The sequence below is a fragment of the Chiloscyllium plagiosum genome, chromosome 30 (genome assembly GCF_004010195.1).
Source record: "Chiloscyllium plagiosum isolate BGI_BamShark_2017 chromosome 30, ASM401019v2, whole genome shotgun sequence".
NCBI classification, from domain to species: domain Eukaryota; kingdom Metazoa; phylum Chordata; class Chondrichthyes; order Orectolobiformes; family Hemiscylliidae; genus Chiloscyllium; species Chiloscyllium plagiosum.
The window spans coordinates 5244343-5308039 of NC_057739.1; the positions used below are offsets into that span (position 1 = coordinate 5244343).

At 42.4% G+C, this 63697-nt stretch overlaps 2 protein-coding genes across 4 annotated transcripts; both read right to left on the minus strand.

Annotated features, from left to right (window-relative positions):
- Window positions 1-1252: 1252 nt before the first annotated feature.
- hdhd3 (haloacid dehalogenase-like hydrolase domain containing 3) lies at window positions 1253-4293 on the minus strand. Of its 3 annotated transcripts, XM_043719854.1 has the most exons (3): window positions 4211-4260; window positions 2592-2800; window positions 1253-2438 (listed from the first exon to the last, which is right to left on the minus strand). In XM_043719854.1, the coding sequence occupies exon 3, from the start codon at window positions 2391-2393 to the stop codon at window positions 1677-1679; it is 717 nt and encodes a 238-aa protein (XP_043575789.1). In that variant the 5' UTR covers window positions 2394-2438; window positions 2592-2800; window positions 4211-4260; the 3' UTR covers window positions 1253-1676. The 3 variants fall into 3 exon arrangements, with proteins under 3 accessions (XP_043575789.1, XP_043575791.1, XP_043575788.1); XM_043719856.1 differs by lacking the exon at window positions 2592-2800 and having other exon boundaries at window positions 1253-2431; window positions 4211-4293; XM_043719853.1 differs by lacking the exon at window positions 2592-2800 and having other exon boundaries at window positions 4211-4292.
- Window positions 4294-20326: 16033 nt separating this feature from the next.
- Window positions 20327-58305, minus strand: bspry (B-box and SPRY domain containing). The gene is made up of 6 exons (XM_043719857.1): window positions 57800-58305; window positions 33456-33554; window positions 29749-29979; window positions 29637-29662; window positions 26822-26946; window positions 20327-21451 (listed from the first exon to the last, which is right to left on the minus strand). The coding sequence occupies exons 1-6, from the start codon at window positions 58274-58276 to the stop codon at window positions 20925-20927; spliced, it is 1485 nt and encodes a 494-aa protein (XP_043575792.1). The 5' UTR covers window positions 58277-58305; the 3' UTR covers window positions 20327-20924.
- Between the last annotated feature and the right edge of the window lie 5392 nt (window positions 58306-63697).

A 63697-nucleotide genomic window follows, 5' to 3' on the forward strand; every position in this document is an offset into this window, starting at 1 on the left:
CACTGCAGGGATTCTATGATCTTGAATTGAGTGGCATGCCCGTCCATTTTAGAGTGCAGTTCAGTCATGTAGTTCGTCATGTTTCTGTGGGTCACGATTCACACGTAGTCCAGACCAGGCAAAGAAGAATTTTCTTCCCTAAAGGACATCACTGAACCAGATAGGTTTTACAATAATCAATAATAATTTCATCGTTGTTGATCCAGCTTTCAAGATTTTCCAGATTTTATTCATCCAAGGCATTATCTGCTTGACTAATCCAATTATATTACCAGTATGACGCCTTCAATTCTTGAAATAACAATGATTAATTTAATCAATCTCATCCTCCATGTAGGAAATAATCAGTTAAATGAAGGCGAATGTTTCAAACTACAACCCTGACCATTGTCTCAATGTGCTAACATAAAGCATATTAAAAGGTTCATTTCTAATTCCTCATTGTGATCAGTGCCATCTTTGCTGCATGCATCTCATAGTCCTAGATGGCCTGGCTGGGTCACTTGGCAGATTCCTTCATAGAAATAGTGTGGGATTGCTGTCCAGAATGAGAAGTAATAGCAGGTTTCCTGACACAAAGGGTTTTTACAACAAACTAAACTTCATGGTCATGGTGATACCAACATTTTTTGATTCCAAATGTATATTCTTAATGTGCAATGGTGGGGTTTGAAATCTCATTCTCTGGATCAGCCCATTCAGATAACTGCTATGCAGGTGTATTCTTAAAGAGCAGGGCACTTTGCCAGTATCCTGGCCAACAGACCTTCCTCAGCAAATACTACCAAATGCAGTTAAACTACGATTAATCTTGTAAGATTTTTAATGTGTAAAGAAGTCTCCATACTCCTGGCTACTCCATCATGTACACGTAACTCAGAATTTCCAATAGATGTCAGAAGAAGCTTTATCAATAAATTCTATCTTCCTCATTCTCCAATTTCTTTCCACATAAGCACATGTCATTTCATTGGAGACAGTTATCTTCCACTTTGTGTCACTTCATCCTACTGAGGTGTACAGTACAATCTGAGCAAAACACTAAACAAAAAAAAAACACAAAAGAACTGCTGAAAATCTGAAACACAAACAAAAGTTGCTGGAAAAACTCAGTTCTGGAGTAGAGTCGCTGAACCCAAAACATTAACTCTGCTTTCTCTGCACAGATGCTGCCAGACATGCTGAGTTTTTACAGCAATTTCAGATTCTGAACAAAACACCATTCTACAAGATGAAACACAGGACAAACTCAAAATGTGAAGAAAAGCTTTATTTTAGAATCCTGAAAAAATATTCCCACAAGTCACCACAGTGAAACGTTAATCATTCAGCTCCTCTTTGCAAGTAACTTGATCTATATTATAAGATGCGTCCAGAAAATGCCAGACTTTACAATGGAGTGTATAATTGTCATTACACTTCAGAATTTCTTTGTGCGGCTCTTCACAGAGATGACACCTAGTGGGGATGCTGACAGAGTCCCCCTACATATCACAGTAATTTGTACAAATTCATCAACCCACAACTGCTAGCTCCCCAAGAGACAGTGCAAAACCTCACCAAACAACATGATAGCATATTGGAATTCTTACTGTCTCGCAGTGAAAACACATTCCCTTTCCTGTGGTACATTTAACAATGACCTAACGAGTTTGGAGACACATATAGCAAGGCAGTTATTTCAGGAGGCCGATTAGCTGCTGCAGAGAGTGGAGAATATGAGCTTTGGGGACTAGCCCCTTTGCCCCAGCAGGTTGCTCCTTCTCTCTGCAAAGCAAGTAACTCTCCATTCCCACAGCCCTGGCTGCTAGATAATCCTTCTGTAAATCATCACCTATGTGTGTGGCCTGTTTGGGCTGTATCTGAGCAAGGCTCAGGGCCTTAATAAAGATACGAGGGTCTGGCTTGCCTATTCCAACGTCCTCTGATGTTAGCACAAACTGGAAATGCTGCCGCAGGTTGCAGTTGGTTAAAATCTGCTCCAGGCGGCGGTCAAAGTTGGAAATGACTGCCATGTGAATGCCCAGCCTGTCACAGTGAATCAAGGTGTCCTTCACATCATTAAACACCTCCCAGTTCTTAGCACTGCTGAACCCACGATACAGGTTCTCTGCCAGTGGAGTCAGCACCCGTTCATCTCTCACCCCACAGAGCCGAAAGGTCTGTTTGACTGTTTCCACCCACCACTTCTGGGAGCTTACGCCTTGGCTTACACCATAGCTTGGGAGCAGCTTGTTCTGTGTTCGGAGGGCTGCCAGGAACGATCTGTCGAGTGCCTCAGCCTCCACCCGGATCCCATGCAGCTTGGCCTCTGAGGAATATTGCTCGCCGACTGTGTGACGTACTCGGAGCAGAGTGTCCTTTACATCCCAGGTCAGCAATCGAGGTCTCATCCTCAGTCACTGCTTATTTTAATCAATATAGATCATGGCTGCATACTGAGCAAAGAAAGAAGAACTCACAATATACACTATCTCACAGTGCTTTACAATCAGTAAAGTTCTTTTGAAATGTAATCATTGTTGTAATGTAGAAAATAAGAGCCAATTTGTACACCACAAATTCCTGCAACTAACAAACATGAGAATTACCAGAGGCTCAGGTTTTGAAATCAGTGTGTAAAAAATGATTTGGACAAATGCCCACAATTTTCTTGAGTTATGAGTAGCAATTTGTCATCAGGTATTCAAAACAGCACAGCATTCTCCACAGTGGATCTGCTGTATGAGTAGACCAAAAATAAAAACTTGACTTTTCAATCCAATCATCAGATTGAAGAATCCGCTGAGACATGCAGAGTCTAAACCAGGAAGTATAAAAGAAAATATAATTAATTGTAAAATTCTGTAAAGAAAGCAAAATAAAGAAGCCTAGAGAAGGGATTAAGAGGGTGAAAGTTAAGAGACAGAAGAAAAATGTTCCAATAAAAGTTTAAAATATGCTTATAAAATTAAGTTGTGATTCCAGAGAAACTGTTTGGTAGTAACTTTTTTTACACTTTTTATGAAAAAACATTTGAATGCACCAACTGTAACATTTTTGCATATTCAGTGGATTTCACACACTTAAGTATCAATGGTGAGTCTCTGGGTGTGGTTTGGGTATGATAACATTATGAGGGAACATGGCAACTCAAGACAGAAACTTTCTGATTCCCTGCACACAGTGTCTCTGGAAGTTACTAACTGGTTTATTCTTTAACAATTAAATGTGATCACTGACAGTCTCGCTGTTATTAACTATTGCAAAAATCTGGACCATTTTTCAGTGTTGTTTGAAGAGTAATAAACATTGGCTACCTCACCAGAGAGCTCTCTTGTTATTCCTTGAAATAAAAACAAAAACAGAAATTGCTGATAAACACAGCAGACCTGATAGCATCATTGGAGAGAAAGTAGAGTTACTGTTTGGGTCCAGTGACCCTTCTTCAGAACCCTTGAAATAGAACCTTAGGATCATTTATGTCTGCTTGAGAAATCTTTCTTTTAATGAATCGGCTGAAACATGGCAGTGTTGCAATCCCGCAGTACTGCACTGAAAGTGTCAGCCTAGATAGTACGATCAATCATCTAGCTTGGAGTTGAAATTCATAATCATCTGATTTAGAAGGTATAAGTGTCAAGTGTTAATGGTGAAACAGGGAATGAGGTTGACTGACACATTTAGTACGGCTTTAGAACACAGAAATGGGTAACTAATTAGAAATTCTAATAGACTGCACACAACCTCTCAACCGGTGACAATTACCCTACAAGGGGTGAGAGGCTGCACACTGCTGCACTGCAGTCAGCAGACTTTCCAAGGGTTGAGCAGAGGCAGATATTTTCTAAACGACCTGTTCAGAGACGAAATGACACACCCCTGGAGCAAGTGGGACTTGAACCTGGGGCCTCCTGGCTCAAAAGGTAGGGACACTACCACTCCATCACAGGAGCAGTGTGAGGCGGTAACATCTTAGCCCCTCACCACAAAATCCACACACAGTTACCCATTTACCCTGACAGCAGGCAGGAGATGTTAACTCCCACATTGTGCTTCACGACAGTGAGAGCTATCCTGTCAGTGCGTTTCCCTGGAGACCGGTGTCCAGGGGATGAGGCTTCAATTCCAACCCCAGCAGCTGAGCAACTTCACCCAGGGAGGGAGGGAGGATCAAAAATATCACTATTATTAATCAGCAGCCTGTTTACCGTTCACACACAGCAATTACCTGCTCCCCTTCCGCTCCAGCACCGACAGCCTTCACCACCGGAAATGGGCTCACCCGGAATCCTGAGGCAGCACAACTTCCGCTTTGTTCCCCGCCCCCCCATGGTCCGACCCGGAGACAGACCCCCGGAAACCTATTGTCGCTGCCCACTGTTCCGCCGAGCGTCCCCTTCAGTGTACAGGTGAAGGCCTCTGCTGGGGAGTCACATTCTGAGAAAGTAGAGTTTATAAAAGTGGGGAGTCGAATTTCGATGATGTTTCTGCTTGATAAAAGTTTGAGGAATTCCAATCCGTGATAACTTGTAAACCAGCTTTACTTCATTATTTGTCTCAATGAAAAATGTTGGAAGTACAAATGAGAGACTGAAAGAAAAAAACAATAAGTTTTTAAAGTCCCTGTGACTTTTTTTCTCCAAAGGTGCACAAAGCAGTGTCCTCGAGATTGACATTTGATTTCCTGGAGACTCCGGGCTTTGCAATTATACCTGGAGCTTTTTGTTTCAGATTCCCAGCATCCAGAGTATTTTGTTTTACAGTACTTACCTAGATCCTGGCCTGCAAATCACCCAAGGAGCACATTCCAGCCAAATAGAGCTGCCAACACTACAGGATAGCCCTGGCGACTTTAGAAATTCATCTCCTAGATTTTACTGTGTATACACAAATTTATCAGGATAGAATTTTGCCCCCCCCCCGCAACACCAATGGTGATTTAGTTCCAAATCTGGACTTTGTATAATTTGGAGGAAACTATTCAGATGGTGATGTTCTCGCATGACTGTTGCCCTTTTGTTTTATGCAGGAGAGGCAATGGGTTAGGGAAGATGCTGTTGAAGTAGTCCTGTCGTGTTGTTGCCATCTGTCCTTAAGCTGGTACATAATGCTGCTCCTCTGTCCCAATGGTGATGGTAGTGAATGTTACCTGCCAATTCCCCAGCTTTCAGATGTTGCTATATGAGGGCAGGAACTGCTTCTGCATCTGAGGAGTTGCAAATTATACTGAATGTCCTCACAACTGAACTTATGATGGCTGGAAGTTAATTGTTATGAAGGTAAAGGCATGTGCTGTACTTTTAAGAGAGTTTGAATGCTGTTCTGAACTGAAAGCTTACAAGCACCTGTGTATATGACGAGATAGCAGTCTCATGCACTAATGTATATTCATCTACCCTGATAAATGTATGTACATACGCACATAGACTGAAACTGTAAAGAAGATGGTTTACCACCATAGTCTAAATGGCAATGCCAATACAAGAGAAAACCAACATTTATTTTGCCATAGCCTATTAAGTTCACATCCCCCAAGGAAATTAAAACAAAATGTTTTCCAATTCCCAATACTTTAGTTACTAATTCAGGAAAGTGTTCAAATACAATTTTCTTCCAGGATTACTTATTTTATTAATTCGTGGAATGTTAGTGGTGCTGGCTGGACCAGCATTTATTGCCCATCCCTCAATGCTCAAGGGCAGGTGGTGTAAAGCTGCCTTCTTGAACTGCTGCAGCCCATTTGGTTTACACACAATAAAATCTAGGAGATGAATTTCTAAGTACTGGAAAATTGAAAATATGTAACATTTTGCTGTGAAATAGATACCTGAGTTGGTTGCTGTTTTGACAACAATTTGAATCAATTTAAATTATGGCCGATAATACTAAAACCCAATCAAGTTTGAACTTATTGTTTTGCTGACACCGAACCAATGAGGCGATCGATGTTGGGGTTATAAAAAAGGGAAGCGTTTTGAAAACAGGAGACAGAACAACTGCCATCAATACAGATCCAAGAAATGAGAAAACACTCTCTATCAAAGGTACCTTTTTCCTATGAAACATATTCGCAGTTAAAAAGAAAGATGATGACCCAGGGGGATCTTCAGCCAGAAGAAGAAAGACACAGAAGATGACAACAAATTAAGTTGATGTAAATTTAATAAGTGTCTTACTGGAACAGCATATTGTTATAGAGTTGGAGGCAGGTAATAAGCAGTTAAGAGAAAGCAGACATATTGTTTTGAATTGTTGTTGTTTAATGTTCACTTGTGGAGTTAAAGAATAAATTGATGTTATTTTCTTTAAGTAGTGGAATTTAGGGAGTTCTCTGTCACTCATTTTTTAACAGATTACAAGGTGAGGTGAGCTTTTCTGGCTGTTTGGTTTAATTATTAGAAGGGTTCACCACTGTGTTGTAGCAGTTTGGGGGCATGGGTCCATGATTTGAACAGATTTAATCAGATCCAGTCTGAGATTTGGACAGATTGAACAGATTTGGGGTACAAAAGATGGTACAGATTTAAACACTTGCCTATTGGTGTTCTAGATCTTTAAATAAAACGTAGGTGGGACCATTTGTTTAACTTTGGTTACTTATGGTTGGTTAGATTAAAATGAGAGAAATGGGCTCTTAAGATTGCTCAAGAGGTTCTGGGGTTTGAAGATGCTCCCTAAATTTGTCAAGAAAGTTTAGAAAGACAGACGAAGGAAGTCTTTTAGAATTAGCAAGTAGGTTAGAATTGGGTTTAACCAGAGACAAAAGGAAAGCTGAAATTGTAATGGAGTTGATCAATCACATAAGTGTATCAGAGAATCAGACAAGTGCAATAGAGTTAGAAAAACTTAAATTGCAATTGAGGCAAATGGAGTTAGAAGATAAAGAAAGGGAAAGAAGCACCACAAGAGAAGAAAGAGAGAGAGGAAAAAGAGAGAGAAAATTCTTAGCTGAGCAAAGAGACAAAGAGAAAGGGAGAGAGAATTTGAACTTCAGAAGTTGTGAATTAGTCAGGAAAATCAACAGAATGGAAATGAAGAGAGAAGGTAGTGATATATACAAATATGTTAAAATGTTTCCATACTTTGATGAGAAAGATGTCGAAACCTTCTTTATTTCATTTGAAAAATTGGCTAGGAAGATGAAGTCATCAGAGAACTTGTAGATAATGCTAGTTCAGGCTAAGCTGGTAAGATGAGCTAGTGAGGTATTTGCAGCGCTATCAGATGAAGGGTCAAGAGATTATGCAGATGTCAAACAGGCTGTTTTGAGTGCTTATGAATTGGTACCAGAAGTGTATAGACGTGGTTCAGAAACATAAAGAAGGAACTAGTCAGACTTATATGTTGAATTCGAAAGAATTAAACATAGTAATTTTGACAGATGAGTGCAGGCCTTAAAAATGGATTGGACCTATTAGTTGCTAAGAGAGATTATTCTGCTGAAGGAGTTTAAAAACTCACTTCCAGAGATGATCAGAATACATGTGGATGAACAGAAAGTTCAAGAAGTGAGAAGAGCAGCAGGGATGGCAGACGAATATACTTTGGTGCATCAGGCAAAGTTTAGCTTCCGACAAGAATTCCGTCCTGTGAAGGATAGATTTTGGGAGAAGGGGAGATCCTACACTACAATATAAAGAGTAGGGAACACTAGTAATAGTTGACCATAGGTGAAAAAGGAAGCTCTAGAGGGTGGACAGGAGGTGAAAGGCCTCAGATGTTTCCACTGTAATGGAGACACAGAAAATTACAGTGCCAATGGTTTTTTAAGGGCACTGGGAAAATGTGTTTTCACTGCCAGAAGGTGGAACACGTAAAGTCACAGTGCTGGTTGTTGAAGAAAAGATGTTGTAAAAGAGGCTAAGCCAGTGGCACTAGTGAAAGTAGTAAAGAAAAGTTGAGGAGCTGCAGGAGAATGCACAGCCTAGGGGCTGAGTATGGAGTTAATGAGTGATCTTTATAAAGACTTTGCCTCTGTGGGTAAACTTTACTCAGGAATTACAGGGGGAGAAGGGAAAGAAGTTATAATTTTGACAGCTATGGGATCTAATACGTCTCTAATAATAAGAGATGAATGTATTTGCACTCTTTCTGACATGTTAACCAAGAGAGTGGTAATTGTGGAATAGATGGACAGAAATTTAGCGTTCCCCTATATAAGATCATGTTGCAGTACCAATTCAAGACTGGGGAAGTAACAGTGGGAGTAATTGACAGAATGTGAGTTCCAAGAATACAATTTGTTCTTGGGAACGATTTAGCAGGACCCAAGGTGGGGTTGACACCCCATGTTGTGGACAAGCCCAAGGATGACCAAGGAACTGAGGAGTTAAAAGAAAAATACCCTGGAATTTTTCCAGATTGTGCAGTAACAGGATACCACTATCATAAGTCACAGCACAAAGCAAAAATTGAGGAGAAAGACGAAGGGGTTGACGTTAGTGGACACCCTGTTTGATGTAATGGTGCAGGAAAAACCTGAACAAGCTGAAGTGTTTAGTCCTGAAAGGTCCTAATGGACTTACAACAGAAAGATTAGACTATATATATATCGATGCATACTCAGAAAAGGAATTAGAATGTATTCCTGAGGGTTATTATCTTAAAGATAGAATGCTAAGTCAAAAATGGAGACCACAACAGGTTAGTGCAGGAGAGAAATGGGCAGAAGTGCACCAGATTGTGTTGCTGGTAGCATATAGACTGTAATGTTATGGGTAGCACATGAATTACCAATAGGAGGTCACCTCGGTGTGAGAAAGACTCAGGCTAAGGTACAAAAATATTTCTATTGGCCTGGAATGCACAAGAATTTGGTTAAATTTTTCTGTACATGTCATACGTGCCAAATGGTAGGTAAGCCACAGGCAGTAATAAAACCAGCACCTTTGTTGCCGATTCCCGCATTCAAAGAACCTTTCACGTGGGTTATGATTGATCATGTCAGTCCTCTCCATGAAACTAAAAGTGGGAACCAGTACTTGCTAACCATACTGGATGTGTCTACCAGATTTCTGGAGGCAATTCCATTACGAAGTATTAATGCAAACAGGGTGGTAGAGGAGTTAGTAGCTTTCTTCACGCGGTATGGGCTACCCAGAAAGATTCAATCAGACCAAGAGTCTAATTTTACGGCTAGCTGTTTAAGCAAGTCATGGATAGCTTAGGCATACAGTGCTTTAAACAAAGTGCGTACTATCCTGAATCCCGGGGAGCTTTAAAAAGGTGGCATCAGACGGTGAAGACCATGTTGAGAGCATACTGTCAGGATTACCCGAATGATTGGAATGAAGGTAACCTATTCGTATTGTTTGCCATTAGAGATGTGAATCTACTCAGTTTACTCCCTTTTAGTTAATATTTGGACAGGAAATGAGATGGCCTTTGAAATTAATTAAAGAAAAATTGACAGGACTGAAGTCAAAGATTAGGTATTTGAGGTGAGGGAGAGATTAAATCGGGGAGGTGAGTTAGCTAAACAGCACCTGAAGACAGCACAGCATAGAATGAAGCATATGGCAGATAAAAACTCTGAAGTTCGGCCGTTTTCCCGTGGGGATGACGTATTATTACTGTTACCAATGGTAGGAAATCCCTTCCATGCCAGGTTTAGTAGTCCCTATCAAAGTGAGAAAAAAATTAAGTCAGGTAAACTATCCGATAAAGATGCCCGATAGAAAAAAACTGTATTGGGTATGTCATGTGAACATATTCAAACCGTATTATAATAGAGGCAGGGAACTGGAGAAACTGAGTGAGGAATCAAAACCAGATGTCATGGAATTTGATGTGCCTCAAAATACGTTAAATAATGAGGCAGTCCTTGGGATAGGTTAGTGAATTATCTGTCTCAGGAGCAAAGAACCCCGTTGAAAAGTTTGTTGCAGCAGTATGAGGACATATGCAGGAATAAGATGGGGAGGACTGATATTATTGTACATGAGGTAGACGTAGGGAATGCTGTTCTGTTAAAACAACACTCCTACAGGCTTAATCCTCTCAAAACCACACAGGTCCAGAAGGAAGTGGATGTGGTGCTCAACAAAGATATCATCAAACTGAGTCAGTGAGTGGTGTTTGTCGATCATGTGTTAGTTCCCAAACCTGACAGGACTCAACGATTTTGTGTGGACTATCGGAAGGTCAACAACATAACAAAATCAGACTCATACCCAATACCAAGATTGTAGGACTGTATAGAGAAAGGAGGACGAGCCAGGTACATCACAAAGTTGGACTTACTGCATGGTTCTTGGCAGGTACCTTTATCAGAGAAAGTGAAAGAAGTTTCTGCATTTGTAACTCCAAATGGGCTATATCAATTCAAAGCGATGCCCTTTGGAGTGTAGAATGCACCGGCCACATTCCAAAGACTCATGAACAGAGTTGTGGCTGGGTTAACAAACCGTGCAATCTATCTAGATGATGTAGTGATCTTTAGCAAGTCATGGAATGATCAATAGGTGCAGTTGGCAGAACTCTTTGAATGATTATGAGAAGCAAAGCTGGTAATAAACTTGAAGAAAACAGAATTTGCAAAGGCAGAGGTGCCATTTTTGGGACATAACCTTGGTCATGGAAGGTTGACCCCAAGGAACGCAAAGATGAAGGCCATTGAGGAATTTCCACGACCAGTATCAAAGAAAGAGGTGCTTCCATTTTTGGGATTAAGCGGATTTTACCGGAAGTATGTTCCAAATGTCAGCAGCATAGTGACATCGCTAACAGATTTACTGAAGAAGAACACAAAGTTTTGGTGGACAGAACAATGCCAGGAGGCATTTGAGAATTTAAAATCAGTATTAAATATGGTGCCAGTTTTAGCTACACCAAATTGTTTGAAACCCTTCAAAGTTGTAATCAATGCTAGTTGGAACTGCTACAGGAAGATGATGATGGAATTGAACAGCCAATTGGCTACTTTTCAAACAAACTCAACAACCACCAGAGAAAATACTCTTTCTTTGAAAAAGAATTACTGTGTTTGGTACTGGCCTTACAACATTTTAACATTTATGTGATGAACAATGTGTCAGAGACAGTTGTGTACACGGATCACAATCCTCTTACATTCTTGGATGATTTAAAGACAGAAATATGAGACTATTTCGTTGCAGTCTTATGTTACAGACTTTTAATTTACAAATGACATGTTGCGGGTCGTAAAAATGTGATAGCTGATGCATTATCGCAGATTTAAAGGATAAAATATAGATTAGATTGGACAGATTCTAATGTTTTATATATATGTGTGCAGAAATGAATATGAACTTAGATTAATGATCTACATATTTCATTGTAATGGGATTAAGAATTAGGAAAAAAAAGCCGTCCTTTCATTATGATGGTTCATTTTTTTCTTAAGAGGGAGGTGTTATGATGTTGAAGGCGTGTACTGTACCTTTAAGAGAGAGTGAATGCTGTTCTGAACTGAGGGCTTACAAGCACCTGTGTATATGACTAGATGGCAAGCCCAAAGTGTACTGGAAAATTGAAAATATGTAACATTTGACTGTGAAATAGATACCGGAGTTGGTTGTTGTTTTGACAACAATTTGAATTTAACCGATCAGTTTAAATTATGCCCCATGATACTAAAACCCAATTGAGTTTGAATTTATTGTCTTGCCAACACCTAACCAATGAGACAATCCGATGTTAGGGATATAAAAAAGGCAAGCATTTTCAAAATTGGAGACAGAGTAACTGCCATCAACACATATCTAAGAAATTAGAAAATATTCTCTATCAAAGGTATCTTTTTCCTACAAAACATATTCTCAGTAAAAAGAAAGACACGACTCAGGGAGATCTTCAGCCTGAAAAAGAAAGACACCAAAGACAGCAGTCGCTGTGTGGTTTTGAAATTAAGTTGATGTAATTTTAATAAGTGGAGCAGCATATTATAGGATTGGAGGCAGGTAATCAGCAGTTAAGAGAAAGGGGGACATAGAGTTGTGAATAGTTGTTGTTTAATGTTCACTGTAGATTTAAAGAATAATTTGATATTTTCTTTAAATAGTGGTATTTGGGGAGCTCTCTGTCACTCATTTTTTTAACAGATTACGAGGTGAGGTGAGCTTTTCTGGGTGTTTGGTTTAATTAACAGAAGGGTTCACCGCCATATCGTAACACAATAATAAAACAGATATGGAAAGGAAGTGACTGATGTAATGAAGAAATTCAAATCTTAATTGAAATGAAAGGACTTAATGAAAATAAACCACACTTTGAGGACATCTGAATAAGTGTCAAGAAAGTGGTGAGAAAACACTATAAAGACCACAGGAACAGAAGGAGGCCATTCAGCCCATTGAGTTTGCTCCTCCATTCAATGAGATCATGGCTGAATCTGCTTAAGTCTACTTTTTTGCATTTTTCCATAATTCTTCATTCCCTCACTGATTAAAAATCTTCCTATCTCCACCTTGAGTATACTTAGTACCCAGCCTCGACAGCTCACTGCAGTAAAGAATTTCACATATTCACCACCCTCCTTGAGAAGAAATTCCTCCTCAACTCTTTTAGATGGGTGAGCTGTTACACTAAGATTACACCCTGAGTCCTAGACTCTCCCATAAGGGGGTACACTCTCAGCATCTACCCTGTCAAGTGCCTTAAAAATCCTAACTGTTTCAATAACATTGTCTTCATTTTCAATGAGTACCGACACAAGCTGCTCAGCCCCTCCTAATAAGAAAATCCCTGGTATCAACCTAGTGAACCTTTTCTGGACTACCTCCAATGTCAGTTTATCTTTCCTTAGATAAAAGGCCCAAAGCTGCCCCAGTATTTCCAGGTGTGGCTTTGTATAGTTTTACCAAGACCACCCTATTTTTATATTCCATTCCCTTTGAAATAAAGAACAACATCCATTTGACTTCCCGATTACCGGCTGATCTTATATGCTAGAGTTTTGTGATTTAGACTTGAGGATCCCCAAATCCCACCATGCCACTGCGTTCTGCAGTCTTTCCCCAATTAAATAATATTCAGCTCCTGTCTTCTTCCTGCCAAAGTGAATTGTGTATAAAAGCATTGAGAACATTGGAGGCCTGACGACTACAAAATAGCCAGACCTTAGTAAGATGAAAAAAAATGTAAACCTCAAACATACATAGAGTTTTAAACAGAGTGAAAATATTTAGAAAATTGTTTTCGTTAACACAGTGAACAATGAAAACATTTTTCTCTCTCTCTGCCACAGAGACCAATTGTAAGTATTAATAAAACAAAACATATAAAGACATTGGCCAGCTATCTGGGGACACAAAAGGATTGCATTTATTACCAATTCCCTTTGAAGACGGAGACAGTCAATAAAATATTATACTGGCATGAGTATATTTTTCATTAAATCTTATTTGTTTGAATATCCAAAGGGGTTTTCAAGATGGATTTAAACATTATATAACAACTTGAAGTAGAATATGCAAAACCATGCAAATTTGTAAGGAGATCTCAGCTATCTGTAAGAAAATAGGGTGGTAATGGTAGGGGATTTTAAGTTTCCAAACACAGACTGGAACTGCCATCGTGTTAAGGGCTTGGATGGAAAGGAATTTGTTAAGACATGAGATAGCTTTGGCAAATAGGGTTGAGGAGAATCCAAAGGGTTTTTACAAATACATTAAGGACAAAAGGGTAACTAGAGAGACAATAGGGCCCTTTAAAGATCCACAAGGTCACCGGTGCATGGAATCGCAGGAGATGGGGGAGATATTAAACAAGTATTTTACATCAGTGTTTACTGTGGAGAATGATATAGAAGCTAGAGAACTTGGGAAGATAAATAGCAACATCTTGAAAAATGTCCATAATACAGAGGAGGAGCTGCTGGACAACTTAAAATGTATAAAGGTGGAGAAATCCCCAGGATATGATCACATGTATCTAAGACTTTTGTGGGAAGCTAGAGAGATGATTGCTGGGCCCCTTTGTAAGATATTTGAATCATCGATAGCCAAAGGTAAGGCACCAGAAGACTGGAGGTTGGCTACCATTGTGCCACTATTTACGAAAGGTGGTAAGGAAAAGCTAGGAACTATAGACCAGTGACCATGATATCAGTGGTGGACAAGTTATTGGAGAGAATCCTGAGGGACAGGATTTACATGTACTTGGAAAAGCAAGGACTGGATAGTCAACATGACTGGATAGTCAACATGTGGGAAATCATGTCTCACTAACTTGAGTGTTTTGAAGAAGTAACGAAGATGATTAATGAAGGCAGGATGTGATGTATATGAAGTTACTTCAGTAAGGTATTTGACATGGTTCCTCATGGTAGACTGGTTAACAAGGTTAGATCTCATGGAATATATGAAGAACTAGCTACTCGGATACAGAACTGGCTCGAAGGTAGAAGACAGAGGGTGGTGCTGGAAGGTTGCTTTTCAGACTGGAGGCCTGTGACCAATGCAGTGCCACAAGGATCGGTACTTGGTCCACTACTTTTTGTTTTTTATATAAATGATTTGATGTGAACATAGGAGGTATGGTTAGTAAGTTTGCAGGTGAACCAAAATTGGTATTGTAGTGGACAATGAAGAAGGTTACGTCAGAGTACAATGGAATCTCGATCAGATGGGCCAATGGGCTAAGGAGTGGCATATGGAGTTTAATTTAGATGAATGTGAGGTGCTCACTTTGGACAGACAAATCAGGGCCGGACTTATAATACTTAATGGTAAGTTTCTGGGAAGTGTTGCTGAACAAAGAGACCTTGGAGTGCAGGTTCATAGCTCCTTGAAAGTGGAGTTGAAGAGTGAAGAAGGCGTTTGGCACGCTTGCCTTTATTGGTCAGTGTACTGAGTACAGGAATTGGGATATCATGTTGCGGCTTTACAGGACATTGGTTAGGCCACTTTTGGAATACTGTGTGAAATTCTGGTCTCCTTTTTAGGAAGAATGTTATGAAACTTGAAAAAATTTCAGAAAAGGTTTAAGGATGTAGCCAAGATTGGAAGGTTTGAGCTATAGGGAGAGGCAGCTGGGACTGTTTTTTCTGTAGTGTTGGAGGCTGAGGGGCAACCTTACATAAGTTTACAAAATCATGAGGGGCATGGATGATATGAATAACCAAGGTCTTTTCCCCAGAGTAGCGGAGTCCAAATCGAGAGGTTTAAGGTGTGAGGAGAAAGATTTGAAAGGGACCTAAAGGACAATTTTTTCACGCAGAGGGTGGTGCGTGTATGGAATGAACTGCCAAAGGAAGTGCTGGAGGCAGGTACAATTGCAATATTTAAAAGGCTTCTGATGGCTTTGTGAATAGAGGGGTATGTGCCAAATGCTGGCAAATGGGACTAGATTATGGGGCGGCATGGTGGTTAGTACTGCTGCCTCACAGTGCCAGGAACCCAGGTTCGACTCCAGCCTCGGGCGACTGTCTGTGTGGAGTTTGCACATTCTCCCAGTGTCTGCGTGGATTTCCTCCAGGTGCTCCGGTTTCCTCCCACAATCCAAAGATGTGCAGGTCAGGTGAATTGGCCATGCTGAATTGCCCATAGTGGTCGGTGCATTAGTTAGAGGGAAATGGGTCCAGATGGATTACTCTTCAGAGGATCAGTATGGACTTGTTGGGCCCAAGGGCCTGTTTCAACACTGTAGGGAATCTAATCTAATCATTAACTTAAGACACCTGGTCGGCATGGATGGGTTGGACCGATGGGTCGTTTCCATGCTGTACATCTCTAGGACTATCGTTGATTGACTATATAGGTACCATTCAGATGATGAAAATACAACTATAGTGTCAGTATGATCCAGTGTAGCTTAGAGCAGTCAATATCTGTATAAGTGATGTGATTTGTCTTTGAGTGTCATATTTTCTCAAATACATAATATAATCCAGTTCCAGTCCCACACTGACAATAACACAACATAGAACATAGAATAATACAGCACAGAACAGGCCCTTCGGCCCACGATGTTGTGCACAAGCCTAAATTCAGACAACAATTCATAAATTAGGATTCAAAGTTCTGATATTAGAAAAATTAAGCTGTTTCTGCCTTGATGTATGTGTAGATATATTAATGCCAGAGATAACTTTGCTGAGTTGGAAATGTGGGGAAGAGGAAATTTTCTTCAAAGAAGCAGCAAAGTGTGCCTTGTCTGAACAGTATAAATAGCAAAGGTAGTAAAGAGTAAAGTATTAGGACAGGAGTAGACCATTAGAACTAGTGGGCGGCACGGTGGCATAGTGGTTAGCACTGCTGCCTCACAGCGCCTGAGACCCGGGTTCAATTCCCACCTCAGGCGACTGACTGTGTGGAGTTTGCATGTTCTCCCCGTGTCTGCGTGGGTTTCCTCCGGGTGCTCCGGTTTCCTCCCACAGTCCAAAGATGTGCAGGGTCAGGTGAATTGGCCATGCTAAATTGCCCGTAGTGTTAGGTAAGGGGTAAATGTAGGGGTATGGGTGGGTTACGCTTCGGCGGGGCGGTGTGGACTTGTTGGGCCGAAGGGCCTGTTTCCACACTGTAATCTAATCTAATCTAATCTAATCTAATCTAAAACTTTTGAGCCTCCTCCACCAATCAATATGATCATGACTGAGTTGGTAATGATGTCAGCTCTACTTTCCTGGCTGCCTCCCTATAACCTTTTGTCTCTCTTGTCTATCAAAAATCTAAGTAAGCCTTAAATAAATTCACACCTTCAAAAATAAATCTATTCTTTATCCTTATGCAAAGTAACAGACAGCCAGGAGCTCTCCTTCTAATGTGTCCAAGGTAATTGGTTAGAATCATGAATGAATTTAAATATTGCAGAAAGTTGCAACACCTCAGTGTACTGTATTTCAATATGTTACTCAGAGTCTGGACTTTCCCCACTTCCAATTCTCTAAACAGTGACTTATAGGACAATACAGAACTGATTGGCAACCAGTGTGGAAGCAGAGTTGCCGGGGGAAAGTCACGGGGACATCTGGGGATTCTGTTTGGCAGATTCATTTCAGGAAGGTGGGGCTATGCTCAGCGTGAATGTCAAATTTACTGAAGGAACAGGACATAAGCTGCTGACTAACTTCAAACCTGTCTCCTCCTCACCCATTCTCTTTTACATTTGCCTCAGTCACAGAGAAAGATCAATGAGAGTGTATGGGAAAGACATAAATTATTCAATAAATTAACATATGATTCAGAAGTACAAACATAAATACAATTTTAAAAATACTTTTGTTTAATTATATCACTACTGATTAAGAAATACATTTATAATTAAATAACTGAGATCAAGCAATTGTACTGTACCAGAAATTCAGAGTTTTAAAAGTTTTTATGAATTAATGACATTGCCCTTTTAATTGCTGGCACTGTCCTATAGTGTCAGTATGATCCAGTGTAGAATTTGAGATTGTGGGAATCAGCTCTGTCATTGGGGCATGTTTAAAGTGAGTGACTGATGCCAATGCTTGCTAAATGGTGGCACGCAATATTAGAACATAGAACATTACAGCGCAGTACAGGCTCTTCATCCCTCGATGTTGCACTGAGCTGTGGAACCAATCTGAAGCCTATCTAACATACACCATTCCATTTTCATCCATTTGTTTATCCAATGACCATTTAAATGCCCTTAAAGTTGGTGAGTCTATTACTGTTGCAGGCAGGGCATTCCACACCTCTACTACTCTCTGAGTAAAGAAACTACCTCTGACATCTGTCCTATATCTATCACCCCTCAATTTAAAGCTATGTCTCTGTGTGCTAGCCATCACCATCTGAGGAAAAAGGCTCACACTATCCACCCTGATTATCTTATATGTCTCAATTAAGTCACCTCTCAACCTCCTTCTCTCTAATGAAAACAGTCTCAAGTCCTTCAGCCTTTTCTCATAAGACCTTCCCTCCATACCAGGCAACATCCTAGTAAATCTCCTCTGGACCCCTTCCAAAGCTTCCAGATCCTTCCTATAATGCAGTGACCAGAACTGTATGCAATACTCCAACTGCGGTCGCACCAGAGTTTTGTACAGCTGCAACATGACCTTGTGGCTCCAAAATTCAATCCCTTGCCCAACAAAAGATAACACACCTTATACCTTAACAACCCTATCAGCCCAGGTGTCAACTTTCAGGGATCTGTATATATGGACACCGAAATCTCTCTGCTCATCTACACTATCAAGAATCTTACCATTAGCCCAGCATTCTTCCAAAGTGAATCATCTCACACTTTTCCATTGTTGTCTGTGTATGCTTCAGATGGAAGAGTGCAACACGGTGACACACCTTTCTCTTCTTGTCAGTGGAATTTAGAGTTCAGTGACTCTCCTGCCACCCTCATCTTCCTCTCTACAACCTATCGGTCCCCTAACAGTTTGATATTGTCCACCCAACATACCTTCCACCTGAATCTCATTTAATGCACCATCCAATTAGTCAGTGCTATCGAACGGTTTAACAATTCTGTTTGCAAGAATTCTTGGATGTTTTTATCACATGATTCCAACCACCCTATTCAGCCTTTCACCTTTGCCCTTACCTTCAATAAATTAATAAGCAAAAGTTTTCAAATGAGAAAATGAACAGAAAACATAGTTTCGCTGCCCCGGATAATTTTCTTTTAGGTTACTCGGAAGAGTGTCCAGAAGATTAACCTTAAATTTAGAGAGACTCTAGGTCAATGCTGGAAGGTGGATGGCTCAAACCTTTCTCTATCCCTGACAAATCCTCTAAAAGGTAGCGTTAGAGTGGCATTCCAAGAACCATGTGAGAAAAAGAGAGAGAAACAGAGGGGAGGCTTATTTAGTATTCTCAGGTCTCACATTCTAACCCCCACTAATCAGGCAACATGGTTCCAGTCGCAAGTATTAAAAGCAGGAGGACCTGGAACTAGTCATTCAATTCTCCAGTCCTTATTGCCCAGTATCATTCAGACTAATCTGGACCTGGATCTAGTAGACTCTGGGAATCTTGACATTCTCTAGGGAACACTGAGTTGGCAGACACGAAAAACAAAGTTTGAATTTCACACAGTTTCCACAATTTTACAAACTGTCAGCATTAAACCCCTTTGTGATTGCTCCATAAACTAGCTTATATCCTGATGAAACTAAGTTACCAGGGTGACAGTAACAACAACGAAAACTTGTACCAACTTGATTGTGATAAAACATTCCCGAGAGTAATAAATCACAGTATGGCACAGAACTACACAACCAGGCATGAGGTCAGATCAGCAAAGGTTTAGCCAGAGGTTGCTGGAGCTTCTTAAAGGCAGAAGGATGTTGGGATGGAATTCCAGACTTTGAAACCCCAGTGACTGAAGGCACAGCCACCAATGGGGGAGCGATTACAATCAAAGATACTGAAGAGACCAGAATTACAAACAGGGTATGATCGGGGTCAGTACTCTTGGGTTAAGGAGAAATCAGAGCTGAAAAATGTGTTGCTGGAAAAGTGCAGCAGGTCAGGCAGCATCCAAGGATCAGGAGAATCGACGTTTCGGGCATAAGCCCTTCTTCTTATGCCCGAAACGTCGATTCCCCTGTTCCTTGGATTCTGCCTGACCTGCTGCGCTTTTCCAGTAACACATTTTTCAGCTCTGATCTCCAGCATCTGCAGTCCTCACTTTCTCCATAAGGAGAAATCACCCTGGTTCCTGACCATTGTCTCTATCCAGTAAGTCCCTCCTCTGACAGTGAAATAACCACTATACTATAATATAGTGGAATGCACTGGGTATGTTACTGGACCAAGAAGCCAGAGAATGAGAGTTCAGATTCCACATAGTAGTTTGAGAATTTGATTTAATTTTATTTAAATCTGGGAATGAAAAACTGATATGAGTAATGATGACTATGAGTTTTTGAATTTTAATTAAAACACAACTATTTCACAAATGTGCTTTCAGGAAGGAAAACTGCCATCCTTACCTAGTCTGGTCTACATGTAACTCCAGCCAATGAACTATTATAATCTACAGCAGCAAAAATAAAACAATCCTGGGCAGAAAACTAGAAAGGAAAAACCTGATGATAAAATGTTTTCCATGTTTAAATCCAAGTTCGGCCAGACGTTGCTGGGACTGGAGGGTTTGAGCTATAGGGAGAGGCTGAACTTGGAGTGGAGATTGAGGGGTGACCTTATGGAGATTTATAAAATAATGAAGGGGATAGATACAGTGAATAGCCAAGGTCTTTTTCCAAGGGTGGGGGAGTCCAAAACTAGAGGGCATAGGTTTAAGGTGAGAGGGGAAAGATTATAAAGGACCTAAGGGCTATGTTTTTCATGCAGAGGGTGGTACATGTATGGAATGAGCTACCGGAGGAAGTGGTGGAGGCTGGTACAATTACAGCATTTAAAAGGCATCTGGATGGGTGTATGAATAGGAAGGGTTGGAGGGATGTGGGCTAATTGCTGGCAAATGGGACTAGATTAATTTAGGATATCTAGCTGGCATGGACGAGTTGAAGCAAAGGGTCTGGTATGACTCTATGCCTGTAATCTGCTTTTCATTTAGATTGGGGTCTCTTCCTAGAATTATTTTCCTCTTTATTCTTTAATATTGGTGTCAGTGTCAAGGCCAACAGTTGTTGCCCATCCCTAACTGTCCTTGAACTGAGTGGCTTGTTAAGTTATTTCAGAGGGCTGTGAAGAGCTAACCATGTTGCCGTGAGTATGGAATATCGAGGTGAGAATGGCAGCTCTTCCTTCCCTAAGTGATATTAATGGATCACATAGGTTTTTACAACTATTGACAGTGGTTCTCCAATTCCCTTCAGACCTTTTTTACAATTCCATAGTTATTAAATTAATTCCAATTTCACCACATGCCACAGTTGGCTTTGAACCCATGACCTAAAGCATTACTTTCTAGATTACAAGTTGAGTGACATCGCCATTGCATCACCATCTCCCCAATAAAGAATGAAAAAATTGAAGGAAAATGTTAGGGTGCAGACCTGGAGACTTTCAGTGTTCCCATTAAATCTTCTATTGGACTATTGTAATACAGTTGTCTGCTACTGCAAACGCTGCGTGGACGGGAGAGGAGAGTTTTGTTCGGTAGCTGTGAATTATAGCACAGGCATCAGCATCGTAGAAGAGAATTTCACCTCCATCATAGTCCACCAGTACACCGATCAACTTTGGGCGCCGCAGTAGATCCAGGGTCTTCAGCTGGCCGTCATGAGCGACCGTGTACTCTTCGTCGTAGCGGGAGAACACCCAGGAGGACGAGTTATATCCGAGACGGGACTCATGACCGGTTCCCTTGCGGGGAAGGCAGCTGTAAGCCAGGCCCACTTTGTAGGCGCAGCTATTCTCCACGTCTACTCTCCAGGTGCAAATGCCCCTCTGGAAAGACTCCAGGCCCAGGGCATTTGGCCAATGCTCAAAGCGCTCAGGACAGTCCGGGTACAAATGGACCTTTTTCCTGACGAAACTCAGTCTCTTTTTGCTCTCGGACAGTGTCAGCGATGAATGCAGTGTTTTCTCATCAATGTGCAAGTTTTCAGCAACTGAAACACAAGATTCTTGTGTTACTGAGGATCCTTACCCATTAAAATCTTTACATATCCAGCTCACCAGAGTTGGACCTGGAATGATCTTTACCCTTTCCTTTTGAAAACAAAATAATGTTTAAAGTCCTGGGTTCCAGAGGCTGGAACACCAAGTCTTGGTTAGCTCTCCCATGTGCAGTACTACGGAAATGCTGCACTGGCACAGATTTTGTTTTTTGTCACACAGCCGAAGTATATAGTTCGGAGAATTTGGAGGAAGTGTGGAAATTTACTGCAGAGGGGAAGAAGTACTTTTTGCTTGCTTTTTTGGTTCATAGTTTGTAAGGTTCTTTTAAAACAGGATAAATTGAGGGCCGGGGTTAGGAGCCCAGCAAAATACAGTGATATCACAGGGAAATGGTAAGTTCATTGGTTAGTAATAACTACTAATTTGACTATTACAGGTTACTTTCAGATTGAAGGTAAGTAGGGGAAATAGTTACAGGTTACAAAGATCAGTAGAAGATTTTTAGAAATCAAAGTAAGAACCATGTAATTAAAATAGAGATGCTGGGTCAGGTGATGTGTTGTAACTGCACGATGTGGGAACTGGTGGACCCCATTGTGGTTCATGCTGACCACATCTGTAGTAAGTGTTGGTTACTTGAGGAACTCCAGCTAGAGTTGATGAGCTGGAGAATGAGCTACAAACACTGACACATCAGGGAGGGGCAAGGAAGCTGTGTTTCAGGAGGCAGTCACACCCCTTAGATTATCTCCCTCAAATGTGGTCAGTGGTCAGTGACAGGAGGCTGTGACCATGAGTGAGGTGGATAGAGGGATCCGGGAGGTAGTGCTGAAGGAGCCTGAACCCTTGAGCTTGTCCAACAGGTTTGAGATTCTTGCCCCTGCGGATGATAGTGGGGGGCTGTAGAGAGAACGAGCAAACTGACCAGAGCACCAAGGGTAAGGGAGTCGTTCAAGAGCAGGGAGAAAAGAGAAATGTAGTTGTAATCAGGGATAGTATAGTCAGGGGAGTAGGCACTGTTCTCTGTGGCCAGGATCGAGAGTCCTGAAAGCTGTGTTGCCTACCTAGTGCCCAGGTTCAGGATATCTCAACTGGGCTGCAGAGGAACCTGGAGTGGGAGAGGAAAGATCCAGTTGTTGTGGTCCACGTAGGTACCAATGATACAGGCAGAAAGAAGGAAGAGGTTCTGCTGAGGGAATATGAGCAGCTAAATTAAAACACAGAACCAGAAAGGTAATAATCTGCAGATTACTAACTGAGCCACAGGGTCAACAAGATTAAATAGGTAAATGCGTGGCTCAAAGATTTGTGTGAAAAAACAGGTTTGGATTCAAGGGACAGTGGCACCAGCACTGGGGAAGGAGGGAGCTTTCCAATGGGACACACCTCGCCTGAATCAGCTGGGACCAGAGTCTTGGCAAATCACATAACTACGGCTGTGGATTGGGCTTTAAACTAAATTTGGGGGGATTGGGTTCAGTTGTATGGAAAATTATAGAAAAAGATAAAGAGGGGAAGGACTCAGCAGATGTTAAAGTTTCAAGATGAAGTATTACTGCAGAAAATACTCCAGGGTATTACTGGACAGAAAATATGAAAAGGGTCAGGAATCTAAATTCAGGCACAGCAGATAGGGGGACAGTTATTAGAAGGGAGGGCAGTCAACATAGGACTGAGAGTGTTGTACTTAAACGCACACAGAATACAAAACAAGGTGAATGAGTTTGTACTGCAGATTGAAATTGGCAGGTACGATGTTGTGGGTATCACAGAGATGTGGCTGCAAGGGGATCAGAACATCCAAGGATAGACATCCTATCGAAAGGACAGGCAAATGGACAGATGGGCTGTGGTTGCATTGATAGTAAGAAATGAAATTAAATCGATAGCAAGAACCATACAATTTCTACAGTGCGGAAGGAGGCCTTTCGGCCCATCAAGGCTGCACTGATCCTCCAAACAGCATGCCACGCAGACCCACCCCCCTACCCTATCCTTGTAAATCTGCATTTCTCATGGCTAATCGAGCTAGCGGGCATATCTCTGGACACTTGGACAATTTAGCACGGCCGATCCATTTAATTTGGACTGTGAAAGGAAACTGGAGCACCTGGAGGAAACCCATGCCACTACGGGGAGAATGTGCAAACCTCACACAACAGTTGTGGAATCGAACCTGGGTCCCCGGCGCTGTGAGGCAGCAGTGCTAACCACTGAGCCACCGCGCTGCCCTAGAAGAATTGATATAGCATCTGTATATTGATATACAGGATCCTAAAAGTTCTCGGGATGTGAGGAAGAAAATAAATCTGCAAATAGAAAAGGCTTGTAAGAAAGGCGCAATTACAATAATCTTGGAGGACTTCAATATGCAGGTAGACTGGGAAAATCAGGTTGGTAGAGGATCTCAAGAAAAGGAATTCATGGAATGTCTGTGAGATGTAACGGTATTGAGTAAAGGTAACTACAAAGACATGAGGGAGGAGCTGGCTAGAGTTGATTGGAAGGGGAGCTGAGCAGGGAAGATGGTGGTGCTACAATTGCAGGCATTTCCAGGGTAATTTGGGAAGGACAGCAGAAATTCATCCCTAGGAAGAAGAAACATACTAAGGGAAGTACGAGGGAACCACGGCTGATCAGGGAAGTCAGGGACAGCATAAAAACAAAAGAAATAGCATACAATGTGGTGAAGATTAATGGGAAGCCAAAGAATTGGGAAGTATTTAAAAATAAGCAGAGAACAACAAAACAAGGAATAAAGGGGAGAAGGTGAAATATGAAACTCAGGTAGCTGGTAATGGAAAAGAAGGAGGCAGAAGGTTTTTTTTTAAAGTATCTAAAGAAAGTCAGAGAGATGCAAAAATGCACACTGGGCCCCTGAAAAATGAGGCTGGAGGAGTAGCAATGGGGAAAAAAGACTGGAAAAAAGAAATGACAAAGAAACTAAATGGGTACTTTGGATCAGTTTTCACAGTGGAAGACACCAGTAGCTTGCCAGAACTTCATGAGCGTCAGGGGTAGAGGTGTGTGTAGTGGCCACCACTAAGGAGAAAGGTGCTTGGGAAATTGAAAGGTCGGAAGGTGGATAAGACACCCAGATTAGATGGACTATACCCAGAATTCTGAAGGAGAAAACTGTGGTGATCTTTCAGGAATCATTGGATTCAGGGAGGGTTGCAGAGGACTGGAAAATGGCCAGTGTAACACCCCTGTTTAAGAAGGGAGGGAGGCAGAAGACAGCCTGACTTGGGTCATTGGTATCACATCCATTTATAAGGATGAGATTGCAGAGTACTTGGAAGTGCGTGGTAAAATAGGACTGTGACAGCACAGCTGCATCAAGGGGAGGTCATGCCTGACAAATCTGTTCGAATTCTTTGAGGTGTATCAAGCAAGTTAGTCAAAGGAGAGCTAGTAGACATGATCTGTTTGGATTTCCAGAAGGCCTTTAACAAGTTGCCATAAAAGAGGCTGCTAAATAAGCCTGATGTGTTTGTGGCATGGATGGAGGATTGACTGACTGGCAGAAGGCAGAGAGTGAGAATAATATAGTCTTTTTCAGGATTGGCAGCTGGTGACTAGTAGAGTTCCTCAGGGGTCAGTGTTGGGACCGCAACATTGTACACATTAATGATCTGGACAAAGGAACTGAAGGCAGTGTTGCTAAGTTTGCAGATGACACAAAGAAAGGTGGAGGGACAGGTAGTGCTGAGGAAGTGGTGAGGATGTAGAAGGACATGGACAGGCTGGGAGAATGGACAAAGAAGTGGCAGATGGGATACAATGTGGGAATGTATGAGGTTATCCACTTTGGTAAGAAAAATGGAGGTGTAGACTATTTTCTAAATGGAAGGGCTTTGGAAATTTGAAACACAAAGGAACATAGGAGTCCTAATTCAGAATTCTGTTAAGGTTCATTTGGCAGTTAGGAAAGAAAATGTAATGTTAGCATTCATTTCAAGAGGCTAGAATACAAGAGCAGAGATGTACTACTGAGGCTACGTAAGTCTCAGTGTTTGGAATACTGTGAGCAGTTTTGGCCCCATACCCAAGTGCTGGCATTGGAGCAGATCCAGAGGAGGTTTACAAGAATGATCACAGGAATGAATATCTTGTCATATGAGGAGCAGTTGAAGAATCCGAGTCTGTACTTGATGAAGTTAAGAAGGATGAGCTGAGATCTGATTGAAACTTATAGAATACTGACAGGCCTGGATAGACAGTTACACTAATAGGAGAGAATAGGACCCGAGGGCACAGCCTCAGGTTGAAGAGATGACCCTTTAGAACTGAGATGAAGAGGAATTTCTTTAGCCAGAGGGTGGTTAATCTGGGAAATTCTTTGCTACAAAGGGCTGTGCAGGCCAAATTATTGAGTCTATTGAAGACAGAGGTAGGTTCTTGATTAGTAAGGGGATCAAGGGTTACAGGGAGAAGGCAGGACAATGGTGTTGAGAAACATATTAGCCATGACGAATGATGCAGCGACTCGGGCCAGATGGTCTAAATCTTATCCTGTATCTTGGGTCTTAGAGGAGTGTATTAAAGAAGGAAAAAGAGATAGAGAGGTGAGGATAGTTAAGAAGAGAATTTCAAAGGCCACTGAAGGCATGGTCACCAATGGAGGAGAAATGAAAATAATTAATTCTCAAGCAGGTTGAATTAGATGAAGCCAGTATCTCAGTGAGTTGTGGGGCTGGTGAATGTAACAGAGGTAGGGATGGGCAAATCTGTGGGGGGTACCTGAAAGGCTGTATTTGTTGACACTAGTGCATGCACACTGTACCCTCCCAAATTTCTGCATGTGCATTGAAGGGGCAGGCGGTGGAGGGGGGGGGGGCATGATCTAGACTCTGGAAGAGAGAAGGAAGCGTGTGTATTGGAGAGGGGTAGAAGAGCAGATGGAGAAAAGTGGAGGATGGGGCAGAGTGAGTGCAGAGGGAGAGAGGGGAAGAAGGGAGGTGGGCAGAAAGAAGATGGAGGGTAGGGGGAGGAAGTGGGGTAGGGGAAGGAAGTGGGGTAGAGGGAGAAAGGGGACCTCATGAATCTCACATTCTCACTGCCAAACCTCCCCCATCTTCACTTGCTGCCGCTGAGCTCTTCTTCGCAATCCCTTCTCTGTGGATGTCTAATGTAGCCTTTTACATGATGACAATATGAGTATAGAAGTGTGTGCATGAGCAGTTGCCCACAGTCGCAGGTGGGTCAGCAGACACTGCTATTTGAAAACACAGTTTGAATGGAGCCGATGCAGATCAGCCAGCCCAGAATGGTTGGGGACCAGGACTTGGTACAAATAAAACAATGGTTGCAAAGTCTTGGCTTGATTCAGAAAGGACTGCCGGTTAGTTATTACTGACCTGGAATGCAGATCATGGCTGCAGATGCCCACAGGTTACTGAGGAGATGACTGTGAACGCAGGCAAGGTTGAAGTTCAGCTTATTAGAGTCCTCGGGCTCAAGAATTCCCTCTGCTTCCTCCGCCCTAGAACAGAAATTACATTCAGTATAGAGTAGCTGGAACATTGCTTACAGTTCTACACAATGTACTTTTGGAAGGTTTTCAAGATTTTGGAGTGACTACAGAGGAAATGACAGGGATGAAGGACTTCAGTGACGTTGACATAACCGAGAAGTTGGGATTGTCCTAAATAGAGAGTTTAGAGGAGACTAGAGATATTTAAAAAGACTAAATAAAATATGGAGAAAAAGTATCCATTGGCAGGAGGGTTGGTAAGCAGAGGACACAGATTTAAGATAACTTAACTGCAAAAACCAACAATCACATGGGTCTGCTTTCCCTCGTAGTAAGAATGGGTGTTTGGGGTCTGTTTATCAAATGTGAAAATGTGACGGAGTAACCAGGCTTCATCAGTAACGTGAAGCCATTGCCTGTGATCTTGGACCTGCGATAATCTATGCCTACAACACACCCTTTTACTGTCAGACTGCAAGCTGCTGAAATACAGACAGATTTTCTTTTAGCAAATGCAGATGTAGATTTAGAAATTCAGCTCCAGGACACTCCTGAGAACAACATACAACAAGGTGGTACATTTTAACAGGCTGTTTGATCATCTGTGATAAAACCCAGAATATGTTGTATTCGAAACAACAACCAACAGAGTTTAACCTGGGACTTTCATGTGTAATGGTATGTCGGGAATAGAAGAATGACGAGGGTAATGATGAGAGCCAGTCAAGGGCAGTAGTGGGGAAGTTGTGTGTGGAGTCTGAAGAGATCGGAGGGGCGCTAAATGAATATTCTTCGTCAGTATTCACAGGAAAAAAACAATGTTTTGAAGGAGAATACTGAGATACAGGCTATTAGACTAGACTGGATTAAGGTTCATACGGAGGAGGTGTTAGCAATTCTGGAAAGTGTGAAAATAGATAAGTCTCCTGGGCCGGATGGGATTTATCCTAGGATTCTCTGGGAATCCAGGGAGGAGATTGCAGAGACTATGGCTTTGATCTTTATGTCGTCATTGTCTACAGGAATAGTGCCAGAAGACTGGAGGATAGCAAATGTCCCCTTGTTAAAGAAACAACCCGAATAATTATAGACCAGTGAGCCTTACTTCTGTTGTGGACAAAGTTTTGGAAAGGATTATAAGAGATAGAATTTATAATCATCTAGAAAGGAATAATTTTATCAGGGATAGTCAACACAGTTTTGTGAAGCGTAGGTCATGCCTCACAAACCTTATTGAGTTCTTTGAGAAGGTGACTAAACAGGTGGATAAGAGTAAAGCAGTTATGTGATGCATTTGGGTTTCAGTAAGGCATTTGATAAGGTTCCCAATGGTAGGCTATTGCAGAAAATACGAGGCATGAGACAGAAGGTGAATTAGCGGTTTGGATCAGAAATTGGCTAGCTGAAATAAGACAGAGGGTAGTGGTTGATGGGAAACATTCATCCTGGAGTTCAGTTACTAGTGGTATACCGCAAAGATCTGTTTTGGGACCACTGCTGTTTGTCATTTTCATAAATGATCCAGATGAGGGCTTAGAAGGATGGTTAGTAAATTTGTGGATGACACTAAGGTCAGTGGAGTTGTGGACAGTACGGAAAGATGTTGCAGGTTACAGAGGGACATAGATAAGCTGCAGAGCTGGGCTGAGAGGAGGCAAATGGAGATTAATGTGGAAAAGTGTGAGGTGATTCACTTTGGAAGGAGTAACAGGAATACAGAGTACTGGGCTAATGGTAAGATTCTCGGTAGTGTAGATGAGCAGAGAAATCTCGGTGTCCATGTGTATAGATCACTGAAAGTTGCCACCAAGGTTGATAGGGTTGTTAAGAAGGCATATGGTATGTTAGCTTTTATTGGTAGAGTGATTCAGTTTTGCACCCAGGAGGTTAGGTTGCAGTTGTACAAAACTCTGGTGCAGCCACACTTGGAGAATAGCATACAGTTCTGGTCAGTGCATTATAGGAAGGATGTGGAAGCTTTGGAAAGGGTCCAGAGGAGATTTACTGGCATGTTGCCTGGTGTGGAGGGAAAGTCTTATGAGGAAAAGCTGATGGACTTGAGGCTTTTCTCGTTAATGAGAAGAAGGTTAAGAGGTGGCTTAATTGAGGCATACAAGATGATCAGAGGATTAGAGAAGGTGGAAAGTGAGAGCCTTTTTCCTCAGATGGTGATGGCTAGCACGAGGGGACATAGCTTTAAATTGAAGGGTGATAGATATCGGACAGATGTCAGAGGTAGGTCCTTTACTTAGGGGCGTAAAACGCACTGTCTGCAACAGCAGTGGACTCGCCAACATTAAGGGCATTTAAATGGTCATTGGATAAATATATGGATGATAATGGAATAGCGTAGGTTAGATGGGCTTTAGATTGGTTTCACAGGTCAGCGCAACATTGAGGACCAAATGGCTTGTTCTGTGCTGTAATGTTCCAAACTGAGAATGGCCTCCTGTTAAAAATAAATATAGTCATCAGAACATAAGAAACAGATGCAGTCAACTGTATGCGGTCTGTCAAACTGGGTAAGATTTAAACCTAGGTCCACAAGCTTATTAAAATCACTTGCAAATTTAAACAAGGCCCTGTACTAACACTCAGTTGTTGCTGACATTCCAAGCTGCAAAAATAAAACTTTAATGGATTGTTCCAAGTTTCGTGTCAATAGTCAATATCTACGCTGTATGATTGACTGCACGTACCTTTCAAATATTTCCTTCTGGTGTTTCTGCAGGAAAAGAGAACGAATTTAGTTACTCAGTAAACCACAATGACTCATAAATGAGACAGGATTGTAGTGGAGGTGCTGCTCACCACCAGGACGGTATCGTCCATTTTTGTCACTATGTCTACCAGGTAGTTTTTAATGTCAGCTAGCTTTTGCTGGGATTCCATCCAATAGGTATTCTGGGTCAAAATGCTTTGCTGGACTCGCTCTTCCTCATCATGGATCACCTCTAACAGTCTCTGCTCCTCATTGTCGCACATCTCACGGATAAAGTTGAGACGTTGAATGACCTGTTCCCTGGCACTGCTGGCATCAGCCTGTGGGCATGAACATGGAGAGAAACCGTCTGAGAATGAGCTGTACTAAGTGGGATTCGTCAGCATTACAATACCTTCCATTGCTGAGATCACCCCAATCAACAAAAGTTGCATTATTATAAGTTAGAGTTCTGTGTCATTTAATGCAGCAATGAATCCTGTTAAGGCACTTCATGGGAGGTTATCAAAAAACATTTTACAATGAACTGCTTTAGGGAGTTGTGACAAAAGATTGAACACAAACATGGGCTTTAAAGAATGTCTTAAAGGAAGAGGATTAGAAAGGGAATTCCAGAGCTTGAGGCCTGGGCAGCCTAAAGCTCTCGGGAAGAAATAATCAGATTCAGGTCTGCACATGATCTTGCTGTTTTTATTTTCAGACGCCCTTTAGTGATGCATTGCACATGCATTACACTCCATTCCCCTCCTACTGGATAAATGAGAGGTACATTTCCTTTTCCTCAAATGTTCAGACTTCTGGAACAAGCTGCTCTGTAAATAATGTAAACAATAAACTCAGATGCAATTCAAACATTCAATTTCACCAGTCTTCTTCCAGTCCTTTCTTCTTGTTTAAAATTAGTAACTAATGTGGACTTTGAGCTCAGTCATGTACAATGAGGTGAAAAGTTTGATCCAGTCCCTTCCTCGTGACTAGTACAACAACTGCTGGCAAAGAATAGTGTGCAAGGCTGACCTTGTCTGGCTGATACTCAGAACTCATTCTCTTTTGCTGTGCGAGTTGTTCAACAGGTATTCTAGTGACCTATGATCAGTATTATTTCAAACTCACTTTCATACAAGTACAGACGAAAGTGCAAGGTATCAGACATGATTGAGAATGCTTCTCTTTGTCTGTGAATGGCATTCTCTCTGGCCAAAGTTGAGTACACATATATACAATCTAACTTTGCACAATACAGCTTATGATAGTTTGTTCAAAACAGTGGAACCTCTTGCTTTATTCTCTTAGTACGTTTGTGGGATCTCACTATTTGTTCTCTTTCAAATAAAACTTATTTACCCTTAGCCAGACAGTGTAGTTCCTACCACATCACAACCACTTTTGTCCACGTGTGAATACCACGAAGATTCAGAGAGCATGTCAAAGTGTAAGAGGTTGGGTTCAGTATCTATTATTTTGATCATTTGTGCAGTGCTAATGCTTGATCAAGGATCTCTGATTGTGTTCTGATAGAGTGCATGTTACACACTCTGTGTTTGTTTTTTTGTCCTGCAGAACTAGTTGTCATTGTGTTTTCTGTTTAATCTGTCCTCCATCACTACAAAATGGTACAATGGAGGCAGAGTGATAATGTCACTGGAATAGTAAGCCAGAGGACATGGGTTCAAATCTCACCATGGCAACTGGTCAGGTTTACTTCCAAATAATTATTGTGGAATTGGAAGCCAATCTGAGTAACGATGACCACATAATCAATGTTATTGTCAGAAAGAAAATGGAAGTATCTCTCTCTCTCTTAGGCAGAGGCCTGGGTTCAAGAACGCCTGTCCATGCATGTCCATAACATCACTGAACAGGTTGATGAATAATGCCCACTCAGATGTCTTCGAGGAGCTCTGCTGGTGCAATGGTAGTGTCCCTATCTGTGAGCCAGGAGGCCTGGGTTCAATTTCCACCTGCTCAGAACATCTCTGAACAGGTTGGTTAGAAAGTATCTAAAAACCCATCTGATTAACTAATATCCCTTAGGGAAGGAAATCTGCCATCCTTACTCGATCTGGCCCACTGGCCCAGCAAAGGCATTTGGGAATGGGTATCAAATATTGGCCTTGTCAGTATATATCTATATCCTGTTAAAGAATAAAAGAAATTAAACTGGGGTTGGGAGCTTCACAGTGAAAAAAAAACTGTAACCTCTACAACATACCTCTACATGCCCTGTAGGTCTCAACTGTCTTGTTGATGTCTCTCTCCAAAAAGAGAAAAGGTAGGAAATGTGCATTCTGCTGGGGGCTCACCAAATAAAATTAGACCCAGTGATGCAAATAATTCCTTGAGATCTCAGGCATGGTTCATGTACCTTGTGCTCCATATAAAATCATCACAGGAAGCATTTTGTCCCAAAAGCTCAACTACTTAAAGCTCAAATTGCTGAACGTTTGTCACTAACCTTATTGCATACATGCTCACTGCTATAATAATGTTCTTGATAATAAACATTTTCCAACTAATTGCATTTGCACCTTCAGCGAAATACATGGACTCAAATAAACAACAAAGATGATATAATACAGTATGTCCTTATGTGAAGGTTCTAGATGTACTGAGTTGAACTGCACATAGTATTGCTACAATGGCACTATCATCACTGAATCTCCCACATAACATTTTGAGGGTTATCATTAACCAGAAATTGAATGGGTCAGCGATATAAGTACTGGGGTCACATGAGCAGAGTTCAGAGACTGGAGGTTCTGTGGCATGTAATTACCCAAATCCTGTTCACCAATAGGGTGAGTGCAGTTCCAACAACATCATTCAGCACAAACATTCCAGCCACCACTTTAAACATTCACTCTGAGAGAGATGGGCACCATGGGGTATACACAGCTTTATTTCCACCACCCCCCTCCCCCAACTTCATTTTGATTTTGTTCCTTCCCTCACTCCTTACCTCCCCCTCAATTTTGATGATTTGCATTGCCCTTAATGGAATTAGCATATAAATATCAAATTTGCTACAGGCTGGTTTTACTTGTGGTGGTTAGTAATTCAAAAGAAAAACAATTTAAAAATAGACATGGTGACTTTGATGATGGCAAGGTCGTTTAGTTGTGCGTAATGGCACTTTAGATACATAAGGAAGAAAGCATTCACTCTGGCAGGGCTTTTACGTCACTGTGGTAGTGTCCCTACCTCTGAGCCAAGAGATCCAGTTTAAAGTTCCACCTATCTCAAAGTTGTGTCATAACATCTCGGATCAGGTTGATTAAAAAATATCTAAACCTCCATCACTGGCGCACACTAGCGTCAATGTGTATCACATACAAAATGAGCGAAAACAACTCACCAGGATTCCTTTAACAGCACCTTCCATCTACCATCTGGAAGCTCCTGTAAGCTGCCCTCCAAGCTACATACCATTCTGACCTCAAACTATATATCACTGTTCCAGCACATAAGTCACTGGGTCAAAATCCTAAAACTCCCTAACAAGAATGTGGGTGTCCCTACACACATGCACTGCAGCAGTTTAACATGACTTCTCCTCCAGGACAACTAGGGATGGCCAATAAATGTTAGTTCAGCCAGTGAGATTCACATGACACAAAATAAAAATACGTTCTCCACCTGCTGCTTTCCCACTGCTTTGCACTTTGTTTCTCTTCAAGTATATGTCCTGTGAAAATCAACCCATGAACATAATGCTACCAGGAAGTAAATCTCCCCAGAAAAAGGGAGCACATTCTGCAGCTAGAAACTGGAATGGGAGTTAAATGGAGGCACTTGCCTTAACGCTGCGGCGTTTTTTGTTCAGAGTCCCATCCGTGAATCTTTCCACTGAAGCTAATCTCAGCTGTAATTTCTCACAATCATCAACCAGTTTATTCTGGGGAGAGAAAAGAGACCCAGTTACCTGTCACACCAGTTATACAGCAAGGGCAATCAAACCACGTGCATCCATTACACAAGGAATAAGTGTGTTTATTGTATGTACAATAAAGAGATTTGTAACTTGAGAGATCACAAAATGTGCAGTCTTTGTTTAACAGTGTGAGGGGATACTTCTCTGTTTGACCCAAGTTTAAACAGCCCAAGTTTAGTCATTTTTTGTAATAATTTTCACTGTTTAAGAAAACTATATTAAAATAGTTTAAACTGTGGCTCAGTGGGAGCATTATCACTTTGGAATCAGAAGGTTGTGAATTCAAGTCCATTTCCAAAGATGCACTGGTACGTGCTACGCTGTCAAAGGTGCTGTCACCTACAGGTGAAGTGTTAGCCTGCGGCCCTGTCTAACCTCTCAGGTGGACATAAAAAATTCCACAGCATTATCTATTATAAATAGCATGCGCCTTATGTGTGTGTGTGTGTGTGGATGTGTGGTTTCTTTTTCGTGGAGCCCTATTGGAACTTTCTTATGTGGAGTGTGGGACCTCCTCATGACCTCCTGAGTTGATTAAGCTAATTAAAATTCAAGTACCAATATCCTCCAAATGCAGGGGCTGCAAAAGATAACGACTTAGTTACAGGGCCTTATTCCAGAGCGGAGTGCGAGACATCAAACTGATCGCCATGAGTTCCTACATTGACTAGGCTGGTGAGAATTTATCTAGAATTAAAATAATTCCCATCTGATCAAAGATGCTAATAACCCTCATTTAATGTAAAAGTCAACACTATGCCTTTGCTCTAATGAAGTGTAAACGTTCTCTGAACTGTCTTCACCATAGAAAGCATTCTATCTGGATGCATCTCCCCTACTCTCCCTTGGACTCCCCTGGATTGTAAGAAATTACAGAAAGTTGTGAACACAGTCTAGTGTACCATGCAAGCTAACCTTCCATTCACTGGTTTCATCTATATTTGCTGCTTCGGGAAGGCAGCCAACATCATCAAAGATCCTGCCCAACAATCTCTTCCAACCTCTTCCATCAGGCAGAAGATACAAAAGCTTAAACACACGTAGCAATAGATTCAAGAACACTTCTTCCCTGCTGTCAATAGACTTCTGAATAGACCCCTCAAATTTCAAATCTAATGTTGAAGTTGCTTTTTGTGCATCTTCTTTGTAGTGTACCATTGAATGTCTCTCTCTATTCTATCACCGTATGATCTTTGTATGGTATGATCTACCTGTACTGCATGCAAAACAAAACTTTTCACTCTACATAAGTACATGAGACAATAATAATTCAAATCAAATCAATGTATTTACATCCTTCCTTAAATAAGGTGACCAAAACTGTACACAGTTGTAGTCTCATCAGTGCTCTGTAAAACTGAAGCATAAACTCACAACTTCTGGATTCAAATCCACTTCCAATAGATGAGCTTTCCTGCATATGAGCCTTCTGTGATTCATTCACCAGGGCACCAAGATCCCTCTGTATCTTAGAGCTCTGCAATCTCTCACCATTTGGATAATGGACTTTGTTATTCTTCTTGCCAAAATGAACTATTTCATATTTTCCCACATCATATTCCATTTGCTACATCCTTACCCACTCACTTAACCTATCTTTTTTTATATATAATGTCTTTATGTGTTATTCACAACTTAGTTTTTACCTGGTAGCAGGTTTTACATTCTCAACACTCTCTGGGTAAAGAACTTTCTCTTGAATTCCCCACTGGATTTACTAGCCATGAACACTGTCTTATGTTCATGGCTACTAGTTTTGATCTTCCCTAAGTTGATCCTGTTGAACCCCTCTGCTAAAATTAAAGGATTCAATCAGATCACCTCTCAGCCTCCTCTTTTCTCCTTCTGGCCTATTTTGTGTTTATGCAGTAGAAATAGTGGCAGGGTCTTGGTCATAAGGTGCCAACCTGAAGTAGTATTGGATACGGCATAGCTCCCCGGGGTGCTTGATACATGCCCAATTTCCACCAATTCAGCCTAGTCTGTGGGCAGGCAAACATTGAGCATTGAAAATCCAGCAGACAAAAGTGAGGACTGCAGATGCTGGAGATCAGAGTCAAGATTAGAGTGGGGCTGGAAAAACACAGCAGGTCAGGCAAAATCCGAGGGGCAGGAAAATCGACGTTTCGGGCAAAAGCCCTTCATCAGAAATGAGGCTGGGAGCCTCAGGGGTGGAGACATAAAAATGGGAGGGGAGTTGGGCTGGGGGGAAAGTAGCTGAGAGTGCAATAGGTGGATGGAGGTGGGGGTGAAGGTGATTGGTCGGAGAGGAGGATGGAGCGGATAGGTGGGAAGGAACGTGGACAGATGGGACAGGTCATGAGGAAGGTTGGAACTGGGGTAAGGTGGGGAAAGGAGAAATGAGGAAATTGGTGATGTCCGCATTGATGCCCTGGGATTGGAGGATCCCAAGGCAGAAGATGAGGCATTCTTCCTCCAGGGGTTGTGTGGTGAGGGAGTGGCGATGGAGGAGACCCAAGACCTGCATGTCCTTGGCAGAGTAGGAAGGGGAGTTGAAATGTTCAGCCACAAGGCGGTGGAGTTGATTGGTGCGGATGTCCCAGAGATGTTTCCTAAAGCACTCTGTGAGTAGGCTTCTGGTCTCCCCAACGTAGAAGAGACCGCATCGGGAGCATTGGATACAGTAAATGACATGTGTGGAAGTGCAGGTGAAACCTTGATGGATGTGGAAGGCTCCTTTGGGGCCTTGGACAGAGGTGACGGGGAGGTGTGGGTCCAGGTTTTGCAATTCTTGCAGTGGCAGGGGAAGATGCCAGGAGGGAAGGTGGGTTCTTAGGGGGCATGGACCTGACCGGGTAGTCGCGGAGGGAACAGTCTTTACGTAAAGCGGAAAGGGGTGGGGAGGGAAATATTTCTCTGGTGGTGGGGTCTGTTCTTAGATGGTGGAAATGGTGGAGGATGATGTGATGTATACGAAGGTTGGTGTGGTGGAAGGTGAGGACGGGGGGTTCTGTCCTTGTTGTGGTTGGAGGGGTGGAGTTTGAGGGCAGAGGTGCGGGACATGGATGAGATATGCTGGAGGGCATTATCAACCACGTGGGAGGGGAAATTGCAGTCTTTAAAGAAGGAGGCCATCTGGTGTGTTCTGTGGTGGAACTGGTCCTCCTGGGACCAGATACGGCAGAGGCAGAGGAATTGGGAATAAGGGATAGCGTTTTTACAGGAGGTAGGGTGGGAGGAGGTATAATCCAGGTAGCTGTTGGAGTCAGTGGGTTTGTAAAAAGTGTCAGTGTTGAGTCAGTCATTGTTGATGGAGATTGAGAGGTCCAGGAAGGGAAGAGAGGTATCAGAGCTGGTCCAGGTGAATTTGAGGTCGGGATGGAATATGTTGGTGAAGTTGATGAACTGCTCAACCTCCTTGTGGGAGCCCAAGGTGGCGCCGATGCAGTCATTGATGGAGCAGAGGAAAAGGTAGGGAGTGGTGCCGGTGTAACTACTGAAGATAGACTTTTCCACATAGCCGACAAAGAGACAGGCATAGCTGGGGGCCCATGGCTACCCCTTTCGTCTGGAGGAAGTGAGAGGATTTGAAGGAAACATTGTTGAGAGCGAGGACCAGTTCAGCCAAACAAATAAGAGTGTCAGTGGAAGGGTACTGGTGGGGATGTCGGGGACGTTTGACCGAAACGTCCATTTTCCTGCTCCTCGGATGCTGCCTGACCTGGTGCTTTTCCAGCACCACTCTAATCTTGTGAATCCAGCATCCAGGGAGCACAACCCTGCAGTGAGTCCAGGTGAAATCACTGGATCTTGCAGGAAAGCCATGGAAAGCAGCAGAATTAGCTCCTTAGCTGAGAGAAGTGCTGACTTAGTGGTTAGCACTGCTGCCTCACAGCACCAGGTACCCAGGTTCGATTCCAGCCTCGGGTGACTGTGTATGTGGAGTTTGCGAATTCTCCGTGTCTGTGCGGGTTTCCTCCAGTGCTGCGGTTTCCTCCCACAGTCCAAAGATGTGCAGGTTAGGTGAATTGGCCATGCTAAATTACCCCATAGTGTTCAGGGATGTGGAGGTTAGATGCATTCATCAGGAGAAATGTAGAATAATAGGGTAGGGAATAGATCTGGGTGGGATACTCTTCAGAAGGTTAGTGTGGTCTTGTTGGGCCAAATGGCCTGTTTCCACGCTGTAGGGATTCTATGAACACTCTGGTTATCAGTTGAACGTATCCTGCCCAATCATTATGTATATTCATAGTTTTCAAACCACTAAACATGAGAGGCAAGGGATGTATAATTTTAAATAATAACAGTAAAAGCAGCAAAAACTCAGCTGATGAATTGAGCAGTAATGAAACGGACCTGAAAGTTGTTCCTTTCACAGATACTCCATGACCAGCTGCACTTTACCAGCTTTAAAATCTTACTTCACATTTCCAGCTTCTCCAATATTTTGTTTTTGTATTCAGGTATAATTTTAACCTTAATCCCTGACAGATGATCACAAATGACCATCAGTTTTACACATCATCCTGTTTGTTTCTCTCACAAAGTGGACATGCTAGTGAGGTAAGAGGTAAAACAGGGAGCCTCCTTGGTCACACAGCTGTTGATAAATGGTCAAATTTATCCCCCATGTCATGGATCCCATTCACAGAGAAATTGAGGAACCTTTTAGTTAGTGTTTCAAGCAACCCGAAAGCTGGAAGGTGGGGGACGACATGGTTAACTCTTGAAATCACTCTGAAACCTGTACATTCAGCTGCACAATGCATATTTGGGTACAGAATAAAGTCGCAACATTTTTTTTGTGTGTGAGAGAGGCAGAGAAATGATACAAGATGAAATGAAACAAAGAAAAAGCATGTAGTTCAAATTTGTCCAAGGCTCGTCCTTCTCCTGATCTCTGTCACAATCCCCAGTCCAACAACACACTGAGATTGCTACATTCTTCCAATTCTGGCCTCTTGCACATTCCCAACATTAATCAATCCATTATTAGAAACCATTCTTTTAGCCACCCAGCTCCTAAATTCTGGAAAATTCTCCCCAATCCTGGATTCTTTTTTAAGATATGCCCGAAAACCTGGTTTTTTGACCAAACATGTCATTGCCTTTCCTCGTGTCTTATATGGTCCAGTGCCAAATTTTGCTTGGCATTGTTGCACTGAAGTACCATGGCTTGTTCAAGGTGTTACATTATAGAATCATGGAATCCCTGCAGTGCAGGGAGAGGCCTTTTGGCCTATCAAGTCTGCACCAATTTTCCAAAGAGCATCCCACCCGGATATAGCATTTCCCATGGCTAATCCACCTAATATGCATACTCCTAGTCACTATGGACAATTTAGCATGGTCAATTCATCTAGCCTGCACACCCTTGGACTGTAGAAGGAAACTGGAGCACCCAGAGGAAGCCCATGCAGACACAGGGAGAATGTGCAAACTCCACACAGTCACCTGAGGCTGGAATCAAACCCAGGTCCCTGGCACTGTGAGGGAGCAGTGCTAACCACTGAGACACCGTACTGCTTAAATATACACATTGTTGTGACAGAGACTGTATTATTTAGTGCTGCAACTAACACCATACCTGATTATAATCAGGCCGTTAATACACATTCTGTGGTCGATTATATTCATATCACATGCCTGTCTTGAAATGTTCTTTCAAAACAATACAAGCAACGGCAACACTTCTATGTCATTCTGTAATCTCAGATGATAGTGGGAACCCCAGAATTAGTCTCAATGCCTTGTGCACCGAGTAAAGCCAGACTACACCAACTGTTTTCTGACCAACCAGCAGAAACTGCCGATGTTTACTGATGGCCAGCAGCCATGGGGAGAGAACAAAAATGTTTCTAGCTTCAAAGAAAAAAAGCTCTTCTGATAACATGGGGTAGACTCTGGGCAGGGTTACAAAGAGAAACAATAGATAAATGGCAGTAAGTTGAAGACACTGGACACGCAAGGCAAGTGGAAGTGAGAGGAACAGCAAGAGTTAACAATTGATTAAAATTATTTTCACTGTCAAATCTAGTGAGGCACCTGCACCAAAAGAAACTTACTGCATGGCATTTTATGTAATGTCAGAGCTAAACAATCATGAAATGTACTTTTAAAAAATAGTTAATAAAGAATATTATTTAGGAAAAAAATATAAAAGAAACAGAAAAGATATTCCAAAGAGAGGGAGATATTGAATAACAAGCAGCACGAGAGGAGTTAGTTCAATGGTTTGTATGCATTCTTCCTATATGTTTTATATTCCTGAGCACGTGTGGTTTGGATGTAAATATCTTTACAGTTTAAGTGTGGGGTGGGGTAGACAGTGTGACCTTGTGCAACTGGGTCAAATAAAGATAGTGAATCATTTTATATCTCTCCCCATTTTTACTCACATTGAAGTTGGTGTTGCATTGTAAAAGAGGCCAGCTGCTCATTATCACCTGTGCCATGCCAAGGCAACGGAGTCAAGATTTACTCCAATAGGTTTGCAAACATAACAGTGATTACACTTCAAAACAATTCACTGTTTAAGAAGCACTTTGCCAGGTGCGATAACCCAATACATAAACAAATGCCTGACCTTGCTTCCATTGTTTTGCGCACTTTGAGCCAAGGTGCGTGGTAAGAAAATGATTCTATGGTGAGGATATATTGTACAGAGAGAGCCTGAGTACACACTGCTAGACACAGTGCTGTGGATAACATTGTCTCATTTACACTGGATGTGAGTGGGAGGCAGAATGGTGAAGATTCTACTCAAGCTATGATTAACTAGCTCAATCTGCAGTCTCCTTTTCTCAGATTTTACCTCAGCATGTATCAAAACCGAATGAATGTACTAGCACACAATGAACTATCAAAGCTCAAGTCATTGTAAGGTTTCTCATCTGCTCATGATTTGAAATAAGTGGACTTCACTAAAGAGAGCTGGCTTATTGACTCCTGGCCTCAGAAATTCGCTATCACACAAAGTAATATGATCCAAGGATCCAGTCTTAAATTAAAACTTTTAACTCCTGGGGAAAGAAGTGGTTACATTATCTTCTAAACTTAACCTTCACAAGCTATGAATAGCACTTTGCAGACTTTACAGAGTTCTTCTTGATGACGGAATGATGAGGGTTCAGGTGTTCATTGCGCCCGCCTCAGTTGCTGCTGTAGGAGCACACATTCTCCAAGTCTATTCAGGTTCACCAAGTTTTTCAGTATGGTCTCAGTGTGTACCTCAGTGGTTCAGCATGAGACTCAGCCTCCACTATTGCTTGCATTGTGAGATCAAAGCCTAGCTTTGTGTGATACACACTGTGTGCTGGTACATTCATTCAGTTTTGATACATGCTGGACTGGGGTATCCTCTGGCCTGGGTGACCCATTCCACTTTTGGCAGAACCCTTAAGTCAAAACGATTTGCCATCGTAACTTGTTTGAGGAATGAACTGATGAAAAGGTAACAGGGGATTGTGGACCACATTAAATGGCAGGACCAGTGTGATTTAAGGATGAGAAAGAAACCTAGGAAGAACAGAGGAGGATACCAGGTGAATTAGAATTCAGTTAGGTACTGAAAGAGGAATGGGGAGGATGAGAGCATGGTAAATGAGATAGAAATGAAAACAAAGAAAAACAAATTTTACATTTTTAAAAGTTCTCAGAACAAAGATCTCTTTCTCTTGTGCTTGCATGGCTTTTTTACAGATACTCCAAAAATATTGTCAAATGCTGCAGGTTAATTATTATGTATCATAACAGACTTACACTCCATTGAAAGCAAGGGGCAATCAGCTCTGTCCGTTCATTGACTGAATGGTGACTGAACCACACTAAAGGGGTCAGCTTGGATTCAGGTCTCTGATGTGGGACTAGAACCTCATGATCTTCTGTATGAGGAACAATATGTCATGATGCCAAGCAAACACCTTGATAGACCACACCAATACGGAAAACTAAACTCATTAAAGGATAAATTAGTCTTACACTGCATACAGTATAACCTGAGAATGAGAGAATGAACTCCATGGCTTCATTGTGCAGACAGATTATACAACCCAGGATTGTTATCCTTAGATGTAGAAAGTTAAAGGGTGATATATTTGAATTTTTCAAGAAACAAAGGGGAACATAAAAGTTAGATAGAGAGAAATTGTTTCCTATGGTTAGGGAGTCTAGGATTAAGCAAATTAGTCAAAAATTAGAACTAGACTTTTCAAGAGAGAAATTAGGAGTTACATTGACACCAAAAAGCCTATTCCTGCTCCTAATTCACATGTACACAGATATTTCAAATTCTCTTCCACAAATAGTGACTGCACCAGATCAATTATGGATCTTAAAGCTCAATCTGATCTATTTTGTTATCCAAAGGCTAATGGGGTGAAGACTGAGTTCATGAAGTTAGGTCACTGATCAGCTACAATCTCACTGAGCTTCATCCAGAGGCTCACTGATGATGTTACTTAGTATGGTGACGAAATGTCTGAAAACGAACCTTCCAGCTCAATGAGCAAACCTACACTCTATGACTATGACTCTATACATCCACAATCTCACTGAGTAGCAGAGCAGGCTCAAGTGATGAAATAGCACCTCTTTCTGTTCCTATGTCCCAATGAACCATGGCACCACTTCTGCGATTGAAGAATTCCAGCTCACTCAATGTGTTAAAAGACTCAATTCATCGGGATTTGTTGGCTCATAGCTTTAGGCATACATCAGCTCACCATTCAAACAGCGAGGTTACATAGGAACCTTTAAGAATTTCAGTTAGGACATGCATTGCTGTAGTTCTGGGTTAACCTTGTACTGCATGATCAGTGAATGAAAGGAAATTTCAGGAAAGGAAGCCCACCATTACCCAGGCTAGTCTTTATATGACTCCACTCTTAGAGCTTGTGGATGGTTAATTGTTAACACTATGTAATGGGATTGAGCAACACGTTCATAATTTAAAAACATCTTGACAGAAGGTCCAATATCTTCTTGGGAACATTAGAAACAGGAGCATGCCATTTAACCCCTCAAGCCTGATCCACTATTTAATTTGATCATGATTTGGAGCTGCTGGTGTTGGACTGGCGTGGACAAAGTTAAAAATCACACAAACCAGGTTATAGTCCAGCAGGTTTATTTGGAAGCACTATAACCTGGTGTTGGGTGATTTTTAACTTGATCAAGGCAGATGTGCACTGAGAATATCATAAATAGGAGCAAGTCTGGGTCATTTAGCCTTTGAGCCTGTTCCTCTATTCAATGTGATCATAGTTGATCTTCTACCTGAACTCCACTTACCTACCTGCATTCTTTGATTCATTGAAAGTGTTGACTCCAGTCTTTTGCAGTAGAGTATACAAGTAAAGCAGTCTTGCTAGGACTGGACATTGGCATTGGTGAAACCACACCCCAAGTACTCAATACAGTCTTGATCTATTTAAGGGGGGAAATTCACTAGCATCACAGATAGTTCAGAGAAGATTTATTAAGTTAACTCGGGGAATGAAGGGATTGTCTTCTGAAGAAAAGTTGAGCAGGTTAGGCCTGTACTCATTAGCATTGAGGTTATCCTATTAAAACATGTAAGATTCTGACAGGGGCTTGATAAGGTGGATGCTGAGAGGATGTTGCCTAACGTAGGGAAATCTCAGACGCTCAGATCGAAAGAGGTCACCATTTATGACAGAGATGAGGAGGCATTTCTTCTCTCAGAGGATTAGCCATTTTGAAATTCTGTAACCCAGACAGCACAGGAGGCTAGGCCATTCAGTACATTCCAGACCGGGATAATGACTGCATTTGATCTACAAAGGAGTCAAGGGTTATGGGGGTCGAGTGTGTGTCAATAGCAGGGATGCTGGCAGGAATGTAGAATTGACTGCATTGTTCTATCAGCCAAGATCTTATTGAGTGGTGAAGCAGATGTGAAGGACAAAATGGCCCACTCCTGCTCATATTTCTGATGTTCTAATGTCAATCTAAAATCTACCAAATCCGAGTGAAACATCCACTACCCTTCAAGATAGATAATTCCAAAGTTTCACAGTCCTATAAGAAGAACCTTCTCCTCAATTCAGTCACAAATCCTGTGGATGTGAGACTATGGTTTTGATTCTGCAGTCTCCCACAATTGGACAAACCTCTCATCCCAGGGATCAATCTACTGTATCATCTGGGACCAAGAGGTTCTAGTTCTTAGCTCCCTGAAAGTGGTCACACAAGTAGATAGGTGGGAAAGAAGGCATATGGCTTGCTTGCCTTTATTGACTGGGGCATTAAGAACAAGAGTCAGGAAGTGATGTTGCAGCTTTATATGACTTTGGTTAGACCACACCTAAAAGTATTGCATTTAATTCTCATAGCCACATTACAGCAAGGATGTGGAGGCTTTGGAGGTGCAGAAGAGGTTTACCAGGATGCGTTTTAAGGAGAGGCTATACAAACTACGTTCATTTTCTCTGAAATGGCAAAGGCTGAGGGGAGGCCTGGTGGAAATCTGTAAAATTATGAGAGGCATAGATAGAGTTGATGGTAGGAATCTGTTTCCCAACATTGAAATGTCTAATACCAGGTAAGAGGGAGAACATTTAAAGGAGTTGTGAGGGGCAATATTTTTACACAAAGGGTACTGGGTTCCTAGAAGGTGCTGCTCGGGGTAGTGGTGGAGGCAAATATGATGGGGGCATTTGAGGGGCTTTTTGATAAGCACATGGAGGGACATGGACCATGGCCAGGCAGAAGGGATTATTTAACTTGGCGTCATGTTCAGCACAACATTGTGGGCGGAAGGGTCCATTCCTGTGCTGCGACTGTTCTATGTTTATGGCAAGTATATCCTTCCTTAGATATAGAGACCAAAACTGCGCGCAGTACACCAGGCAGAGTCTCAACAAAACCCTATACAATAGCAAACTTCTGGGGCTCCCATTGACTAAACATTTAATTGGACCAACCATGTAAATACTGTGGTAAGCAAACCACAGGCCAGAAATTCAGCAGTAAGTAACTCACCTGATTCCCCAAAGCCTGTCCACCATCTGTTCCCCACTTACCTGGATAAGTGCAACTCCAACAACACTCAGGAAACTTGACACCATAAAGGACAAAGGAACCTACTTGATTGACACCCCATCCATCACCTTCAACATTCACTCCTTTCAACACCAACACTCAATAGCAGCAGCGTGTACTATTTACAAATGTACTGCAGTAATTCACCAAGGTTCCTTAGATAGCATCATCCAAACTCACGACCACTTCCATCTAGAAGGACAAGAGCAGCAGATAGATGGGAACACCACCACATGCAAGTTCCCCTCCAAGCTGCTCACCATGCTGACTTACAAACGCCTCACCATTCCTTCAGTGTCGCTAGGTCAAAACTGGAAATCCCTCCCTAAAGGCACTGTGGGTCTACCTACAGCACATGGGCTTCAGAAGTTCAAGAAGGCAGCTCTCAAAAGCAATTACGGATGGGCAATAAATGCTGGCCAGGTAAAAACAATGACTGCAGATGCTGGAAACCAGATTCTGGATTAGTGGTGCTGGAAGAGCACAGCAATTCAGAATGCCCATATCCCATGAATTTCTTTTTAAAAATCCTTCTTCTTTTACTCCAATCCCCTTGCAATAAGGCCAGGAAAACATTTACCTTTTTAATTGCTTGCTCTACCTGTATGCCATAGTTTTTGTGTTTCTTACACAAACACACCAAAGTCCTTCTGAATATCAACATTTAAAAGTGTTATATCTTTTAAAAAATATTTTATTTTTCTTGTTCTTGGACTCTAAAGTGAATCCACTTATCACGCTGTTGCCGACTCACTTAACCTAGCTATATCTCTAGATATCTCTGGGTCCTCCACACTGCTTACATTTCTACTTAGCATGATACCAGCAGCAAATTGAGATACATTACTTACTGTCGCTGTCTAAATCATTAACATAAATTGTAAATAATTGAAGTTATGGACTGCAGCAGTTCAGGAAGACAGCTCACCATAAGGACAGCTAGGGGATGGACAATAAATGCTGTCTCAGGCAGCAATACTCATCTCATGAATGAATGAAAATCACTTCAACACCGATCCTTGTTGCACTTCACCAATCACAGACCACCAACTTGGAAAATGCCATTACCTTACTCTCTGCTTCCTGTCATTGATCCTCTACATTGCTGACATATTACCCCAACTCCACGAGATCAACCGTTTGCTGATTAACCATTTCTGTGACATCACATGTGTTTTAGAAATCCTAGATTCTACACCTATTGTTTGCCCTTTATCTACCTAAAAGTTACCTCAAAAAACTCATAAGGCATTTGTCAAACCATATTGACTTTTTAGGATCATGTTTTTTTCTTTTAATTGCATAGTAAAAACTTAGAATGCGTACATTATGAAAGCAGGCCATTCAGCCCTTCGACCCTCCAAAGATCATCCCACCCAGATCCACCCTACTCATGCAACCCTGCATTTCCTATAGCTAACCCTCTTAGCGTGCACACCCCTTGACATGGGCAATTTTAGCATGGCCAATCTCCCATACCTGCACATCTTTGGACTGTGGGAAGAAACTGGAGCACCCAGAGGAAACCCACACAGACACAGGGAGAATGTGCAAACTCCACACAGTCACCCAATGGTGGAATCAAACCCAGGTCCCTGGTGTGGTTAGGCAGCAGTGCTAACCACAAACTTCCTTAATAATAGATTCCAGTGGCTTTCTGATCACTGATGTCTGATTAACTGGTCTGACTGTAGTTTCCTGTTTTCTTCTTCTTCCCTTTCTTAAGTAGCAGTACTCACTTGTTAATTTCCAAACCACAGAGATCATTCTAGAATATTTCAAATTTTGAAATAATAATTGCACAGATTTGAGTAGCATTTATAACTACTCAGATGACGTATCTGTGCTGTCATGCAAGAAGGCATGGAAAATATTCAGGCTTGAGTTAATAAGTGGCAAGTAATGTTCACAGCACATACGTTCCAAGCAATAAGTATCTCCAACAAAAGAAATCTAACCACTTTATCATTCAATAGCATTCATTTCTGAATACTCTATGATCAGTAGCCTAGGGTTACCACTGATAGAAATTTAACAGGACCAGACATACACAGTGTGTACAACAACAGGTCAGAAAATTCTGCAGTGAGTAATTCAACTCCCAACTCCTTAAAGACTCTCCACTGTCTACAAGGTGCATGTCCATCGCATGACGGAATACTTTCCTCACCTGGATGAATGGCAGTTCAAGAATAATACCCAAGACACTTGCACCATCCAGGACAAAGCAACCATCTTGATTTGTACCCCATCCACCTTTTTAAACATTCACTCCCTCCACCAACCACATGCAGCGGCAGCAATCTGTACCATATTCAAGATGTACTGCAGAAACTCTCCAAATTTCCTCTGACAATACATTAAAAACTTGCAACCTCTACCACTTAGAAAAGAGAAGCAGGCACCTGGGAGTCTGTACCTTACTGTCCAAGTCACACACCATCCTGACTCAGATATATACCTCTGCTCCTTCACACTCCCTGGGTCAAGCATCCAGCAAGATTCTAGAAACAGCAATGAGACCATTAATCCGTCTATTTGCTTTAGCATTTAGTTTTAGCTAGCTCATTTTGTTTAGACAAGACAAGATAAACCCTATTTCTCACCGGTGGTTGGTGGATAACCCATTAAAGGCACAAAACAAACCACTCAAATATAAACAATTCTGAGTAGTTCAGGAGAAGGTCCATCACTTCTACATAACTGCAAATTCTTGTTTTTTTTTCTGCTTTTCTTTAGTGGAGGACCATATAATAAAGGAGTACTGTATATTAAACTCCAAACTGAAGTTTAATAATGAAGGTACAACCATTAATAGCTCTGAGAATGGCTTGATTTGAATAAATGCATTGTCTAGAAAAGGGGCAGTGACTGCATCTCTTATATTGTGTAACACCAACATCATACAGAGACCTGAGGCCAGGCTGAGGAAAGACCAGAGGAGAGAAAGAAGCACAGCATCAGCAAGCAGGGACCCTGAGGGCTGTGGAATATACTCCCAATGAATCAGATTGGATAGGAATTGTGTGTGACAGGACAGATCCCTTACTGGATTGAAACCTACAGGCAAGTATCCCTCAGCTGCCTGTGGAGGTAGAGAAACTGATCCTGTTAATAGGATATAAACGGTTTCTGAGTTATTTATAAAGTCATATAGCATGGCACAGGTCCTTCAGTTTAAGTTCATGCCGACCATAATTCCAAACTAAACTTGTCCCAGCTGCCTGCGCTTGGCCAACATCCCTTCAAATATTTCTTACTCATGTACTTATCCAAATGTCTTTTAAATGTGTAACTGTACTCGCATCCACCACTTCTGGAAGTTCATTCCATATTCGAACCACTATCTGTGTAAAAAATTGCCCTTCTTGTCTTTTTAAAATCTTTCTCCTCTCACTTTAGAAATATGTCCTTGAGTCTTGAAATCCCCTACCCTAGCAAAAAGACACCTGCTATTCACCTCATCTGTACACTTCATGATTTTATAAACCTCTTGTAAAGCCACCCCTTAACCTCCTGTGTTCCAGTTATAAGAATTCCCAGCCTATCCAGCATCTCCTTAAAACTCAACCCTCCATTCCTGGCAACATCCTGGTAAATTTTTCTGAATCCTTATCAGTTTGATAATATCCTTCCTATAACAGGGTGATCAGAACTGGACACAGCACTCCAGATGACTTCTAACTATCATCCTGTACATCCTCAACGTGATATCCCAACTCCTATATTCAAAAAGGTCTGAGCAATGAAGGCAAGTGTGCTAAATGCCTTCTTAACCACCCTGTCCACATGTTATGCAAACTACAAAGAATTATGTACTGAACCCTGAGGTCTCTCCATTCTACAATACGACCTAAGTCCCAATTTAATTGTATAAGTCCAGCCTTTGTTTGTTTTACCAAAATGAAATACCTCACATTTATCCAAATTAAACTCCATCTGCCACTCCTCAGTCATTTGAAGCAATTGATCAAGATCTCTTTGTCATCATAGATAAACTTCTTCACTGTCCACTTTACCACCAATTTTGGTGTCATCTGCAAACTTACGTACTAACTATATTCTCATCTAAATCCTTCATGTACATGTGCTTGTCTGCACACTGCCACAAGAAATCAATCCTTGCCTACATGAAGTTCGAAATTGCACAACACCAGATTATAGTCCAACAGGTTTATTTGGAAGCATTAGATTTCAGAGCACTGCTCCTTTATCAGGTAGTTGTGGATGAAGGAGCAGCGCTCCGAAAGCTAGTGCTACCAAATAAACCTGTTGGACTATAACCTGGTGTTGTGTGATTTTTAACTTTGTACACCCCAGTCCAACTCCGGCACCTCCACATCATAGCGACATGAAGTTCCACCAAGCTCTATATTATTGGGATATCAATCACTTGTGTTGATCAGTGATGTGATCTCTTCGAAGATTCAACCTTCGAAGTAAGAACACAGCTACATGATGGCTCAGTGACTTTCTGTGGTGAGCACCAGAGACATAGAGTCATAGAGATGTACAGGTCAGAAGCAGACCCTTCTGTCCAACCTGTCCATGCCGATCAGATATCCCAACCCAATTTAGTCCCGCCTGCCAGCACCTGGCCCATATCCCTCCAAACCCTTCTTATTCATATACCCATCCAGATGCCTTTTAAATGTTGAAGTTATACCAGCCGCCACCACTTCCTCTGGCAGCTCATTCCATACACATATCATCCTCTGCATGAAAAACTTGCCCCTTAGGTCTCTTTTATATCTTGCCCCTCTCATCCTAAACCAATTCCCTCTAGTTCTGGACTCCCCCACCCCAGGGAAGAGACTGTCTATTTATTCTATCCATTCCCCTCATAATTTTATAAACCTCTAAAAGGTCACCCCTCAGCCTCCGACGCTCCAGGGAAAACAGCCCAGCTTATTCAACATCTCCCTATAGCTCAAATTTTCCAACCCTGGCAACATCCTTGTAAATCTTTTCTGAACCCTTTCAGGTTAAGTGTATACGTCCTGCTAAGGTTTCCTTTCCCAAAATGCAGCACCTCACATTTATCTGAATTAAACTCCATCTGCCACTTCTCAGCCCATTGGCCCATCTGATCACAATCCCATTGTAATCTGAGGTAACCCTCTTCGCTGTCCACTACACCTCCAATTTTGGTGTCATCTGCAAACTTATTAACTACACCTCTTATGCTCACATCCAAATCATTTATATAAATTATGAAAAGTAGAGGACCCAGCACCAATCCTTGTGGCACTCCACTGGTCACAGGCCTCCAGTCTGAAAAACAACTCTCCACCACCTTCTGTTTTCTACCTTTGAGCCAGTTCTGTATCCAAATGGCTAGTTCTCCCTGTATTCCATGAGATCTAATCTTGCTAACCAGTGTCTCATTGGAAACCTTGTCAAACGCCTTACTGAAATCCATGTAGATCACGTCCACTGCTCTGTCCTCATCAGTCCTCTTTGATACTTCTTCAAAAAATCTCAATCAAGTTCATGAGACATGATTTCACACACAAAGCCATGTTGACTATCCTTAATCAGTTCTTGCCTTTCCAAATACATATAAATCCTATCCCTCAGGATTCTCTCCAACAACTCACCAACCACTGATGTCAGGCTCATTGGTGTATAGTTCTCTGGCTTGCCATTACCACCCTTCTTAAACAGTGGCACCACGTTAGCCAATTTCCAGTCTTACAGTCCCTTACCTGTGACTATCGAGGATACAAATATCTCAGCAAGAGGCCCAGCAATCACTTCCTGAGCTTCCCACAGAATTCAAGGGTACGCCTGATCAGGTTCTAGGGATTTAGAAACTTTTATGTGTTTCAAGATATCCAGCACATCCTCCTATGTAATATGGACATTTTTCAAGATGTTACCATCTATTTCCCTACATTCTATATCGTCCATGTTCTTTTCCATCGTAAACACTGATGCAAAATATACACAAAGGCCGCCCTGCTGATCTTTGAGGGGCTCTTTTCTCTCCCTAGTTACACTTTTGTCCTTAATGTATTTGTAAAAAGCCTTTTGATTCTCCTTAACTCTATTTGCCAAAGCTATCTCATGTCCCCTTTTTGCCCTCCTGATTTCCCTCTTAAGTATACTCCTACTGCCTTTATACTCTTCTCAGGTTTCATTCGATCTATCTTGTCTATACCTGACATATGCTTCCTTCTTTTTCTTAACCAAATCCTCGATTTCTTTAGTCATCCAGCATTCCCTACACCTACCAGCCTTTCATTTCACCCGAACAGGAATACACTAACCCTGGACTCTCATCCATGCTTCACTCTATTCTCTTTCAAGGCTGCAACAGAGTACTTTCCTCCTCCTTAAACTGCAATTGGGTGCAGTTCCCCTGTAAAAAGAAAGTAGAAGCTGGGCAGGGCTCTAACTGCTTGATGAATCCGCGTCAGATGCCATATCACTTGCCCTTCACTCCTCCCTAGAACATTTTGACTCCAAGAACAGCGACATAAGAATCCTACTCATTGACTACAGTTCAGCCTTCAACACTATTTCCCCTCGAGACTGATTACTAAACTTAGTGATCTTGGACTAAGCCCTTCTCTCTGCAACTGGATCCTCATTTTCCTGACCCACAGGCCACAATCACTGAAGAATGGGGACAATATTTCATCCTCACTAACACTCAACACTGGAGCCCCCCAGGGGTGTGTACTCAGCCCCCTAACTGTACTCACTGTATACCCCTGACTGTGTCGCCAAATACCAGACTAATGCCATTTACAAGTTCGCTGATGACACCACCATAGTTGGTCGAATCTCAGATGGCGACGAAACAGACTACAGACAGGAAAAACGGTGCACTGAGAACAACCTAGCTCTCAATGCGGGCAAAACCAAGGAACTCATTATTGACTTTCAGCGGGATGTTACTCATGCCCCCCACCCCCAATACATTAACAACACAGAGGTGGAACGAGTGGAGAGTGTCAAGCTCCTGGGAGTGGTCATGCACAACAAGTTTTCTTGGACTCTCCATGTGGACACACTGGTTACAAAGGCCCAACAACGTCTCTTCTTCCTCAGGCAGCTGAGGACATTTGACATGACGGTGAATACCCTTGCCAACTTTTATAGGGACGCCATCGAGAGCACTCTGTCTGGATGTATCACTACCTGGTGTGGCAACTGTACCATTCAAGATCGGAGACGACTACAGAGAGTGGTGAACTTGGCCCGGACAATCACAAAGGCTAACTTCCCACCCAAAGAATCCATCTACCAGGCCCACTGTCTAGGAAAGGCCACTAGCATTCTTAAAGATCCATCCCACTCTGGCAATGTTTTGTACAATCTCTACCATCGGGGAGAAGGTACAGACACCTGAACACATGCAGCAGCTGGTTTCGTAACAGTTTCTACCCTACTGTTGTTAGAATACTGAATGGACTCTCAAACTCTTAACATTCACCTTTACCTGTGTTTTTGTTTTTGCCACTGTTTACCTATTATTTACTATTTATGCTACTTAATTATGTAATCAGCCTGTATTACTAGCAAGACAAAGCTTTTCTCTGTGCCTTGGTACACGTGACAATAAATTCAATTCAATTCAATTTAATTATTGAATGTCTATTGGATCAGCTGCAATCTCTCCACAGTTCAATAGTCCACAACCACTGTTTCAGCTCACATGGAGCAAGACGCCAGAAATGTGGGAAATTAGATCCCAGCAAAGACCCAAATCCAGCCAAATAAGAAATCCACTGTATTCCAGCAAAAAGGGGAGGAAAGCAGAATCAAAATAGGAGGCAGGGAGAAGGGGAATGTGGAAATCTTGACTGGATTTCCCATCAGTGTCCAGAAAAACTTAAGAAGCTGCAAAAAGCAATTACAAAATGATATCACAACAAAGATATTATAACAAATTTGTAAGGAGACCTCGATTATCTGTAAGAATAACAGGGTGGTAATGGTAAGGGATTTTAACTTTCCAAACACAGACTGGGACTGCCATAATGTTAAGGACTTGGATGGAGAGGAACATTTTACGTGTGTGCAAGAAATTTTTCTGACTCAGTATGTGGATCTACCTACTAGAGATGGTGCAAAACTTGACCTACTCTTGGGAAATAAGGCAGGGCAGGTGACTGAGGTGTCAACGGAAGAGCACTTTGGGGCCAGTAACCATAACTCTATTAGTTTTAAAATAGTGATGTAAAAAGATAAATTGGATCTAAAAATTAAAGTTCTAAACTGGAGAAAGGCTAATTTTGATGGTATTAGGCAAGAACGTTCAAACATTGATTGGGGAGTCGCATGTTCATAGGTAAAGGGATGGCTGGAAAATGGAAAGTCTTCAAAAATGAGATAACAGCTACCCAGAGACAGTAGGTTCCTGTTCGGGTGAAAGGAAATGCAGGTACGTGTAGGGAATGCTGGATGACTAGAGAAACTGATGTTTTCGTCAAGAATAAGAACGAAGCATGTGTCAAGACAGCAGAAATCGAATGATCCCTTAGAAAAGTAATAAAAACAGTAGGAGTATACTTAAGAGGAAAATCAGGAGATGATAAAAAGGGGACATGATATAGCTTTGGCAAATAGGATTAAGGAGAATCCAAAGGGATTTTACAAATACGTTCAGAACAAAAGGATAACTAAGGAGAGTATAGGCCCTTTAAAGATCAGCAAGGCCACCTATGTGTGGAGCTGCAGGAGATGGAGGAAATACTAAACGAGTATTTTGCATCAGTGTTTACTTTGGAGAAGGATATGGAAAATAGAGAATATGGGGAAATAAATAGCAACATCTTGAAAAATGTCCATATTACAGAGGAGGAAGTGCTGGATGTCTTAAAACGCATAAAGATGAATAAATCCCCTGGGACCTGATCAGGTGTACCCTAGAACGCTGTGGGAAGCTAGGGAAGTGATTGCTGAGCCCCTTACTAAGATATTTGTATCATCAATAGCCAGTGTCAAGGTTCCCGAAGACTGGAGGTTGGCTAACGTGGTGTCACTACTTAAGAAAGGTGGTAAAGAAAAACCAGGGAATTATAGCCTGGTGAGCCTGACATCGGTGGTGGGCAAGTTGTTGGAGGGCACCCTGAGGGACAGGAACTACATGCATTTAGAAAGGCAAAGATTGATTAAGGATAGTCAGCATGGCTTTATGCGTGGGAAATCATGAATCACGAACTTGATTGAGTTTTTTTGAAGAAGTAATGACGAGGATTGATGAGGGCAGAGTGATGGACGTGATTTATATGGACTTCAGTAAGACGTTCAACAAGGCTACTCATGATAGACTGGTTAGCAATGTTAGGTCATAGCTAGCTATTTGGATGCAGAACTGGCTCAAAGCTAGAGGACGTAGGATGGTGGTGGAAGGTTGCCTTTCAGACTGAGGCCTGTGACCAGTGGTGTGCCACATGGATCAATGCTGAGTCCACTGCTTTTCATCATTTATGTAAATGACTTGGATGTGAATTCAGCAGGTATGGTTAGTAAGTTTGCAGGTGACACCAAAATTGGTGTAGTGGACAGCGAAGAAGCTTACCTCTGAGTAAAATGGGATCTTGATCAGATCGGCCATGAGCTGAAAAGTGGCAGATGGAGTTTAATTTAGATAAATGTGAGGTGCTGTAGTTTGGAAAGTCAACTCAGGGCAAGACTTATACACTTAATGGTAAGGTTCTGGGGAGTGTTGCTGAACAAAGAGACCTTGGAGTGCAAGTTCATAGTTCCTTGAAATTGGAATCACAAGTAAATAGGATAGTGAAGGCGGCGTTTGGTATCCATGCCTTTATTGATCAGTGTATTGAGTATAGGAATTGGGAGGTCATGTTGCACTTGTACAGGACATTGGTTAGACCATTTTTGGAATACTGCATGAAATTCTGGTCTCCCTGTGATAGGAAGATTTTTGTGAAATTTGGAAGGGTTCATAAAAGATTTACAAGGATGTTGCCAGGGTTGGGGGGGTTTGAGCTACAGGGAGAGGCTGAATATTTTCCCTGGAGCATCGGAGGCTGTGGGGTATCCTTGTAGAAGTTTATAAAATTATGAGGGGCATGGACAGGGTAAATAGACCAAGGTCTTTTCCCTGGAGTGGGGGAGTCCAAATATACAGGGCATAGGTTTAGAGTGAGAGGGGAAAGATTTAAAAGAGACCTAAGGGGCAACTTTTTCACGCAGTGTATGGAATGAGTTGCCAGAGGAAGTGGTGGAGGCTGGTACAATTACAGCACTTAAAAGGCATCTGGATGGGTATATGAATAGGAAGGGTTTAGAGGGATATGGGCCAAGTGCTGGCAAATGGGGAACCAGATTAATTTCAGATATCTGATCAGCGTGGATATGTTGGACCAACAGGTGTATTTCCATGATGTATATCTCTATGACTCTACAACTATAATGAAACTTTCTCAGAAAAAAAAGAAAAGGAATTACATGGTGAGCCTGGCGTCAGTGGTGAGTAAGTTGTTGGTGGGATTCTAAGAGACAGGATTTACATGCATTTGGAGAGGCAAGGGAAGATTAGGGATAGTCAGAATGGCCTTGTGTTTGGGAAACTGTGTCTCACAAACTTGATTGAGTATTTTGAGAACGTGACCAAGAAGATAGCTGAGGGCAGAGCAGTAGATGGTGTCTACTTGAATTTTGGCAAGGCCTTTGACAAGGTTCTGCATCGTAGAGTGGTTAGTAAAGTTAGATCACATGAGATCCATGGAGAACTTGCTAATTGGATTCAAAATTGGCTTGATGGTTGGATTCAGACGATGGTGGTGAAGGGTTGTTTTTTGAACTGGAGGCCTGTGACCAGCAGTGTTCCACAGGGTTCAGTGTTGGATCCAAAGTTGTTTGTCATTCATATAAACGATTTGGATGAGAATATAAGTAGCATGGTATAATGGACAGTGAAAATTATCTGAGATTACAATGAGAACTTGATCAGCTGGGGCCAACAGGCTGAGGAGCAGCAGATGGAGTTTCATTTAGATAATGCAAGGTGTTTTGGTAAGACGAACAAGGACAGGACTTACACAGTTAATGGTAGAGCCCTGGGGAGTGCTATCGATGCAGAGAGACCTAAGAGTTCAGTTATACAGTTTCTTGAAAATGGCATCACAGGAACACAGGGTGTTGAAGAAGGCATTCGGCACACTTGTTCAAAACATTGAGTATAAAAGCTGGGATGTCATGTTGGGGCTGTACAAGATGTTGAGGCCCCTTTTGGAACAGTTTCGGTCAGCCTGCTACAGGAACGACAGCATTATGTTGGAAAGGGTGCAGAAAAGATTTGCAAAGATGCTACCAGAACTGAGGGTTTGAGTCATAAGGAGAGGCCGGTCAGGCTGGAGCATAGGAGGTTGAGGGGTCATCCTATAGAGGTTTATAAAATCATGAGGGGCATAGACAGGGTGAATAGCAAAGATCTTTTCCCTAGGGTGAGGAAGCTCAAACCTCGGGCACATATTTTTAAGGTGGAATAAGAAAGAATTAAAAGGAACCTGAGAGGCAACTTTTTTACACCAAGGGTGGTTCACACGTGGAATGAACTGCCAGAGGAAGTGGTAGATGTGGGTTCAGTTACAATGTTTAAAAGATATTGGGATAGGTACATGAATAGAAAAGGTTTAGAGGCATCTAGGCCAAATTCAGGCAAGAGGGACTAGTTTAGTTTGGGAAACTTGTTTGGTATGAATGAGTTGGACTGAATGAGCTGTTTCCATGCTGTCTGACTAGATTTATGTAGTGTTCTTCACAATCACTGGACATGTCAAAACATTTTTACAGCCAATCAAGAGCTTTTTAAAGTGTGGTCACTGTTGTAATGTAGGAAATGCAGTAGACAATTTGTGCACAGCAAGCTCCCATAAACAGCAATACGATAATCCGTCTTTGTGATGCTGTTGTCTGAGGAATACGTATTGTCCAAAACACTGGGAACTAGTCCCCTCCATTTTTCTGAAACAGTACCATGGGGATGTTTACATTGACCAAAACAGGCAGATGGGAATCTTGGTTTAACACCATATCTGACAGATGGCATCTCTGACAGTGCAATGCTCCTTCATTACCGAAGCAGCAGCCTGGGTTTTTTTTGGCCTGTGACTCAGAGGGTTAAGGGATGATCTGACAGCAATCTTTAAGATTATGAAGTTTTAATTTGGTAGAAAAGGTTTCTTCTTGGGAGTGGGACTAGGAATTACAAATATTAGCCAATTACTGTTAAATTCTATGGAATACGAATAATAGTAAGGACCGCTGGGCTGAATCAGAGTTGTTAGTTGGGAGTCTTTTTGCTGACAGGTCTGTCCCTTCCTGGGCAGTAGGCAGTCTCATCCATCGGTTCAGGGATTGGAACATGATCTCAGCATGAGGGAGAGGGAGGACAGTCTACAGAATGATCCATGTCCTCACACCCAGAGTCAGTCACCACAGCCACCAAGGCCATAACACCCTTGGCTGAACCCCGTACTGATGATTCAGTACATTCTCCAGATCACACCACTGCAGTCTCCTGCTACTGCAGATCCCGGGGGGGGGCTCAGCCCATACCACATCTGGGTACAGCCTTCCTTTACATCCAATCTCCCAAATGATGCTCTGGGTACCATTATCCCGATACCCCCTCAGCTCTCTGTTACCCTGATACCCCTCCGCTCTGTTACCCTGATATCCCTCAGCTCTCCATTACCCCGATAACCCTCAGCTCTCTGTTACTCTGATACCCTTCAGCTCTGTTACCCTGATATCTCTCAGCTCTCCGTTACCCTGATACCCCTCAGCTCTCTGTTACCCTGATATCCCTCAGCTCTCTGTTACCCCAATATCCCTCAGCTCTCTGTTACCCCGATAGCCCTCAGCTCTCTGTTACCCTGATACCCTTCAGCTCTCCATTACCCTGATACCCCTCAGCTCTCTGTTACCCTGATACCCCTCAGCTCTCCATTACCCTGATACCCCTCAGCTCTCTGTTACTCCGATACCCCTCCGCTCTGTTACCCTGATACCCCTCAGCTCTGTTACCCTGATACCCCTCAGCTCTCTGTTATCCTGATACCCCTCAGCTCTCTGTTATCCTGATACCCCTCAGCTCTCCATTACCCTGATACCCCTCAGCTCTATGAATGCCCTCATCGACCCTGATGCCGTGTGCCTGGTCCTTCCCCCTGGTGCCCTCCCCATCTCTCACTCACCCTCATGCGGCCCGCCGCCTCCCCGATGCTGGCTCCCAGGTGCTTGCTGCAGGGTCCCGGGATGGCACAGGGAGCACACACCGCCCTGCCCTCAGTCAGGCAGTACCAGCCGGGCTGACCGCGGTGCACCGGGCACTCCCCGCAGTCAGGGGCCGGGGCAGCGAGGAGCTGGCTGCCAGGCCGCCGGCAGGTGCAGGGTGGGCGGCTCGCTTCCCCTTCCTCCCCCCGGCAGCAGCTCGGGCAGGCAGCGGAGACCGGGGCTGGCTGTGTGGGCTCAGAGTCCCTGCTCTCCATCTGGGACATGGTCGGAGAGGAGCCGAGCGGCCGGTTCCAGGTGAATGCGGAAATACAGATCCATTCAAAGGTCAGCAGGGGAGTAGGAAGAGAGCTGAAAGTAGTAGTGCAGGAAATACAGGAGAGGGAGAGGCAACTGCAATCACCAAACCGAACCTTCAGAATACATTTATCAAAAAGCATTTTACAAAAAAAGTGCAAGAAGTAACACTTTCAAACTCCAGGACGCAAGAAATTAATGGGAAATGTGTACCACATTTACTCTGGTAGAGGGCACTCAGTCCTCCACACGAACATTTCGCAGTCAATCGAAACGCTGCATTGAAGTAATGAAGTAACTGCATTTCTATAGCGCCTTTCAGCAAAGGCCCAAAGTACCTCACAATGTAAAGTGTTGCATGTTGTTTGTAGACAGTCAGGTACAGCTCAAATACAGACTCTGCATCTTCGTGTCACTACAACAGCTACAATGGTAACTTAACCATCACATTTAATGCTTGATACCTGAAGCATCTCTCTCAAAAGCCTGGCCTCGCACGCAGACAGCAGAAGCTGAGACATAGACAGGGTTTGCAAGTTTGAGACATACTTAGCTGGGGTTTGTATGTGGCGAAAATGAGGACTGCAGATGCTGGAGATCAGAGACAAGATTAGAGTGGTGCTGGAAAAAGCACAGCAGGTCAGGCAGCATCCGAGGAGCAGGAAAATCAACGTTTCGGAACGTCGATTTTCCAGCTCCTCGGATGCTGCCTGACCTGCTGTGCTTTTTCCAGCACCACTCTAATCTTATCTGGGGTTTGTATAGGGGCAGGGGCAGGGGCATACACAGTGTTACAAATAAGAGGTGCATTTAATTATTTTTATTACTCTCTTCATTTGTAAGCATAGCCATGTGTGTATTTTTTTTATTTCTTTCTTTTTTGAAATAGATTTTGGTGTGTTCTCTCCAAAACACTTTGTGACGTGCAAATTTTAAATGACGTACAACAAATTCTCCTCAGGGTTAAAAGTTTAGTTTATCCATGGATTCAAACCCACTAGTTGATTGTCACAACACATACACATTCAAGCAAACAAGGAAGAAAGAGGAAACTAAAATAAAAATGGTTGCAATTTGGAATAATTTAAAAACGCAAAGTTATGAGCATTAATTCACTTTTTTTTACTTAAGTCCTGAAGTCCATGAGCAGTGAAGGTCCTTTTCCATTGGCTGATCTTACAGAATCACTGTATTGAACTATATTGCACTTTTGATGTGTAATTTGAACTATGCTACATACTTTTATAAATATTGTTAATAACGTATATTTTTAAAGAAAAAGAAATTGCTGATTTTGGCAACTCACATCCACAAATTAACAACATGTGTGGCTGCACACTCGGAACTCTATCAGCACGTCACTTCTAAATGCTTGCAAGTCATGAAGAGAGATAAGTTTACACAGCACAGAAACAGATCCTAAAATGTTTTTAAAAGCTATACTTCCTTGTGTACATTTTGAAATGAACTTTGCTGGTTTAAAATATAGCCACTGCAAATTAGGTGATACCAGTTAACCAAACTTCCTGGAAAATTCCAGTCAGTGGTAACCAGGACAGAGTTTATATTATTCTTCTGGAATGTCATAGCCTTGCATTGTGTGCACCACAAAAAGACCAGGAATTTAGATGCCTCTTGTTAGTTCTGACCAAAAAGGGTGGGGGTGCTATTGAAACACATTATGCCTGAAGTGAGCTAAAGGCAATATTTATCTCATACAAGCCAGTAGTGGTCACGACAAGGCACACATAAACTACACTATTAGCTAAAGTAACTTTCTAAGCATCCTGTCACATGCACAAAAATTCCCAGTCCCATGACCAATTTAACATTACTGTCTAGACTCAAGGAAAAGCTAGTCTTCTGTTAACATCATTGCCTTGACAGAACACCAGGCTTAGCTAGGCCGACCTTTTGTCCCAAACTCTCTGAAACCTGGTTTCTGGAAGAAATCCTACATTCACCTGAAAAGGGAACCCAGAACACAGACACGGCTCTAAGCCACTATCAGAAGTGATTCTGGAAGATAAGCCGAGAAAAAGGAACCTTCACTGGCCAAGGGTTTCGAGACTTAAGTAAAAAAAATGTGCATTAATGCTCATAATGTTGAGCTTCTAAATTATTTCCTAATTGTAGTCTTTCTTTCCTTTCCATCTTTTCTCTTTCTTCCTTGTATACTTGAGTGTGTACGTACTGACACAATCAATGCCTGGGTTGAATACATGAATAAACCAGATTTTTGTTGATTTAAATACTGTATGTGGTACTCTGAGATGCTTCACTACACCTTATCAAATTATGGGTCATATTTACAATACACCAGTGGTTGCCGAAACCCCAATTGTGAGCAACTATTCGCTAATCCAAAACTGTACATAATTTCAAACAAGCTATGTCATTGTATACTGCACATGTGCAAAGAGGCGCAATTTTGAAATAGAATTCTATATAGGGCAAGGAAATGGACAGATGGAGAATAAGAGGATGCGATGGACTGTTAGAGTGAGGAAGGAACAGATGCTAAGGAATGAGGAAGGAATAGAAGAGACAGAAGGGATGGGAGGCATCCTCCTCCCCCTTCCTTTCCACCCACCTTCTCCATCCCTCTCCATTCGGCCCCTCAAGACTGCTCCACCATTCAACAAGATCAGCGGCACGGTGGCACAGTGGTTAGCACTGCTGCCTCACAGCGCCAGAGACCTGGGTTCAATTCCCAACTCAGGCGACTGAGTGTGTGGAGTTTGCACGTTCTCCCCGTGTCTGCGTGGGTTTCCTCCGGGTGCGCTTCGGTGGGTCGGTGTGGACTTGTTGGGCCGAAGGGCCTGTTTCCACACTGTATGTAATCTAATCTAATATAAAGATCTGGCCCAAGTGTCAACTCCTCTTTCATGCCTGATTCTCATAGCCCTGAACTCGCCAGTGCTTCAAAGTTCCCTGTACCTTCTCTTTAAATACTTTCAGTGATCTAGCCTCCACAACTGTCTAGGATAGAGAATTCCAGGCATTCAATAAACTCTTAGAGTCATAAAGATATACAGTATGGAAACAGACCCTTCACTCCAATTCATCCATGCCAACCAGATATCCTAATCTAACCTAGTCCCATTTGCCAGCACTTGGCCCATATCCCTCTAAACCCTTCCTATTCATATACCCATACAGATGCCTTTTAAATTCTGCAATTGTACCAGCCTCCTCTGGCAGCTCATTTCATACATGCACCACCCTCTGTGTGAAAAGGTTGCCCCTGAGGTCTCTTTTATATCTTTCCCGTCTCACCCTAAACCTATGCCCTCTAGTTTTGGACTCACCACTCTGAGGGAAAGACTTTGGCTATTTATCCTATCCACGCCCCTCATGATTCTTTAAACCTCCATAAGGTCACCTCTCTGCCTCCGACGCTCCAGGGAAAACAGCCCCAGCCTGTTCAGCCTCTCCCTATAGCTCAAATCCTCCAACCCTGGCAACATCCTTGTAAATCTTTTCTCAACCGTTTGAAGTTTCATAACATCCTTCCGATAGGAAGGAGAGCAAGAATTGCATGCAATATTCCAAAAGTGGCCTAACCCACATCATGTAAACCCGCAACATGACCTCTCAACTTGTACACTTAATATTCTGATCAGTAAAGGAAAGCATACCAAATGTCTTCTTCACTATCCTATCTATCAGCGACTCTACTTTCAAGGAACTATGAACTTGCACTCCAAGGTCTCTTTGTTCAGCAACACTCCCTAGGACCTTACTATTAAGTATATAAGTCCTGCCCTGATTTGCTTTTCCAAAATGCAGCACCTCGCATTTATCTAAATTCAACTCCATTTGCCACTCCTCAGTCCATTGGCCCATCTGATCAAGATCCCATTGTTACTCTGAGGTAACCTTCTTCACTGTCCACTACACCTCCAATTTTGCTGTCATCTGCAAACTTACTAACCATTCCTCCAATATTCATATCCAAATCATTTATGTAAATGACAAAAAGTAGAGGACCCAGCACCGATCCTTGTGGCACTCCACTGGTCACAGGCCTCCAGTCTGAAAAACAACTCTCCACTACCACCCTCTGTCTTCTACCTTTTAGCCAGTTCTGTATTCAAATGGCTAGTTCTCCCTATATTCCATGAGATCTAACCTTGCTAATCAGTCTCCACGGGGAGCCTTGTCAAACGCCTTACTTTAAGTCCAGAGATCATATCCACCACTCTGCCCTTATCAATCCTCCTTGTTACTTCTTCAAAAAACTCAATCAAGTTCGTGAGACATGATTTCCCACACACAAAGCCATGCTGACTATCCCCATCAATCTTTGCCTTTCCAAATACATGTAAATCCTGTCCCACAGGATTCGCTCCAACAACTTGCCCACCACCGATGTCAGGCTCACCGATCTATAGTTCCCTGGCTTTTCTTTACCAACTTTCTTAAATAGGGGCACCACGTTAGCCAACCTCCAGTCTTCATGCCCCTGTGAGTATCCATGATATAACTATCTCAGCAAGGGATCCAGCAATCACTTCCCTAGCTTCCCACAGAGTTCAAGGGTACACCTGATGGGGTCCTGGGGATTTATCCACTTTTATGCATTTCAAGACATCCAGCACCACCTCCTGTGTAATATGGACATTTTTCAAATGTCACCATCTATTTCCCCACATTCTATATCTTCTGTGTCCTTCTCCACAGTAAACAAATGCAAAATATTCATTTAGTATCTCTCCCATCTCCTGCGGCTCCACACATAGGCTATCTTGCTGATCATTGAGTGGCTGAAAAACGTGTTGCTGGCAAAGCGCAGCAGGTCAGGCAGCATCAAAGGAGCAGCAGAATTCATGTTTCGGGCATAAGCCCTTCTTCAGGATTGAGGAGGGTATGCCAAGCAGGCTAAGATAAAAGGTAGGGAGGAGGGACTTGGGGGAGGGGGGGGTTGGGAATGCAATAGGTGGAAGGAGGTTAAGGTGAGGGTGATAGGCCAGAGAAAGGATGGGGGCGGAGAGGTCAGGAAGAAGATTGCAGGTCAAGAAGGCGGTGCTGAGTCCGAGGGTTAGGACTGAGAAAAGGTGGGGGGAGGGGAAATAAGGAAGGTGGAGAAATCTGCATTCATCCCTTGTGGTTGGAGGGTTCCTAAGCAGAAGAAGAGGCGCTCTTCCTCCAGGCATCGTGTTGCCATGGTCTGGCGATGGAGGAGGCCAAGGACCTACATGTCCTTGGCAGAGTGGGAGGGGGAGTTAAATTGTTCAGCCACAAGGCGGTTGGATTGATTGGTGTGGATGTTCCAGAGGTGTTCTCTGAAATGTTCCGCAAGTAGGCGGCCTGTCTCCCCAATGTATAGGAGGCCACATCGGGTGCAGCGGATGCAGTAAATGATGTGTGTGGAGGTGCAGGTGAATTTGTGATGGATATGGAAGGATCCCGGAGGGAAGTGAAGGGGGGAGGTGTGGGCGCAGGTTTTGCATTTCTTGCGGTTGCAGGGGAAGTTGCCTGGAGTGGAGGTTGGGTTGGGGGGGGGTGTGGATCTGACGAGGGAGTCGCGGAGGGAGTGGTCTTTCTGGAACGCTGATAGG

Excerpts from the sequence above, each read along its gene's own strand:
- hdhd3 (XM_043719856.1), bottom strand. The coding sequence starts at position 2,393 with ATGAGACCTCGATTGCTGACCTGGGATGTAAAGGACACTCTGCTCCGA.
- bspry (XM_043719857.1), bottom strand. The coding sequence starts at position 58,276 with ATGCTTTTTGATAAATGTATTCTGAAGGTTCGGTTTGGTGATTGCAGT. Across the intron at positions 26,947-29,636 it reads CAGAAGGAAATATTTGAAAG|GGCGGAGGAAGCAGAGGGAA; the intron begins GTACGTGCAGTC and ends TTTCTGTTCTAG. Across the intron at positions 21,452-26,821 it reads AGCCATGATCTGCATTCCAG|TTGCTGAAAACTTGCACATT; the intron begins GTCAGTAATAAC and ends CTTGTGTTTCAG.